At 50.5% G+C, this 63,077-nt stretch overlaps 2 protein-coding genes and 1 long non-coding RNA gene across 6 annotated transcripts in view; all 3 read right to left on the minus strand.

The window, feature by feature from the left end:
* Window positions 1–4,644: 4,644 nt before the first annotated feature.
* On the minus strand, window positions 4,645–29,539 carry LOC142920240 (uncharacterized). Of its 2 annotated transcripts, none has more exons than XM_076062743.1 (8): window positions 29,386–29,539; window positions 28,915–29,113; window positions 28,315–28,493; window positions 24,809–25,185; window positions 24,438–24,603; window positions 23,257–23,616; window positions 5,855–6,021; window positions 4,645–5,592 (listed from the first exon to the last, which is right to left on the minus strand). In XM_076062743.1, the coding sequence occupies exons 1-8, from the start codon at window positions 29,477–29,479 to the stop codon at window positions 5,545–5,547; spliced, it is 1,590 nt and encodes a 529-aa protein (XP_075918858.1). In that variant the 5' UTR covers window positions 29,480–29,539; the 3' UTR covers window positions 4,645–5,544. The 2 variants fall into 2 exon arrangements, with proteins under 2 accessions (XP_075918858.1, XP_075918857.1); XM_076062742.1 differs by having other exon boundaries at window positions 5,776–6,021.
* Window positions 29,540–37,424: 7,885 nt separating this feature from the next.
* Window positions 37,425–54,145, minus strand: LOC142920241 (uncharacterized). Of its 3 annotated transcripts, none has more exons than XM_076062744.1 (11): window positions 53,980–54,145; window positions 53,549–53,747; window positions 52,869–53,047; window positions 48,017–48,393; window positions 47,643–47,808; window positions 46,505–46,864; window positions 39,650–39,931; window positions 38,586–38,745; window positions 38,394–38,454; window positions 37,713–37,814; window positions 37,425–37,504 (listed from the first exon to the last, which is right to left on the minus strand). In XM_076062744.1, exons 1-11 carry the CDS (start codon window positions 54,071–54,073, stop codon window positions 37,457–37,459), a joined length of 2,028 nt encoding a protein of 675 aa, XP_075918859.1. In that variant the 5' UTR covers window positions 54,074–54,145; the 3' UTR covers window positions 37,425–37,456. The 3 variants fall into 3 exon arrangements, with proteins under 3 accessions (XP_075918859.1, XP_075918860.1, XP_075918861.1); XM_076062745.1 differs by having other exon boundaries at window positions 39,650–39,733; window positions 53,980–54,143; XM_076062746.1 differs by lacking the exons at window positions 37,425–37,504; window positions 37,713–37,814; window positions 38,394–38,454; window positions 38,586–38,745 and adding an exon at window positions 38,912–38,972 and having other exon boundaries at window positions 53,980–54,140.
* A 7,777-nt stretch (window positions 54,146–61,922) lies between these two features.
* The window catches only part of LOC142920242 (uncharacterized), a 2,563-nt gene continuing 1,408 nt past the window's right edge, over window positions 61,923–63,077 (minus strand). The window contains exons 3-5 of the long non-coding RNA XR_012938703.1: window positions 63,007–63,067; window positions 62,209–62,310; window positions 61,923–62,002 (exon numbers count right to left, since the gene is read on the minus strand). This is a non-coding gene — a long non-coding RNA (uncharacterized LOC142920242). The remainder of the gene's footprint in view (window positions 62,003–62,208; window positions 62,311–63,006; window positions 63,068–63,077) is intronic.

A 63,077-nucleotide genomic window follows, 5' to 3' on the forward strand; every position in this document is an offset into this window, starting at 1 on the left:
ACTGACTGTAGTGTAGCAGTGATCCAGTGTTCCCTTCTCTGGTTGGGCATTTAATGAATTGTATGTATTTGGGGAGTTCGTGGCTGAGATTACCTTTGTTAAAGTCGCCAAGTACGATAACCAACGAATCTGGATTTGCTCGCTCCACACTCAGAATCTGATCGGCGAGCATGCGTTGGGCCTCTTTAACCTGACAAGGCGGCAAATAAACTCCGACCAAAATGAGCGACGCGAACTCACGAGGCGAGTAAAACTTTTTACAGGTTATAAAAATTGATTCAAGGAGTGGAGAACAATGTTGCAGAATCACTGTGACATCTACACACCAGCCACTGTTAATGTAAAAACAAATACCACCGCCTTTCGTCTTGCCGGAGAGTGCTATGTCATGATCCGATCTTACAAGATGGAATCCTGCTAGTTGTAGCGAAGTGTCCGGAATCAAATCACACAGCCATGTTTCCGTGAAGCACAATGCAGAAGCTGAAAGAAAGTCTTTGTTTTTTACCATCAGTAGCTGAAGTTCATCCATTTTGTTGTACAGTGAACGTACGTTGGAGAGGAAAAAGCTCGGAAGCACTGTTCGGATTCCGCGTCTGCGTAGCCGTACTAGAGCCCCCGACCGTTTACCCCTTGGGCGGCATACCGTTGCTTGAGCAAAGCCTAGCGCGGCATTGACTAGAATGCCTACTAATTCTGCCGCTGGAAGCAGAAAAGTAGGAATTAAATCCACAGGAGTTGTTTCCCTGATATTTAAAAGTTCGTCTCTTGTTAGAGAACTCCGAAAATCTTGGCAAAACACTGAATTGACAGACAAAACAAGACAAAACAGGGCGCACCGACCGGCTGAGGCTACCATCATCAGCGCCATCTTCGCACCAGCACGGGTGTGCTGAACAGCAAGACTCTCTCACCAGCACTGGTGCGTTGAACAGTAGGCCCCTCTCACCAGCATGGGAGTGGTGAACAGCAGGCCCCTCTCACCAACACGGGTGTGATGAACAGTAGACTTCTCTCACCAGCATGGGAGTGAACAGCAGGCCCCTCTCACCAACACGGGTGTGATGAACAGCACGCCCCTCTCACCAGCACGGGTGTGTTGAACAGCAGGCCCCTCTCACCAGCACGGGTGTGTTGAACAGCAGGCCCCTCTCACCAGCACGGGTGTGTTGAACAGCAGGCCCCTCTCACCAGCACGGGTGTGTTGACCAGCAGGCCCCTCTCACCAGCACGGGTGTGCTGAACAGTAGGCCCCTCTCACCAGCACGGGTGTGTTGAACAGCAGGCCCCTCTCACCAGCACAGGTGTGCTGAACAGTAGGCCCCTCAACACGGGTGTGCTGAACAGCAGGCCTCTCTCACCAGCACGGGTGTGCTGAACAGCAGGCCTCTCTCACCAACACGGGTGTGCTGAACAGTAGTCCCCTCAACAGCAGGCCCCTCTCACCAGCACGGGTGTGCTGAACAGCAGGCCCCTCAACACGGGTGTGCTGAACAGCAGGCCTCTCTCACCAGCACGGGTGTGCTGAACAGCAGGCCTCTCTCACCAACACGGGTGTGCTGAACAGTAGGCCCCTCAACAGTAGGCCTCTCTCACCAGCACGGGTGTGCTGAACAGTAGGCCCCTCAACACGGGTGTGCTGAACAGCAGGCCTCTCTCACCAGCACGGGTGTGCTGAACAGCAGGCCTCTCTCACCAACACGGGTGTGCTGAACAGTAGGCCCCTCAACAGCAGGCCCCTCTCACCAGCACGGGTGTGCTGAACAGCAGGCCCCTCAACACGGGTGTGCTGAACAGCAGGCCTCTCTCACCAGCACGGGTGTGCTGAACAGCAGGCCTCTCTCACCAACACGGGTGTGCTGAACAGTAGGCCCCTCAACAGTAGGCCTCTCTCACCAGCACAGGTGTGCTGAACAGCAGGCCTCTCTCACCAACACGGGTGTGCTGAAAAGCAGGCCCCTCAACACGGGTGTGCTGAACAGCAGGCCCCTCTCACCAACACGGATGTGATGAACAGCAGGCCCCTCTCACCAGCACGGGTGTGCTGAACAGCAGGCCCCTCAACACGGGTGTGTTGAACAGCAGGCCCCTCTCACCAGCACGGGTGTGCTGAAAAGCAGGCCCCTCAACAGCAGGCCTCTCTCACCAGCGCAGGTGTGCTGAACAGCAGGCCTCTCAACAGCAAGCCTCTCTCACCAGCAAGGGTGTGCTGAACAGCAGGCCCCTCAACACGGGTGTACTGAACAGCAGGCCTCTCTCACCAGCACGGGTGTGATGAACAGCAGGCCTCTCTCACCAGCACGAGTGTGTTGAACAGCAAGCCCCTCTCAAGACAAAACTGGACAAAACAGGGCGCACCAACCGGCCGAGGCTGCCATCATCGGCGCCATCTTGGCAGTAAATAAATACATGTATAATCTCAATTGAAAAAGAGAGATATCGTGATCCTCCCAGCCGATAAGGGCAATGCCACGGTCATCATGGACAAAATCACATAGAACAATAACAATTCAGGAGCTACTTAATGATGGTAGCTACACAAAAAATTTAAAGAGATCCCACCAACAGCCTCGTTACAAAAACGAACAGCATCATCACTGATTCAGCTTCATTAATTGAATGAATTGAAACGGTTTTCCTTAAAACCTTCTGCTGCTAGACCACCCAGATTATATGGCTTACCAAAAATCCATAAAGAAGGTACACCACTCCGTCCCATCGTCTACACCATTGGCTCACCCACCTACGAACTGGCCCGATATCTGAGACCTTCAGCCATTCACTGGTAAGACCACCTCTTCTGTACTTAACTCAGCTCACCTGGTATCGTCAATGAAAGACATCTCACTGTTCCCAGGTGACTTACTCGTCAGTTTCGATGTAGTTTCTTTGTTCACCAAAGTTCCTGTGCCCGATACCCATTGCAATCATTGAGGATTTGGTCCAACGAGGATTGAATGCCGATGTACCGGCCCTGGCGAGACACTGCCTCACCAATACTCACCCGGAATGGAACATTCGACAAACAAGTTGAAGGCACCCCTATGGGTTCTCCCTTATTACCGGTTGTGGCCAATGTTTTCATGGAAAATTTTTGAGACGGACGCCATCCAGGCATCCACTCTACGTCCGTCCTTGTGGAAGAGCTACGTGGATGACACGTTTGCCATCTGGTCACATGGCCGACCGGCTCAAAATAAAATTCCTCAACCACATCAATTCCATAAACCCAGCCATCAAATTTACCACGGAGGTAGAAACGGATGGCATGCTACCTTTCTTGTATGTCTCAATCAAAGAGAGACCAGATGGCTCAATGAGCCATTCTTTCTACAGGAGAGTAACCCAGACTGACGGCTACCTAAAACCCGAATCCCAGCACCATCCATCCCGGAAGAATTCCCTCGTCAAAACGCTACACCACAGAGCTCAGTGCATCTCCGGCCACGAACGCCTGACCAGTGAACTCAAAACACGTACACCAAGCCCTCAAGGCGAATGGATTGTCTGACTACACAATCCGCAAAGTAGTGGTACCCCAAACTTTCGCAGTTCTTAAAAATTCTCTTTTCACACCATCAATATGTAAACTCCCCCCCCCCCCCCGCGCCAACCGGCATGTGCACCCGCATGTACACCATTCATCATGCTAAGTCGGCCAATCAAATGCTATTTTTTTACGCTAATTCCTTTGTCAAGGCACCTTGTTTCCTCGCACACAGCTTAAAGGTCGCGGTCTGAGCGTAGCTGTGTTTCACTCCAGCTCTGTCCTCGAGACAGCCCGGTCCCTTCAACTGATGAAGGCCGCTTGTGTTGTGGCCGAAACGTCGTGATTTTTGTTGTTTTATTTTTTTAACCTACGTGACTTTACCGAATAGAACCAAAGAGTACGTGAGGAAGGAGCCATCTGAGGATCCAATAAAAACCATCACCCTGCCATACATAGCAGGGGTAACCAAAAGTATTTCCAAAATCATGAACAAACACAAGATCCAGGTACGATTTAACACAGTACATAAAATTCGCGATCTGATCCCATCTGTGAAAGACAAGATTCCTGACATGCAATATCCCGGCGTCTACAAACTAAGCTGTGTCTGCAGTTACATTGGGGAAACTAAGCGACGTGTCTCGGACCGTGTTCGTGAGCAGAAGGCAGATTTGGTAACACGGTAGGACCAACGCTTCTACCGTGGCTGATGATTATTTTAATACTACGGCTGGCTCACACTAAGTTGATTTCTCTAAGACGATGGCCATCAACAAAGATTCGTTCATGAAGCCATCCATATACACAGCAGACACAATTTCAACCTGTGTATAGTGTAGAGTATGGTGTAGTGTATAGTGTAGTGTATAGTGTAGTGTATAGTGTAGTGTATAGTAGTGTATAGTGTAGTGTGTAGTGTACAGTGTATTGTATAGTGTAGAGTATAGTGTAGTGTATAGTGTAATGTATAGTGTAGTGTATAGTGTAGTGTATAGTATAGTGTAGTATATATAGTGTAGTGTATAGTGTAATGCATAGTGTAGTGTGTAGTGTAGTACACTAGCACATCACACTGGTGGGTTAGCGAGCCAAGCAACAACATTTGCACTCTGGATACCGTGACATTTCGCCAGCAATCACAACAACCAGCTTCATCGGGCAACAGCCACATTTGTGCATTTATTCATTCACACAATCTAACCCGGACGATATCGGCTCGCCGAAAACCAACAGCGTCAAACTACGAAAGTACCGCGGCATCGCGGGAGCGGCCGATGAAACTGGCCGGGCTCGGGGAGAAATAAAAAAACCGGGACGCTGACGTGGCGCAGGAAGGCTCACGGCGTTGTACGCGCCATCGTGACGCCGCCTGTCGCCCCGGTAAAACAATAATATAAACACGCGGAACTCCCTCACGGTGCCGGACGTCGTGACGGACCGTGCCGATGTCGCCGCTCGTTGACCCCCGGCCACGCGAGGGCGAATTTAAATTCTCCCCCCACCCCACCGCACCCCCCTATCCCTGGCTCCCTGGCACGACGCCCAGTCGCCTCCCGTCCAGCAGCACAACGCCGGGGGAAAGCGCTGGGAGGTGAGAGACCGTCGCGAAGACTAAAATAAAATAACAAAAACACTGCGTCCGGTTAACGGAGAGCTGTTTCGTAAAACAAAATTCCCACCCCCACCCCACCCAAAAAAAAAAGTGAAAAGCCAAACTCGGGGCACCGATTGTAACCGGCACGAGGCAAATATCCCCCAATGCTGAAAAACATCGCTCAGTTGGGATCAAACAACAACAACAAATCGTCTTGGTTCTTTCGGGGGGGGGGGGGGGTTCACCCGCTCGCGAAGCGACAAGCCCGGGCGTTTCCGCCGGCAACCACGTCAAGGTGGAGCGCGGCAAGGCGGAGCGCGGCAAGGTGGAGCACTCCAAGGTGGAGCACGGTAAGGCGGAGCACGGCAAGGTGGAGCACGGCAAGGTGGAGCACTCCAAGGTGGAGCACGGCAAGGTGGCGCACTCTCGCTCCTCCCCCCCCCCCACCCCGAGCCGCTTCTCAAAAATCTTCCTCCCTCGCCTCGTCGTCATCTTCGTCTGTGAAAACCTGCGGGGGTCGGAATAAATTAGAGAGACGGTGACCGACCCCACCCACCCCCCCCCCCCCCCTGGGGTGGCCAGAAGCGGATCACTCACTCAGCCTAAGCAGGAGCATCGGTGATGTGGGCGGACACTCGCTCACCGCTCGCTCGCTCACCGCTCACCGCTCGCTCGCTCACCGCTCACTCACCACCCAGTTCAACCAGCGTGCAACAGACGGCGGTGGTGGCAACTACATCTGTAGAACGTGAAGAACCAGTGGCATTTACATCTGTAGAACGTGAAGAACCAGTGGCATCTACATCTGCAGAGAGTGAAGAACCAGTGGCATCTACATCTGTAGAACGTGAAGAACCAGTGGCATCTACATCTCCAGAAGGTGAAGAACCAGTGGCATCTACATCTCCAAAAGGTGAAGAACCAGTGGCATCTACATCTGCAAAACGAGAAGAACCAGTGACATTAATATCAACAGAATACGAAAAAACAGTGACATGTACATCTGTATCACGTAAAGAACCAGTGGCATCTACATCTGCTGAACGTGAAGAACCAGTGGCATCTACATCTGCAGAGCGTGAAGAACCAGTGGCATCTACATCTGCAGAGCGTGAAGAACCAGTGGCATCTACATCTGCAGAACGTGAAGAGAACGTCAATAACCAGTGGCATCTCCATCTGCAGAACGTGAAGAACCAGTGGCATCTACATCTGCAGAACGTGAAGAACCAGTGGCATCTACATCTGCAGAGCGTGAAGAACCAGTGGGATCTACATCTGCAGAACGTGAAGAACCAGTGGCATCTACATCTGCAGAACGTGAAGAACCATTGGCATCTACATCTGCAGAGCGTGAAGAACCAGTGTCATCTACATCTGCAGAACGTGAAGAATCAGCGGCATCTACATCTGCAGAGCGTGAAGAACCAGCGGCATCTACATCTGTAGAACGTGAAGAACCAGTGGCATCTACATCTGCAGAGCGTGAAGAACCAGTGGCATCTACATCTGCAGAACGTGAAGAACCAGTGGCATCTACATCTGCAGAGCGTGAAGAACCAGTGGCATCTACATCTGCAGAAGATAATGAGCTTTGGGTCTCCATGTGAGTCTATGGGTCTCTGTGTGAGTAGTCTATGGGTCTCGGTGTGATGAGTCTATAGGTCTCTGTGTGAGTCTATGGGTCTCTGTGTGAGTAGTCTATGGGTGGCTGTGTGATGAGTCTATGGGTCTCTGTGTGAGTCTATGGGTCTCTCTGTGAGTAGTCTATGGGTCTCTGTGTGAGTAGTCTATGGGTGTCTGTGTGAGTAGTCTATGGGTGTCTGTGTGATGAGTCTATGGGTCTCTGTGTGAGTCTATGGGTCTCTGTGTGAGTAGTCTATGGGTCTCTGTGTGAGTCTATGGGTGTCTGTGTGAGTCTATGGGTCTCTGTGTGAGTAGCCTATGGGTCTCTGTGTCAGTCTATGGGTGTCTGTGTGATGAGTCTATGGGTGTCTGTGTGAGTAGTCTATGGGTCTCTGTGTGAGTAGTCTATGGGTGTCTGTGTGGTGAGTCTATGGGTCTCTGTGTGAGTAGTCTATGGGTCTCTATGTGAGTAGTCTATGGGTCTCGGTGTGATGAGTCTATGGGTCTCTGTGTGAGTCTATGGCTCTCTGTGTGAGTAGTCTATGGGTGTCTGTGTGATGAGTCTATGGGTCTCTGTGTGAGTAGTCTATGGGTCTCTGTGTGATGAGTCTATGGGTCTCTGTGTGAGTAGTCTATGGGTCTCTGTGTGAGTAGTCTATGGGTGTCTGTGTAAGTAGTCTATGGGTGTCTGTGTGAGTAGTCTATGGGTCTCTGTGTAAGTAGTCTATGGGTCTCTGTGTGAGTAGTCTATGGGTGTCTGTGTGAGTAGTCTATGGGTGTCTGTGTGAGTAGTCTATGGGTCTCTGTGTAAGTAGTCTATGGGTCTCTGTGTGATGAGTCTATGGGTCTCTGTGTGAGTAGTCTATGGGTCTCTGTGTGATGAGTCTATGGGTCTCTGTGTGAGTAGTCTATGGGTGTCTGTGTGAGTAGTCTATGGGTGTCTGTGTGATGAGTCTATGGGTCTCTGTGTGAGTAGTCTATGGGTGTCTGTGTGATGAGTCTATGGGTCTCTGTGTGAGTAGTCTATGGGTCTCTGAGTGAGTAGTCTATGGTGTCTGTGTGATGAGTCCATGGGTCTCTGTGTGAGTAGTCTATGGGTGTCTGTGTGAGTAGTCTATGGGTCTCAGTGTGAGTCTATGGGTCTCTGTGTGATGAGTCTATGGGTGTCTGTGTGAGTCTATGGGTCTCTGTGTGAGTAGACTATGGGTCTCTGTGTGAGTCTATGGGTCTCTGTGTGAGTCTATGGGTCTCTGTGTGATGAGTCTATGGGTCTCTGTGTGAGTAGTCTATGGGTGTCTGTGTGATGAGTCTATGGGTCTCTGTGTGAGTAGTCTATGGGTGTCTGTGTGAGTAGTCTATGGGTGTCTGTGTGAGTAGTCTATGGGTCTCAGTGTGAGTCTATGGGTCTCTGTGTGAGTAGTCTATGGGTGTCTGTGTGATGAGTCTATGGGTCTCTGTGTGAGTAGTCTATGGGTGACTGTGTGAGTAGTCTATGGGTGTCTGTGTGAGTAGTCTATGGGTCTCAGTGTGAGTCTATGGGTCTCTGTGTGATGAGTCTATGGGTCTCTGTGTGAGTACTCTATGGGTGTCTGTGTGATGAGTCTATGCGTCTCTGTGTGAGTAATCTATGGGTCTCTGTGTGAGTAGTCTATGAGTGTCTGTGTGAGTAGTCTATGGGTCTCTGTGTAAGTAGTCTATGGGTCTCTTTGTGAGTAGTCTATGGGTGTCTGTGTGAGTAGTCTATGGGTCTCTGTGTAAATATTTTATGGGTGTCTGTGTGAGTAGTCCATGGGTCTCTGTGTGAGTAGTCTATGGGTCTCTGTGTGATGAGTCTATGGGTCTCTGTGTGAGTATTCTATGGGTCTCTGTGTGAGTAGTCTATGGGTCTCTGTGTGAGTCTATGGGTCTGTGAGTGAGTAGTCTATGGGTGTCTGTGTGAGTAGTCTATGGGTCTCTGTGTGAGTCTATGGGTCTCTGTGTGAGTAGTCTATGGGTCTCTGTGTGAGTAGTCTATGGGTCTCTGTGTGAGTAGTCTATGGGTGTCTGTGTGAGTAGTCTATGGGTCTCTGTGTGATGAGTCTATGGGTCTCTGTGTGAGTAGTCTATGGGTCTCTGTGTGAGTAGTCTATGGGTGTCTGTGTGAGTAGTCTATGGGTGTCTGTGTGAGTAGTCTATGGGTCTCTGTGTGAGTAGTCTATGGGTCTCTGTGTGAGTAGTCTATGGGTGTCTGTGTGAGTAGTCTATGGGTGTCTGTGTGAGTAGTCTATGGGTCTCTGTGTGAGTAGTCTATGGGTGTCTGTGTGAGTAGTCTATGGGTCTCTGTGTGATGAGTCTATGGGTCTCTGTGTGAGTAGTCTATGGGTCTCTGTGTGAGTAGTCTATGGGTCTCTGTGTGAGTAGTCTATGGGTGTCTGTGTGAGTAGTCTATGGGTGTCTGTGTGAGTAGTCTATGGGTCTCTGTGTGAGTAGTCTATGGGTGTCTGTGTGAGTAGTCTATGGGTGTCTGTGTGAGTAGTCTATGGGTCTCTGTGTAAGTAGTATATGGGTCTCTGTGTGATGAGTCTATGGGTCTCTGTGTGAGTAGTCTATGGGTGTCTGTGTGATGAGTCTATGGGTCTCTGTGTGAGTAGTCTATGGGTGTCTGTGTGATGAGTCTATGGGTCTCTGTGTGAGTAGTCTATGGGTCTCTGAGTGAGTAGTCTATGGTGTCTGTGTGATGAGTCCATGGGTCTCTGTGTGAGTAGTATATGGGTGTCTGTGTGAGTCTATGGGTCTCTGTGTGAGTAGACTATGGGTCTCTGTGTGAGTCTATGGGTCTCTGTGTGAGTCTATGGGTCTCTGTGTGATGAGTCTATGGGTCTCTGTGTGAGTAGTCTATGGGTGTCTGTGTGATGAGTCTATGGGTCTCTGTGTGAGTAGTCTATGGGTGTCTGTGTGAGTAGACTATGGGTGTCTGTGTGAGCAGTCTATGGGTGTCTGTGTGAGTAGTCTATGGGTGTGTGTGTGAGTAGTCTATGGGTCTCTGTGTAAATATTCTATGGGTGTCTGTGTGAGTAGTCCATGGGTCTCTGTGTGAGTAGTCTATGGGTCTCTGTGTGATGAGTCTATGGGTCTCTGTGTGAGTATTCTATGGGTCTCTGTGTGAGTAGTCTATGGGTCTCTGTGTGAGTCTATGGGTCTGTGAGTGAGTAGTCTATGGGTGTCTGTGTGAGTAGTCTATGGGTGTCTGTGTGAGTAGTCTATGGGTCTCTGTGTGAGTCTATGGGTCTCTGTGTGAGTAGTCTATGGGTCTCTGTGTGAGTAGTCTATGGGTGTCTCTGTGAGTAGTCTATGGGTTTCTGTGTGAGTAGTCTATGGGTCTCTGTGTGAGTAGTCTATGGGTGTCTGTGTGAGTAGTCTATGGGTCTCTGTGTAAGTAGTCTATGGGTCTCTGTGTGAGTAGTCTATGGGTATCTGTGTGAGTAGTCTATGGGTGTCTGTGTGAGTAGTCTATGGGTCTCTGTGTGAGTAGTCTATGGGTCTCTGTGTGATGAGTCTATGGGTCTCTGTGTGAGTATTCTATGGGTCTCTGTGTGAGTAGTCTATGGGTCTCTGTGTGAGTCTATGGGTCTCTGAGTGAGTAGTCTATGGGTGTCTGTGTGAGTAGTCTATGGGTCTCTGTGTGAGTCTATGGGTCTCTGTGTGAGTAGTCTATGGGTCTCTGTGTGAGTAGTTTATGGGTCTCTGTGTGAGTAGTCTATGGGTGTCTATGTGAGTAGTCTATGGGTCTCTGTGTGATGAGTCTATGGGTCTCTGTGTGAGTAGTCTATGGGTCTCTGTGTGAGTAGTCTATGGGTCTCTGTGTGAGTAGTCTATGGGTGTCTGTGTGAGTAGTCTATGGGTGTCTGTGTGAGTAGTCTATGGGTCTCTGTGTAAGTAGTCTATGGGTCTCTGTGTGAGTAGTCTATGGGTGTCTGTGTGAGTAGTCTATGGGTGTCTGTGTGAGTAGTCTATGGGTCTCTGTGTGAGTAGTCTATGGGTGTCTGTGTGAGTAGTCTATGGGTCTCTGTGTGAGTAGTCTATGGGTGTCTGTGTGAGTAGTCTATGGGTCTCTGTGTAAGTAGTCTATGGGTCTCTGTGTGAGTAGTCTATGGGTGTCTGTGTGAGTAGTCTATGGGTGTCTGTGTGAGTAGTCTATGGGTCTCTGTGTAAGTAGTCTATGGGTCTCTGTGTGATGAGTCTATGGGTCTCTGTGTGAGTAGTCTATGGGTCTCTGTGTGATGAGTCTATGGGTCTCTGTGTGAGTAGTCTATGGGTGTCTGTGTGATGAGTCTATGGGTCTCTGTGTGAGTAGTCTATGGATGTCTGTGTGATGAGTCTATGGGTCTCTGTGTGAGTAGTCTATGGGTCTCTGAGTGAGTAGTCTATGGTGTCTGTGTGATGAGTCCATGGGTCTCTGTGTGAGTAGTCTATGGGTGTCTGTGTGAGTCTATGGGTCTCTGTGTGAGTAGACTATGGGTCTCTGTGTGAGTCTATGGGTCTCTGTGTGAGTCTATGGGTCTCTGTGTGATGAGTCTATGGGTCTCTGTGTGAGTAGTCTATGGGTGTCTGTGTGATGAGTCTATGGGTCTCTGTGTGAGTAGTCTATGGGTGTCTGTGTGAGTAGTCTATGGGTGTCTGTGTGAGTAGTCTATGGGTCTCAGTGTGAGTCTATGGGTCTCTGTGTGAGTAGTCTATGGGTGTCTGTGTGATGAGTCTATGGGTCTCTGTGTGAGTAGTCTATGGGTGACTGTGTGCGTAGTCTATGGGTGTCTGTGTGAGTAGTCTATGGGTCTCAGTGTGAGTCTATGGGTCTCTGTGTGATGAGTCTATGGGTCTCTGTGTGAGTAGTCTATGGGTGTCTGTGTGATGAGTCTATGCGTCTCTGTGTGAGTAATCTATGGGTCTCTGTGTGAGTAGTCTATGGGTCTCTGTGTGAGTAGTCTATGGGTCTCTGTGTAAGTAGTCTATGGGTCTCTTTGTGAGTAGTCTATGGGTGTCTGTGTGAGTAGTCTATGGGTGTCTGTGTGAGTAGTCTATGGGTCTCTGTGTAAATATTCTATGGGTGTCTGTGTGAGTAGTCCATGGGTCTCTGTGTGAGTAGTCTATGGGTCTCTGTGTGATGAGTCTATGGGTCTCTGTGTGAGTATTCTATGGGTCTCTGTGTGAGTAGTCTATGGGTCTCTGTGTGAGTCTATGGGTCTCTGAGTGAGTAGTCTATGGGTGTCTGTGTGAGTAGTTTATGGGTCTCTGTGTGAGTCTATGGGTCTCTGTGTGAGTAGTCTATGGGTCTCTTTGTGAGTAGTCTATGGGTCTCTGTGTGAGTAGTCTATGGGTGTCTGTGTGAGTAGTCTATGGGTCTCTGTGTGATGAGTCTATGGGTCTCTGTGTGAGTAGTCTATGGGTCTCTGTGTGAGTAGTCTATGGGTCTCTGTGTGAGTAGTCTATGGGTGTCTGTGTGAGTAGTCTATGGGTGTCTGTGTGAGTAGTCTATGGGTCTCTGTGTAAGTAGTCTATGGGTCTCTGTGTGAGTAGTCTATGGGTGTCTGTGTGAGTAGTCTATGGGTGTCTGTGTGAGTAGTCTATGGGTCTCTGTGTGAGTAGTCTATGGGTGTCTGTGTGAGTAGGCTATGGGTCTCTGTGTGATGAGTCTATGGGTCTCTGTGTGAGTAGTCTATGGGTCTCTGTGTGAGTAGTCTATGGGTCTCTGTGTGAGTAGTCTATGGGTGTCTGTGTGAGTAGTCTATGGGTGTCTGTGTGAGTAGTCTATGGGTCTCTGTGTAAGTAGTCTATGGGTCTCTGTGTGAGTAGTCTATGGGTGTCTGTGTGAGTAGTCTATGGGTGTCTGTGTGAGTAGTCTATGGGTCTCTGTGTAAGTAGTCTATGGGTCTCTGTGTGATGAGTCTATGGGTCTCTGTGTGAGTAGTCTATGGGTCTCTGTGTGATGAGTCTATGGGTCTCTGTGTGAGTAGTCTATGGGTGTCTGTGTGATGAGTCTATGGGTCTCTGTGTGAGTAGTCTATGGGTGTCTGTGTGATGAGTCTATGGGTCTCTGTGTGAGTAGTCTATGGGTCTCTGAGTGAGTAGTCTATGGTGTCTGTGTGATGAGTCCATGGGTCTCTGTGTGAGTAGTCTATGGGTGTCTGTGTGAGTCTATGGGTCTCTGTGTGAGTAGACTATGGGTCTCTGTGTGAGTCTATGGGTCTCTGTGTGAGTCTATGGGTCTCTGTGTGATGAGTCTATGGGTCTCTGTGTGAGTAGTCTATGGGTGTCTGTGTGATGAGTCTATGGGTCTCTGTGTGAGTAGTCTATGGGTGTCTGTGTGAGTAGTCTATGGGTGTCTGTGTGAGTAGTCTATGGGTCTCAGTGTGAGTCTATGGGTCTCTGTGTGAGTAGTCTATGGGTGTCTGTGTGATGAGTCTATGGGTCTCTGTGTGAGTAGTCTATGGGTGACTGTGTGAGTAGTCTATGGGTGTCTGTGTGAGTAGTCTATGGGTCTCAGTGTGAGTCTATGGGTCTCTGTGTGATGAGTCTATGGGTCTCTGTGTGAGTAGTCTATGGGTGTCTGTGTGATGAGTCTATGTGTCTCTGTGTGAGTAATCTATGGGTCTCTGTGTGAGTAGTCTATGAGTGTCTGTGTGAGTAGTCTATGGGTCTCTGTGTAAGTAGTCTATGGGTATCTTTGTGAGTAGTCTATGGGTGTCTGTGTGAGTAGTCTATGGGTGTCTGTGTGAGTAGTCTATGGGTCTCTGTGTAAATATTCTATGGGTGTCTGTGTGAGTAGTCCATGGGTTTCTGTGTGAGTAGTCTATGGGTCTCTGTGTGAGTAGTCTATGGGTGTCTGTGTGAGTAGTCTATGGGTCTCTGTGTAAGTAGTCTATGGGTCTCTGTGTGAGTAGTCTATGGGTGTCTGTGTGAGTAGTCTATGGGTGTCTGTGTGAGTAGTCTATGGGTCTCTGTGTGAGTAGTCTATGGGTCTCTGTGTGATGAGTCTATGGGTCTCTGTGTGAGTATTCTATGGGTCTCTGTGTGAGTAGTCTATGGGTCTCTGTGTGAGTCTATGGGTCTCTGAGTGAGTAGTCTATGGGTGTCTGTGTGAGTAGTCTATGGGTCTCTGTGTGAGTCTATGGGTCTCTGTGTGAGTAGTCTATGGGTCTCTGTGTGAGTAGTTTATGGGTCTCTGTGTGAGTAGTCTATGGGTGTCTATGTGAGTAGTCTATGGGTCTCTGTGTGATGAGTCTATGGGTCTCTGTGTGAGTAGTCTATGGGTCTCTGTGTGAGTAGTCTATGGGTCTCTGTGTGAGTAGTCTATGGGTGTCTGTGTGAGTAGTCTATGGGTGTCTGTGTGAGTAGTCTATGGGTCTCTGTGTAAGTAGTCTATGGGTCTCTGTGTGAGTAGTCTATGGGTGTCTGTGTGAGTAGTCTATGGGTGTCTGTGTGAGTAGTCTATGGGTCTCTGTGTGAGTAGTCTATGGGTGTCTGTGTGAGTAGTCTATGGGTCTCTGTGTGAGTAGTCTATGGGTGTCTGTGTGAGTAGTCTATGGGTCTCTGTGTAAGTAGTCTATGGGTCTCTGTGTGAGTAGTCTATGGGTGTCTGTGTGAGTAGTCTATGGGTGTCTGTGTGAGAAGTCTATGGGTCTCTGTGTAAGTAGTCTATGGGTCTCTGTGTGATGAGTCTATGGGTCTCTGTGTGAGTAGTCTATGGGTCTCTGTGTGATGAGTCTATGGGTCTCTGTGTGAGTAGTCTATGGGTGTCTGTGTGATGAGTCTATGGGTCTCTGTGTGAGTAGTCTATGGATGTCTGTGTGATGAGTCTATGGGTCTCTGTGTGAGTAGTCTATGGGTCTCTGAGTGAGTAGTCTATGGTGTCTGTGTGATGAGTCCATGGGTCTCTGTGTGAGTAGTCTATGGGTGTCTGTGTGAGTCTATGGGTCTCTGTGTGAGTAGACTATGGGTCTCTGTGTGAGTCTATGGGTCTCTGTGTGAGTCTATGGGTCTCTGTGTGATGAGTCTATGGGTCTCTGTGTGAGTAGTCTATGGGTGTCTGTGTGATGAGTCTATGGGTCTCTGTGTGAGTAGTCTATGGGTGTCTGTGTGAGTAGTCTATGGGTGTCTGTGTGAGTAGTCTATGGGTCTCAGTGTGAGTCTATGGGTCTCTGTGTGAGTAGTCTATGGGTGTCTGTGTGATGAGTCTATGGGTCTCAGTGTGAGTCTATGGGTCTCTGTGTGAGTAGTCTATGGGTGTCTGTGTGATGAGTCTATGGGTCTCTGTGTGAGTAGTCTATGGGTGACTGTGTGCGTAGTCTATGGGTGTCTGTGTGAGTAGTCTATGGGTCTCAGTGTGAGTCTATGGGTCTCTGTGTGAGTAGTCTATGGGTGTCTGTGTGATGAGTCTATGGGTCTCTGTGTGAGTAGTCTATGGGTGACTGTGTGCGTAGTCTATGGGTGTCTGTGTGAGTAGTCTATGGGTCTCAGTGTGAGTCTATGGGTCTCTGTGTGATGAGTCTATGGGTCTCTGTGTGAGTAGTCTATGGGTGTCTGTGTGATGAGTCTATGCGTCTCTGTGTGAGTAATCTATGGGTCTCTGTGTGAGTAGTCTATGAGTGTCTGTGTGAGTAGTCTATGGGTCTCTGTGTAAGTAGTCTATGGGTCTCTTTGTGAGTAGTCTATGGGTGTCTGTGTGAGTAGTCTATGGGTGTCTGTGTGAGTAGTCTATGGGTCTCTGTGTAAGTAGTCTATGGGTCTCTGTGTGAGTCTATGGGTCTCTGTGTGATGAGTCTATGGGTCTCTGTGTGAGTAGTCTATGGGTGTCTGTGTGATGAGTCTATGGGTCTCTGTGTGATGAGTCTATGGGTCTCTGTGTGAGTAGTCTATGGGTGTCTGTGTGAGTAGTCTATGGGTGTCTGTGTGAGTAGTCTATGGGTCTCAGTGTGAGTCTATGGGTCTCTGTGTGAGTAGTCTATGGGTGTCTGTGTGATGAGTCTATGGGTCTCTGTGTGAGTAGTCTATGGGTGACTGTGTGAGTAGTCTATGGGTGTCTGTGTGAGTAGTCTATGGGTCTCAGTGTGAGTCTATGGGTCTCTGTGTGATGAGTCTATGGGTCTCTGTGTGAGTAGTCTATGGGTGTCTGTGTGATGAGTCTATGTGTCTCTGTGTGAGTAATCTATGGGTCTCTGTGTGAGTAGTCTATGAGTGTCTGTGTGAGTAGTCTATGGGTCTCTGTGTAAGTAGTCTATAGGTCTCTTTGTGAGTAGTCTATGGGTGTCTGTGTGAGTAGTCTATGGGTGTCTGTGTGAGTAGTCTATGGGTCTCTGTGTAAATATTCTATGGGTGTCTGTGTGAGTAGTCCATGGGTTTCTGTGTGAGTAGTCTATGGGTCTCTGTGTGAGAAGTCTATGGGTGTCTGTGTGAGTAGTCTATGGGTCTCTGTGTAAGTAGTCTATGGGTCTCTGTGTGAGTAGTCTATGGGTGTCTGTGTGAGTAGTCTATGGGTGTCTGTGTGAGTAGTCTATGGGTCTCTGTGTGAGTAGTCTATGGGTCTCTGTGTGATGAGTCTATGGGTCTCTGTGTGAGTATTCTATGGGTCTCTGTGTGAGTAGTCTATGGGTCTCTGTGTGAGTCTATGGGTCTCTGAGTGAGTAGTCTATGGGTGTCTGTGTGAGTAGTCTATGGGTCTCTGTGTGAGTCTATGGGTCTCTGTGTGAGTAGTCTATGGGTCTCTGTGTGAGTAGTTTATGGGTCTCTGTGTGAGTAGTCTATGGGTGTCTATGTGAGTAGTCTATGGGTCTCTGTGTGATGAGTCTATGGGTCTCTGTGTGAGTAGTCTATGGGTCTCTGTGTGAGTAGTCTATGGGTCTCTGTGTGAGTAGTCTATGGGTGTCTGTGTGAGTAGTCTATGGGTGTCTGTGTGAGTAGTCTATGGGTCTCTGTGTAAGTAGTCTATGGGTCTCTGTGTGAGTAGTCTATGGGTGTCTGTGTGAGTAGTCTATGGGTGTCTGTGTGAGTAGTCTATGGGTCTCTGTGTGAGTAGTCTATGGGTGTCTGTGTGAGTAGTCTATGGGTCTCTGTGTGAGTAGTCTATGGGTGTCTGTGTGAGTAGTCTATGGGTCTCTGTGTAAGTAGTCTATGGGTCTCTGTGTGAGTAGTCTATGGGTGTCTGTGTGAGTAGTCTATGGGTGTCTGTGTGAGTAGTCTATGGGTCTCTGTGTAAGTAGTCTATGGGTCTCTGTGTGATGAGTCTATGGGTCTCTGTGTGAGTAGTCTATGGGTCTCTGTGTGATGAGTCTATGGGTCTCTGTGTGAGTAGTCTATGGGTGTCTGTGTGATGAGTCTATGGGTCTCTGTGTGAGTAGTCTATGGATGTCTGTGTGATGAGTCTATGGGTCTCTGTGTGAGTAGTCTATGGGTCTCTGAGTGAGTAGTCTATGGTGTCTGTGTGATGAGTCCATGGGTCTCTGTGTGAGTAGTCTATGGGTGTCTGTGTGAGTCTATGGGTCTCTGTGTGAGTAGACTATGGGTCTCTGTGTGAGTCTATGGGTCTCTGTGTGAGTCTATGGGTCTCTGTGTGATGAGTCTATGGGTCTCTGTGTGAGTAGTCTATGGGTGTCTGTGTGATGAGTCTATGGGTCTCTGTGTGAGTAGTCTATGGGTGTCTGTGTGAGTAGTCTATGGGTGTCTGTGTGAGTAGTCTATGGGTCTCAGTGTGAGTCTATGGGTCTCTGTGTGAGTAGTCTATGGGTGTCTGTGTGATGAGTCTATGGGTCTCTGTGTGAGTAGTCTATGGGTGACTGTGTGCGTAGTCTATGGGTGTCTGTGTGAGTAGTCTATGGGTCTCAGTGTGAGTCTATGGGTCTCTGTGTGATGAGTCTATGGGTCTCTGTGTGAGTAGTCTATGGGTGTCTGTGTGATGAGTCTATGCGTCTCTGTGTGAGTAATCTATGGGTCTCTGTGTGAGTAGTCTATGAGTGTCTGTGTGAGTAGTCTATGGGTCTCTGTGTAAGTAGTCTATGGGTCTCTTTGTGAGTAGTCTATGGGTGTCTGTGTGAGTAGTCTATGGGTGTCTGTGTGAGTAGTCTATGGGTCTCTGTGTAAATATTCTATGGGTGTCTGTGTGAGTAGTCCATGGGTCTCTGTGTGAGTAGTCTATGGGTCTCTGTGTGATGAGTCTATGGGTCTCTGTGTGAGTATTCTATGGGTCTCTGTGTGAGTAGTCTATGGGTCTCTGTGTGAGTCTATGGGTCTCTGAGTGAGTAGTCTATGGGTGTCTGTGTGAGTAGTCTATGGGTCTCTGTGTGAGTCTATGGGTCTCTGTGTGAGTAGTCTATGGGTCTCTTTGTGAGTAGTCTATGGGTCTCTGTGTGAGTAGTCTATGGGTGTCTGTGTGAGTAGTCTATGGGTCTCTGTGTGATGAGTCTATGGGTCTCTGTGTGAGTAGTCTATGGGTCTCTGTGTGAGTAGTCTATGGGTCTCTGTGTGAGTAGTCTATGGGTGTCTGTGTGAGTAGTCTATGGGTGTCTGTGTGAGTAGTCTATGGGTCTCTGTGTAAGTAGTCTATGGGTCTCTGTGTGAGTAGTCTATGGGTGTCTGTGTGAGTAGTCTATGGGTGTCTGTGTGAGTAGTCTATGGGTCTCTGTGTGAGTAGTCTATGGGTGTCTGTGTGAGTAGGCTATGGGTCTCTGTGTGATGAGTCTATGGGTCTCTGTGTGAGTAGTCTATGGGTCTCTGTGTGAGTAGTCTATGGGTCTCTGTGTGAGTAGTCTATGGGTGTCTGTGTGAGTAGTCTATGGGTCTCTGAGTGAGTAGTCTATGGTGTCTGTGTGATGAGTCCATGGGTCTCTGTGTGAGTAGTCTATGGGTGTCTGTGTGAGTCTATGGGTCTCTGTGTGAGTAGACTATGGGTCTCTGTGTGAGTCTATGGGTCTCTGTGTGAGTCTATGGGTCTCTGTGTGATGAGTCTATGGGTCTCTGTGTGAGTAGTCTATGGGTGTCTGTGTGATGAGTCTATGGGTCTCTGTGTGAGTAGTCTATGGGTGTCTGTGTGAGTAGTCTATGGGTGTCTGTGTGAGTAGTCTATGGGTCTCAGTGTGAGTCTATGGGTCTCTGTGTGAGTAGTCTATGGGTGTCTGTGTGATGAGTCTATGGGTCTCTGTGTGAGTAGTCTATGGGTGACTGTGTGAGTAGTCTATGGGTGTCTGTGTGAGTAGTCTATGGGTCTCAGTGTGAGTCTATGGGTCTCTGTGTGATGAGTCTATGGGTCTCTGTGTGAGTAGTCTATGGGTGTCTGTGTGATGAGTCTATGTGTCTCTGTGTGAGTAATCTATGGGTCTCTGTGTGAGTAGTCTATGAGTGTCTGTGTGAGTAGTCTATGGGTCTCTGTGTAAGTAGTCTATGGGTCTCTTTGTGAGTAGTCTATGGGTGTCTGTGTGAGTAGTCTATGGGTGTCTGTGTGAGTAGTCTATGGGTCTCTGTGTAAATATTCTATGGGTGTCTGTGTGAGTAGTCCATGGGTCTCTGTGTGAGTAGTCTATGGGTCTCTGTGTGATGAGTCTATGGGTCTCTGTGTGAGTAGTCTATGGGTGACTGTGTGAGTAGTCTATGGGTGTCTGTGTGAGTAGTCTATGGGTCTCAGTGTGAGTCTATGGGTCTCTGTGTGATGAGTCTATGGGTCTCTGTGTGAGTAGTCTATGGGTGTCTGTGTGATGAGTCTATGTGTCTCTGTGTGAGTAATCTATGGGTCTCTGTGTGAGTAGTCTATGAGTGTCTGTGTGAGTAGTCTATGGGTCTCTGTGTAAGTAGTCTATGGGTCTCTTTGTGAGTAGTCTATGGGTGTCTGTGTGAGTAGTCTATGGGTCTCTGTGTAAATATTCTATGGGTGTCTGTGTGAGTAGTCCATGGGTCTCTGTGTGAGTAGTCTATGGGTCTCTGTGTGATGAGTCTATGGGTCTCTGTGTGAGTATTCTATGGGTCTCTGTGTGAGTAGTCTATGGGTCTCTGTGTGAGTAGTCTATGGGTGTCTGTGTGAGTAGTCTATGGGTCTCTGTGTAAGTAGTCTATGGGTCTCTGTGTGATGAGTCTATGGGTCTCTGTGTGAGTAGTCTATGGGTCTCTGTGTGATGAGTCTATGGGTCTCTGTGTGAGTAGTCTATGGGTGTCTGTGTGATGAGTCTATGGGTCTCTGTGTGAGTAGTCTATGGATGTCTGTGTGATGAGTCTATGGGTCTCTGTGTGAGTAGTCTATGGGTCTCTGAGTGAGTAGTCTATGGTGTCTGTGTGATGAGTCCATGGGTCTCTGTGTGAGTAGTCTATGGGTGTCTGTGTGAGTCTATGGGTCTCTGTGTGAGTAGACTATGGGTCTCTGTGTGAGTCTATGGGTCTCTGTGTGAGTCTATGGGTCTCTGTGTGATGAGTCTATGGGTCTCTGTGTGAGTAGTCTATGGGTGTCTGTGTGATGAGTCTATGGGTCTCTGTGTGAGTAGTCTATGGGTGTCTGTGTGAGTAGTCTATGGGTGTCTGTGTGAGTAGTCTATGGGTCTCAGTGTGAGTCTATGGGTCTCTGTGTGAGTAGTCTATGGGTGTCTGTGTGATGAGTCTATGGGTCTCTGTGTGAGTAGTCTATGGGTGACTGTGTGCGTAGTCTATGGGTGTCTGTGTGAGTAGTCTATGGGTCTCAGTGTGAGTCTATGGGTCTCTGTGTGATGAGTCTATGGGTCTCTGTGTGAGTAGTCTATGGGTGTCTGTGTGATGAGTCTATGCGTCTCTGTGTGAGTAATCTATGGGTCTCTGTGTGAGTAGTCTATGAGTGTCTGTGTGAGTAGTCTATGGGTCTCTGTGTAAGTAGTCTATGGGTCTCTTTGTGAGTAGTCTATGGGTGTCTGTGTGAGTAGTCTATGGGTGTCTGTGTGAGTAGTCTATGGGTCTCTGTGTAAATATTCTATGGGTGTCTGTGTGAGTAGTCCATGGGTCTCTGTGTGAGTAGTCTATGGGTCTCTGTGTGATGAGTCTATGGGTCTCTGTGTGAGTATTCTATGGGTCTCTGTGTGAGTAGTCTATGGGTCTCTGTGTGAGTCTATGGGTCTCTGAGTGAGTAGTCTATGGGTGTCTGTGTGAGTAGTCTATGGGTCTCTGTGTGAGTCTATGGGTCTCTGTGTGAGTAGTCTATGGGTCTCTTTGTGAGTAGGCTATGGGTCTCTGTGTGAGTAGTCTATGGGTGTCTGTGTGAGTAGTCTATGGGTCTCTGTGTGATGAGTCTATGGGTCTCTGTGTGAGTAGTCTATGGGTCTCTGTGTGAGTAGTCTATGGGTCTCTGTGTGAGTAGTCTATGGGTGTCTGTGTGAGTAGTCTATGGGTGTCTGTGTGAGTAGTCTATGGGTCTCTGTGTAAGTAGTCTATGGGTCTCTGTGTGAGTAGTCTATGGGTGTCTGTGTGAGTAGTCTATGGGTGTCTGTGTGAGTAGTCTATGGGTCTCTGTGTGAGTAGTCTATGGGTGTCTGTGTGAGTAGGCTATGGGTCTCTGTGTGATGAGTCTATGGGTCTCTGTGTGAGTAGTCTATGGGTCTCTGTGTGAGTAGTCTATGGGTCTCTGTGTGAGTAGTCTATGGGTGTCTGTGTGAGTAGTCTATGGGTCTCTGAGTGAGTAGTCTATGGTGTCTGTGTGATGAGTCCATGGGTCTCTGTGTGAGTAGTCTATGGGTGTCTGTGTGAGTCTATGGGTCTCTGTGTGAGTAGACTATGGGTCTCTGTGTGAGTCTATGGGTCTCTGTGTGAGTCTATGGGTCTCTGTGTGATGAGTCTATGGGTCTCTGTGTGAGTAGTCTATGGGTGTCTGTGTGATGAGTCTATGGGTCTCTGTGTGAGTAGTCTATGGGTGTCTGTGTGAGTAGTCTATGGGTGTCTGTGTGAGTAGTCTATGGGTCTCAGTGTGAGTCTATGGGTCTCTGTGTGAGTAGTCTATGGGTGTCTGTGTGATGAGTCTATGGGTCTCTGTGTGAGTAGTCTATGGGTGACTGTGTGAGTAGTCTATGGGTGTCTGTGTGAGTAGTCTATGGGTCTCAGTGTGAGTCTATGGGTCTCTGTGTGATGAGTCTATGGGTCTCTGTGTGAGTAGTCTATGGGTGTCTGTGTGATGAGTCTATGTGTCTCTGTGTGAGTAATCTATGGGTCTCTGTGTGAGTAGTCTATGAGTGTCTGTGTGCGTAGTCTATGGGTCTCTGTGTAAGTAGTCTATGGGTCTCTTTGTGAGTAGTCTATGGGTGTCTGTGTGAGTAGTCTATGGGTGTCTGTGTGAGTAGTCTATGGGTCTCTGTGTAAATATTCTATGGGTGTCTGTGTGAGTAGTCCATGGGTCTCTGTGTGAGTAGTCTATGGGTCTCTGTGTGATGAGTCTATGGGTCTCTGTGTGAGTAGTCTATGGGTGACTGTGTGAGTAGTCTATGGGTGTCTGTGTGAGTAGTCTATGGGTCTCAGTGTGAGTCTATGGGTCTCTGTGTGATGAGTCTATGGGTCTCTGTGTGAGTAGTCTATGGGTGTCTGTGTGATGAGTCTATGTGTCTCTGTGTGAGTAATCTATGGGTCTCTGTGTGAGTAGTCTATGAGTGTCTGTGTGAGTAGTCTATGGGTCTCTGTGTAAGTAGTCTATGGGTCTCTTTGTGAGTAGTCTATGGGTGTCTGTGTGAGTAGTCTATGGGTGTCTGTGTGAGTAGTCTATGGGTCTCTGTGTGAGTAGTCTATGGGTCTCTGTGTGATGAGTCTATGGGTCTCTGTGTGAGTATTCTATGGGTCTCTGTGTGAGTAGTCTATGGGTCTCTGTGTGAGTCTATGGGTCTCTGAGTGAGTAGTCTATGGGTGTCTGTGTGAGTAGTCTATGGGTCTCTGTGTGAGTCTATGGGTCTCTGTGTGAGTAGTCTATGGGTCTCTGTGTGAGTAGTCTATGGGTGTCTGTGTGAGTAGTCTATGGGTCTCTGTGTGAGTAGTCTATGGGTGTCTGTGTGAGTAGTCTATGGGTGTCTGTGTGAGTCTATGGGTCTCTGTGTGAGTAGTCTATGGGTGTCTGTGTGAGTAGTCTATGGGTGTCTGTGTGAGTAGTCTATGGGTCTCTGTGTGAGTAGTCTATGGGTGTCTGTGTGAGTAGTCTATGGATCTCTGTGTGAGTAGTCTATGGGTGTCTGTGTGAGTAGTCTATGGGTGTCTGTGTGAGTAGTCTATGGGTGTCTGTGTGAGTAGTCTATGGGTTTCTGTGTGAGTAGTCTATGGGTCTCTGTGTGAGTAGTCTATGGGTGTCTGTGTGAGTAGTCGATGGGTCTCTGTGTGATGAGTCTATGGGTCTCTGTGTGAGTAGTCTATGGGTCTCTGTGTGAGTAGTCTATGGGTCTCTGTATGAGTAGTCTATGAGTCTCTGTGTGAGTCTATGGGTCTCTGTGTGAGTAGTCTATGGGTCTCTGTGTGAGTAGTCTATGGGTCTCTGCGTGAGTAGTCTATGGGTCTCTGCATGATGAGTCTATGGGTCTCTGCGTGGGGCAGTGTCAATCCTCACCGATGACAGAGAGGTTGACCCTCCCCTCGAAGTTGTCGTGGGGGAAGGTGGCCACGTGGCAGAGGAAGAGGCCCCCGTCGCCAGCCCGCACGTCCAGCAGCTCCAGCGAGACGTCGCCGGGAGGCCCCCCAACGCGGAACCGCAGTCGGCCCGCGAGGGACGAGTTGGAGTACGCCGTGCCGTGCAGCGGGCTGAGTGCGGCCAAATTGGCCCCCGCCCAGACGTTGCCACTGGAGGCCTTCAGCCAGTTGGCCTGCACCACCACCACGGCCGCACCCCACAGGACGCAGCGCAGCAGCGCCACCTTCTGGCCGACCACCGCCGTGACCTGGCCGTCCGTGTCGACACCCACACGAGGGGCTGGGTGGGAAGACAACACAGAGACCCATAGACTACTCATAGAGACCCATAGACTACTCATAGAGACCCATAGACTACTCATAGAGACCCATAAACTACTCACACAGACACCCATAGACTACTCACAGAGACCCATAGACTACTCATAGAGACCCATAGACTACTCACGCAGAGTCCCATAGACGACTCAGAGACCCACAAGACTACTCACGCAGAGATCCATAGAGTACTCATAGAGACCCATAGACTATCTTCTTTGGTAATTTCGATATAGTCACGTAGAATGAGAATAAAATAATAAATTGATAAAATAACACAATAATATTCTTACGACGTATCGGCCACAACACAAGCGGCCATCATCAGGTGAAGGGACGAGACTGTCTGGAGGACAGCGCTGGTCTGAGCGTGGCTGTGTTCGCTCCAGCGCTGTCCTCGTGTTCGCTCCAGCGCTGTCCTCCAGACAGTCTCGTCCCTTCACCTGATGAAGGCCGCTTGTGTTGTGGCCGAAACGTCGTGAGAATATTATTGTGTTATTTTATTTTATCAATTTATTTTATTCTCATTCTACGTGGTGACTTTACCGAAAGAACCAAAGATGAATCCTTGCAGTCACGAAAGCTTTAAATCGAAATCCGTAGACTACTCATAGAAACTCATAGACTACTCACGCAGAGTTCCATAGACCACTCAGAGACCCACAAGACTACTCACACAGAGACCCATAGAACACTCATAGAGATCCACAAGACTACTCACACAGAGACCCACTTCACACGCACAAAAATACCTCTCACTCATTCACCCAGCCACCCACTCACCCACGGTGCTGTGTGGTGGAGGGACGGAGACACACGACAGTGGAGACCACTCCCCTGCCTTCCACCGTGGCAAGTCGGCTACCATTCTCACGCGGACGCAGTACTCATCCTCGCGTCCCGGCAGAAGCATCATTCGGTGTTGGTACCGGCATCCGATGAAGCGCTCCTGGCAGTAAGCATCATCATCATCAGTAGTAGCAGCAGTAGTAGTAGCAGCAACAGCATCATCATCAGTAGTAGTAGCATCATCAGTAGTAGTGTCATTGGTAGTATCATCATCATCAGTAGCAGCATCGCCACCCACCCACTCAACCACGCACATCTCCCGCCACAACCTCCCGACCCCCGTCACAACTCCCGCAATCTCTCACCGTGAGTTGAACGCCGCCTCTTGTCGAAATGTCAACCTGATGGTGGAACTTCACGTCGTGCGACACCAGCGCCCTCCACCCCCGCCCGACGGAGACCAACAACGACAGCTTCCGCACCTCCGGCTCTCCGTCGACCACCGCCTCCAACTCCCCAGCCACCCCAGGACCACCGTCATCACGGCGGTCATCGTCACCGCCGTCACGGTCATCGTCATCGCCGTCGTCGTTGTCGCTGTAGCCATCATCGTCGTTGTCTTCATCGTCACCCACAACACCGCACTCCTCATCCTCATCCTCACCACCATCGCCCTCCTCCTCCTCCTCCCCCCGCGTCAGTTTGTCGAGCCTCAGGGTGAACGACGGAGCGCTGAGCACAGCTGAGACACGGGAGAGGGGGGGTCATGGCGAGGGATGTTTGTGTGATCTCTCCCTGTCCTACAGAGTGAGTGAGTGAGTGGAGTTTGTGTGATCTCCCCCTGTCCTACAGAGTGTGTGAGTGGAGTTTGTGTGATCTCCCCCTGTCCTACAGAGTGTGTGAGTGGAGTTTGTGTGATCTCCCCCTGTTCTACAGAGTGAGTGGAGTTTGTGTGATCTCCCCCTGTCCTACAGAGTGTGTGAGTGGAGTTTGTGTGATCTCCCCCTGTCCTACAGAGTGTGTGGAGTTTGTGTGATCTCCCCCTGTTCTACAGAGTGTGTGAGTGGAGTTTGTGTGATCTCCCCCTGTCCTACAGAGTGTGTGGAGTTTGTGTGATCTCCCCCTGTCCTACAGAGCGAGTGGAGTTTGTGTGATCTCCCCCTGTCCTACAGAGTGAGTGGAGTTTGTGTGATCTCCCCCTGTCCTACAGAGTGAGTGGAGTTTGTGTGATCTCCCCCTGTTCTACAGTGTGAGTGGAGTTTGTGTGATCTCCCCCTGTTCTACAGAGTGAGCGAATGGAGTTTGTGTGATCTCTCCCTGCCCTACAGAGTGTGTGGAGTTTGTGTGATCTCCCCCTGTCCTACAGAGCGAGTGGAGTTTGTGTGATCTCCTCCTGTCCTACAGTGAGTGGAGTTTGTGTGATCTCCCCTGTCCTACAGAGTGAGTGGAGTTTGTATGATCTCCCCCTGTTCTACAGAGTGAGTGGAGTTTGTGTGATCTCCCCCTGTTCTACAGAGTGAGTGAGTGGAGTTTGTGTGATCTCCCCCTGTCCTACAGAGTGAGTGAGTGGAGTTTGTGTGATCTCCCCCTGTTCTACAGAGTGTGTGAGTGGAGTTTGTGTGATCTCTCCCTTTCTTACAGAGTGAGTGAGTGGACTTTGTGTGATCTCCCCCTGTCCTACAGAGTGAGTGGAGTTTGTGTGATCTCCCCTTGTACTACAGAGTGAGTGGAGTTTGTATGATCACCCCCTGTTCTACAGAGTAAGTGGAGTTTGTGTGATCTCCCCCTGTTCTACAGAGTGTGTGAGTGGAGTTTGTGTGATCTTCCCCTGTCCTACAGAGTGAGTGAGTGGAGTTTGTATGATCACCCCCTGTCCTACAGAGTGAGTGAATGGACTTCGTGTGATCTCCCCCTGTTTTATAGAGTGAGTGGAGTTTGTGTGATCTCCCCCTGTCCTACAGAGTGAGTGGAGTTTATGTGATCTCCCCCTGTCCTACAGAGTGAGTGAGTGGAGTTTGTGTGATCTCTCCCTGTTCTACAGTGTGTGAGTGGAGTTTGTGTGATCTCCCCCTGTCCTACAGAGTGTGTGGAGTTTGTGTGATCTCCCCCTGTTCTACAGTGTGAGTGGAGTTTGTGTGATCTCCCCCTGTCCTACAGAGTGTGTGGAGTTTGTGTGATCTCCCTCTGTCCTACAGAGTGAGTGGAGTTTGTGCGATCTCCCCCTGTTCTACAGAGTGTGTGAGTGGAGTTTGTGTGATCTCCCCCTGTCCTACAGAGTGTGTGAGTGGAGTTTGTGTGATCTCCCCCTGTCCTACAGAGCGAGTGGAGTTTGTGTGATCTCCCCCTGTCCTACAGAGTGAGTGGAGTTTGTGTGATCTCCCCCTGTCCTACAGAGTGAGTGAGTGGAGTTTGTGTGATCTCCCCCTGTCCTACAGAGTGAGTGTGTGGAGTTTGTGTGATCTCCCCCTGTTCTACAGAGTGAGTGGAGTTTGTGTGATCTCCCCCTGTCCTACAGAGTGAGTGGAGTTTGTGTGATCTCCCCCTGTCCTACAGAGTGAGTGAGTGGAGTTTGTGTGATCTCCCCCTGTCCTACAGAGTGAGTGAGTGGAGTTTGTGTGATCTCCCCCTGTCCTACAGAGTGTGTGAGTGGAGTTTGTGTGATCTCCCCCTGTCCAACAGAGTGAGTGAGTGGAGTTTGTGTGATCTTCCCCTGTCCTACAGAGTGAGTGGAGTTTGTATGATCTCCCCCTGTTCTACAGAGTGAGTGGAGTTTGTGTGATCTCCCCCTGTCCTACAGAGTGAGTGGAGTTTGTGTGATCTCCCCCTGTTCTATAGAGTGAGTTAGTGGAGTTCGTGTGATCTCCCCCTGTCCTACAGAGTGAGTGAGTGGAGTTTGTGTGATCTCCCCCTGTCCTACAGAGTGAGTGGAGTTTGTGTGATCTCCCCCTGTCCTACAGAGTGAGTGGAGTTTGTGTGATCTCCCCCTGTCCTACAGAGTGAGTGAGTGGAGTTTGTGTGATCTCTCCCTGTCCTACAGAGTGAGTGAGTGGAGTTTGTGTGATCTCCCCTGTCCTACAGAGTGAGTGGAGTTTGTGTGATCTCCCCCTGTCCTACAGAGTGAGTGGAGTTTATCTCCCCCTCTCCTACAGAGTGAGTGGAGTTTGTGTGATCTCTCCCTGTCCTACAGTGAGTGAATGAGTGAGTGGAGTTTGTATGATCTCCCCCTGTCCTACAGAGTGAGTGAGTGGAGTTTGTGTGATCTCCCCCTGTGCTACAGAGTGAGTGAGTGGAGTTTGTGTGATCTCCCCCTGTCCTACAGAGTGAGTGGAGTTTGTGTGATCTCCCCCTGTCCTACAGAGTGAGTGAGTGGAGTTTGTGTGATCTCCCCCTGTGCTACAGAGTGAGTGAGTGGAGTTTGTGTGATCTCCCCCTGTCCTACAGAGTGAGTGAGTGGAGTTTGTGTGATCTCCCCCTGTGCTACAGAGTGAGTGAGTGGAGTTTGTGTGATCCCCCCCTGTCCTACAGAGTGAGTGAGTGGAGTTTGTGTGATCTCCCCTTGTGAGCCGAAGACACACACACAGGCAGAAAGAGTCACAGACATACACAGCGACACACACAGACAAAGATGACAAAGATCCTCCGTGTAGCCTGAAAAAGACCATTGGGGCAAGTGCTGTTAGTGAGCACCAGACAGACACGGACAAAGGGAGACACAGAGAGACACAGAGAGACACACACACACAGAGACACAGAGAGAGAGACACAGAGAGACACACACACAGAGACACAGAGAGAGACACACACACAGAGACACAGAGAGAGACACACACACACAGAGACACAGGCATATGTACAATCTCGTGCCACTCACTTTCCATCAAGGGCAGGACCACAACCGCGACCCAGGGTGAGGATCGTGACGGCGAGGATAAGAAGGAGAATCTCACACGGAGGAGGTAGCGGTCACCGGGATCGTCCAGCGCCGAGGAGACGTCGCACCGTGTCTCCGTTGTTGCAGCGCAGACGGTCTGCCAGCGGGCTCGTCTGAAGCTGCGCAGACAGAGACACAGGGAGGAGTGGTGAGGGTGGTGAGGAGCCAGTGGGTGAGAGAGACGTGTGTGTGTGAGTGAGTGGGTTGGTGGATGAGTGGGTTGGTGAGTGAGTGGGTGAGTGGGTTGGTGAGTGGGTGAATGGGTTGGTGAGTGAGTGGGTGAATGGGTGAGTGGGTGATTGAGTGGGTGAGTGAGTGGGTTGGTGAGTGAGTGGGTTGGTGAGTGGGTTGGTGAGTGAGTGGGTGGGTGAGTGGGTTGGTGAGTGAGTGGGTGAGTGGGTAAGTTGGTTGGTGAGTGAGTGGGTGAGTGGGTTGGTGAGTGGGTTGGTGAGTGAGTGGGTAAGTGAGTGGGTAAGTGAGTGGGTTAGTGAGTGGGTGAGTGGGTTGGTGAGTGAGTGGCTGAGTGAGTGAGCATCTCACAGTTTGCTCTGAACTCTGTATGTAACATTCAGGTACGTTGAGTTGGTCGTGGTCGTGGTGGTCGAGTTGATAGTTAAAGGATCAACAAGTGGGGGTCTATCCCCTCCATCCCCACTGGGAGCCGCTTCAACGGGGTCCCAGCAAAGGGTCGCCAGGAGGTCTCGAGACTCCAAACGAACATTCAGTGGGAACAGCGGAGCTGGGCAGATGGGGAAAAAACACTCAAGAGTGCGCTAACCACTGCACCACCACTCCTCACACACACACAGTGCGCTATCCACTGCACCACCACTCCCCACACACACACAGTGCGCTAACCACTGCACCACCACTCCACACTCACACAGTGCGCTAACCACTGCACCACCACTCCCCACTCACACTCACACAGTGCGATAACCACTGCACCACCACTCCCCCCACAATCACAACCTGGCACCCGATTTATCGACCATCTCGGGCTCTGCTCACCGTGGCTGCTGCACGTGACGAGGTGGTGGAGGAGGAGGAGAGGCAGGATGAAGGGGAAGAGTAGGCCAAGTTTGTAGAGTTTCGACATCGCCATTAACCCCACACGCAGCCACGCACCCGCCTCACCCAAGTCACGTGCTGAGGAAATCGATTCAAGGTTAAATTAAAAACTCGGATCGATTCCTGTGGGGATAACAAATGCGAATCGATAGTGGTCAAAAATGTAGCCGATGGCATCGATCCACATTGGGACTGCATTGGAATTGACGTTGGTCGTGAGTGTAAAATGGAATCGAATACATTTTCGATAACATGGGAATTGATTATGGCGATTTGTTCTAATAACATAGGAATCGATCTAGCTAGGGATTTAAAGCGCATAAAATCGAATCCCATTGGGATACCTACCATGAGAATCGATTGTGTTAGAAAAGGAGAGCGTTTAGAATCGATTCCTATTGAGAATGAATCAGAATCAGAAAGGGTTTTATTCGCCATGAAAGTTCACACCGACACGGAATTTACTTTGGCAGGATGGTGCATACATTCAACATATAGGAATCTAAAATCTTAAATAAGTTTTAAACAAGTCTTACTATAATAATAAGGGTTAAAAGTCTAACTAACGCCAAGGGGCTGAATTATATAAAATTGAATAAATATCGAATATAAAATAGCTTTAAGATATAATTTAAAAATAAAAAATACAAATAGGTTAACATAGTTAATATCGGCAAGGTGTCATTATGTAGATAAAATGTTAAAATCAGTGTTAGCCCTTGGCCTCGTTTAACAGGCCAGCAGCAGATGGGAAGAAACTGTTTTTATGGCGTGAGGTTTTGGTCCTGATGGACCGAAGCCTTCTGCCGGAGGGGAGTAGCTGAAACAGAGAGTGTCCAGGGTGGGAGAAATCGGCCACAATCTTCCTCGCTCGCCTCATGGACCTTGTCGTGTGCAGGTCCTCGAGGGTTGGTAGATTGCAGGCAATTACCTTCTCAGCAGTGTGGATGATACGCTGCAGTCTGCTCTTGTCCTTGGCAGTGGCAGCAGCATACCAGACGGTTATGGAGGAGGTGAGGATGGATTCAATGATCGCTGTATAGAATTGCACCATCATTGTCTTTGGCAGGTTGAATTTCTTCAGCTGCCGTAGAAAGTACATCCTCTGTTGAGCTTTCTTGGTGAGGGAGCTGATGTTCAATTCCCACTTAAGGTCCCGGGAGAGAATAGTGCCCAGGAAGCGGAAGGACTCTACAATTTTGACTGGGGAGTTTAACAGGGTGATGGGGGTGAGTGGTGCTGTATTCTTCCTGAAGTCCAAAACCATCTCAACTGTCTTTAGAGCATTTAGCTCTAAGTTGTTCTGGCTACACCAGGTCACCAGATTGTCAGCTTCCCACCTATAGTCAGACTCATCCCCACCAGAGATCAGCCCAATGAGGCTGGTGTCATCCGCAAACTTCAATAGTTTGACGGACAAATGATTGGAGGTGCAGCTGTTGGTATACAGGGAGAAGAGCAGAGGGGAAAGGACGCAGCCCTGAGGAGTTCCGGTGCTGATGGACCTGGAGTCAGAGACTTGTGTTCCCAGCTTAACGCACTGCTTCCTGTCAGACAGGAAGTCTGTGATCCATTTACAGGTGGTGTATGGCACGTTCAGCTGGAAGAGCTTGTCCTGAAGCAGGGCAGGGATGATGGTGTTGAAGGCAGAGCTGAAGTCCACAAACAGGATCCTGGCGTAGGATGCTGGGGCGTCCAGATGCTGTAGGGTGAAGTGGAGGGCCATGTTAACTGTATCGTCCACAGACCTGTTGGCTCTGTAGGCAAACTGAAGGGGGTCCAGGAGAGGGTCTGTGATGGCTTTGAGGTGTGCCAGGACCAGGCGCTCAAAAGACTTCATTACCACAGATGTAAGGGCGACCGGTCTGTAATCATTTAGTCCTGTTGGCCTTAGCTTTTTGGGCACAGGGATGATGGTGGAGGACTTGAGACAGGCTGGTACATGGCATGTCTCCAGGGAGGTGTTAAAGATGTTGGTGAACACCGGAGACAGCTGGTCAGCGCAGTGCCTGAGGGTGGCTGGAGAGACAGAGTCTGGCCCGGCTGCTTTGCGTGGATTCTGCCTCTTGAAAAGTCTATTAACTTCTCCCTCCTGAAGGGAGATAGTCGTCTCTGTAGTATTGGTGGGGGATGGGGCCTCTTGGGTCGGAAGGGGTGGTTCAGGACAGTCCAATTGTCTTTCAAATCTACAGTAGAACTCGTTCAGGTCGTTGGCTAGGCGGGAGTCGTTAGTGGTGTGGGGGGCTCTGGGTTTGTAGTTGGTGATCTGCCTGAGCCCTCTCCAGACAGAAGCAGCGTCTTTTGTAGAGAACTGGTGTTTTAGTCTCTCTGAGTACAGTCGTTTAGCCTCTCTCACCGCTTTGCTAAACCTGTTGTTCGACTCCTTGAATCTGTCTCTATCTCCACTCCTAAATGCTTCCTCCTTCTCCAACCTCAACCTTCTGAGCTTTGCTGAGAACCAGGGCTTATTGTTGTTAAAGTTCACCCTGGTACGTGTTGGGATACAGCAGTCCTCACAGAAGCTGATGTAGGACGTCACAGCCTCTGTGAGTTCATCCAGACTATTGGTAGCAGTCGTGAACATATCCCAGTCAGTACAATCTAAGCACGCCCGCAAATCTTCCACAGCCTCACTGGTCCACTGTTTAGATGTCCTCACAGCAGGTTTACAGAGTTTTAGTTTCTGCCTGTATGCAGGAATCAGGTGGACCATGGCATGGTCAGTGTCCTAGTGCTGCTCGGGGGACGGCGTGGTAGGCTCTACTGACTGTAGTGTAGCAGTGATCCAGAGTGTTCCCTTCTCTGGTTGGGCATTTAATGAATTGTATGTATTTGGGGAGTTCGTGGCTGAGATTACCTTTGTTAAAGTCGCCAAGTACGATAACCAACGAATCTGGATTTGCTCGCTCCACACTCAGAATCTGATCGGCGAGCATGCGTTGGGCCTCTTTAACCTGAGGACAAGGCGGCAAATAAACTCCAACCAAAATGAGCGACGCGAACTCGCGAGGCGAGTAAAACGGTTTACAGGTTATAAAAATTGATTCAAGGAGTGGAGAACAATGTTGCAGAATCACTGTGACATCTACACACCAGCCACTGTTAATGTAAAAACAAATACCACCGCCTTTCGTCTTGCCGGAGAGTGCTATGTCACGATCCGATCTTACAAGATGGAATCCTGCTAGTTGTAGCGAAGTGTCCGGAATCAAATCACACAGCCATGTTTCCGTGAAGCACAATGCAGAAGCTGAAAGAAAGTCTTTGTTTTTTACCATCAGTAGCTGAAGTTCATCCATTTTGTTGTACAGTGAACGTACATTGGAGAGGAAAAAGCTCGGCAGCACTGTTCGGATTCCGCGTCTGCGTAGCCGTACTAGAGCCCCCGACCGTTTACCCCTTGGGCGGCGTTTCGTTGCTTGAGCAAAGCCTAGCGCGGCATTGACTAGAATGCCTACTAATTCTGCCGCTGGAAGCAGAAAAGTAGAAATTAAATCCACAGGAGTTGTTTCCCTGATATTTAAAAGTTCGTCTCTTGTTAGAGAACTCCGAAAATCTTGGCAAAACACTGAATTGACAGACAAAACAAGACAAAACAGGGCGCACCGACCGGCTGAGGCTACCATCATCAGCGCCATCTTCGCACCAGGACGGGTGTACTGAACAGCAAGACTCTCTCACCAGCACTGGTGCGTTGAACAGTAGGCCCCTCTCACCAGCATGGGAGTGGTGAACAGCAGGCCCCTCTCACCAACACGGGTGTGATGAACAGTAGGCCTCTCTCACCAGCATGGGAGTGAACAGCAGACCCCTCTCACCAACACGGGTGTGATGAACAGCACGCCCCTCTCACCAGCACGGGTGTGATGAATAGTAGGCCTCTCTCACCAGCACGGGTGTGTTGAACAGCAGGCCCTCTCACCAGCACGGGTGTGTTGAACAGCAGGCCCCTCTCACCAGCACGGGTGTGTTGAACAGCAGGCCCCTCTCACCAGCACGGGTGTGTTGAACAGCAGGCCCCTCTCACCAGCACGGGTGTGTTGACCAGCAGGCCCCTCTCACCAGCACGGGTGTGCTGAACAGTAGGCCCCTCTCACCAGCACGGGTGTGTTGAACAGCAGGCCCCTCTCACCAGCACGGGTGTGCTGAACAGTAGGCCCCTCAACACGGGTGTGCTGAACAGCAGGCCACTCTCACCAGCACGGGTGTGCTGAACAGCAGGCCTCTCTCACCAACACGGGTGTGCTGAACAGTAGGCCCCTCAACACGGGTGTGCTGAACAGCAGGCCACTCTCACCAGCACGGGTGTGCTGAACAGCAGGCCTCTCTCACCAACACGGGTGTGCTGAACAGTAGGCCCCTCAACAGCAGGCCCCTCTCACCAGCACGGGTGTGCTGAACAGCAGGCCCCTCAACACGGGTGTGCTGAACAGCAGGCCTCTCTCACCAGCACGGGTGTGCTGAACAGCAGGCCTCTCTCACCAACACGGGTGTGCTGAACAGTAGGCCCCTCAACAGTAGGCCTCTCTCACCAGCACGGGTGTGCTGAACAGCAGGCCTCTCTCACCAACACGGGTGTGCTGAAAAGCAGGCCCCTCAACACGGGTGTGCTGAACAGCAGGCCTCTCTCACCAGCACGGTTGTGCTGAACAGCAGGCCCCTCTCACCAACACGGATGTGATGAACAGCAGGCCCCTCTCACCAGCACGGGTGTGCTGAACAGCAGGCCCCTCAACACGGGTGTGTTGAACAGCAGGCCCCTCTCACCAGCACGGGTGTGCTGAAAAGCAGGCCCCTCAACAGCAGGCCTCTCTCACCAGCGCAGGTGTGCTGAACAGCAGGCCTCTCAACAGCAAGCCTCTCTCACCAGCAAGGGTGTGCTGAACAGCAGGCCCCTCAACATGGGTGTACTGAACAGCAGGCCTCTCTCACCAGCACGGGTGTGATGAACAGCAGGCCTCTCTCACCAGCACGAGTGTGTTGAACAGCAAGCCCCTCTCAAGACAAAACTGGACAAAACAGGGCGCACCAACCGGCCGAGGCTGCCATCATCGGCGCCATCTTGGCAGTAAATAAATACATGTATAATCTCAATTGAAAAAGAGAGATGATATCGTGATCCTCTCAGCCGATAAGGGCAATGCCACGGTCATCATGGACAAAATCACATAGAACAATAACAATTCAGGAGCTACTTAATGATGGTAGCTACACAAAAAATTTAAAGAGATCCCACCAACAGCCTCGTTACAAAAACGAACAGCATCATCACTGATTCAGCTTCATTAATTGAACAGACCAAAACGGTTTTCCTTAAAACCTTCTGCTGCTAGACCACCCAGATTATATGGCTTACCAAAAATCCATAAAGAAGGTACACCACTCCGTCCCATCGTCTCCACCATTGGCTCACCCACCTACGAACTGGCCCGATATCTGAGACCTTCAGCCATTCACTGGTAAGACCACCTCTTCTGTACTTAACTCAGCTCACCTGGTATCGTCAATGAAAGACATCTCACTGTTCCCAGGTGACTTACTCGTCAGTTTCGATGTAGTTTCTTTGTTCACCAAAGTTCCTGTGCCCGATGCCCATTGCAATCATTGAGGATTTGGTCCAACGAGGATTGAATGCCGATGTACCGGCCCTGGCGAGACACTGCCTCACCAATACTCACCCGGAATGGAACATTCGACAAACAAGTTGAAGGCACCCCTATGGGTTCTCCCTTATTACCGGTTGTGGCCAATGTTTTCATGGAAAATTTTTGAGACGGACGCCATCCAGGCATCCACTCTACGTCCGTCCTTGTGGAAGAGCTATGTGGATGACACGTTTGTCATCTGGCCACATGGCCGACCGGCTCAAAATAAAATTCCTCAACCACATCAATTCCATAAACCCAGCCATCAAATTCACCACGGAGGTAGAAACGGATGGCATGCTACCTTTCTTGTATGTCTCAATCAAAGAGAGACCAGATGGCTCAATGAACCATTCTGTCTACAGGAGAGTAACCCAGACTGACGGCTACCTAAAACCCGAATCCCAGCACCATCCATCCCGGAAGAATTTCCTCGTCAAAACGCTACACCACAGAGCTCAGTGCATCTCCGGCCACGAACGCCTGACCAGTGAACTCAAAACACGTACACCAAGCCCTCAAGGCGAATGGATTGTCTGACTACACAATCCGCAAAGTAGTGGTACCCCAAACTTTCGCAGTTCTTAAAAATTCTCTTTTCACACCATCAATATGTAAACTCCCCCCCCCCCCCCGCGCCAACCGGCATGTGCACCCGCATGTACACCATTCATCATGCTAAGTCGGCCAATCAAATGCTATTTTTTTACGCTAATTCCTTTGTCAAGGCACCTTGTTTCCTCGCACACAGCTTAAAGGTCGCGGTCTGAGCGTGGCTGTGTTTCACTCCAGCTCTGTCCTCGAGACAGCCCGGTCCCTTCAACTGATGAAGGCCGCTTGTGTTGTGGCCGAAACGTCGTGATTTTTGTTGTTTTATTTTTTTAACCTACGTGACTTTACCGAATAGAACCAAAGAGTACGTGAGGAAGGAGCCATCTGAGGATCCAATAAAAACCATCACCCTGCCATACATAGCAGGGGTAACCAAAAGGATTTCCAAAATCATGAACAAACACAAGATCCAGGTACGATTTAACACAGTACATAAAATTCGCGATCTGATCCCATCTGTGAAAGACAAGATTCCTGACATGCAATATCCCGGCGTCTACAAACTAAGCTGTGTCTGCAGTTACATTGGGGAAACTAAGCGACGTGTCTCGGACCGTGTTCGTGAGCAGAAGGCAGATTTGGTAACACGGTAGGACCAACGCTTCTACCGTGGCTGATGATTATTTTAATACTACGGCTGGCTCACACGAAGTTGATTTCTCTAAGACGATGGCCATCAACAAAGATTCGTTCATGAAGCCATCCATATACACAGCAGACACAATTTCAACCTGTGTATAGTGTAGAGTATGGTGTAGTGTATAGTGTAGTGTATAGTGTAGTGTATAGTAGTGTATAGTGTAGTGTGTAGTGTACAGTGTATTGTATAGTGTAGAGTATAGTGTAGTGTATAGTGTAATGTATAGTGTAGTGTATAGTGTAGTGTATAGTATAGTGTAGTATATATAGTGTAGTGTATAGTGTAATGCATAGTGTAGTGTGTAGTGTAGTGTAGTACACTAGCACATCACACTGGTGGGTTAGCGAGCCAAGCAACAACATCGGCTCGCCGAAAACCAGCAGCGTCAAACTACGAAAGTACCGCGGCATCGCAGGAGCGGCCGATGAAACTGGCCGGGCTCGGGGAGAAATAAAAAAACCGGGACGCTGACGTGGCGCAGGAAGGCTCACGGCGTTGTACGCGCCATCGTGACGCCGCCTGTCGACCCGGTAAAACAATAATATAAACACGCGGAACTCCCTCACGGTGCCGGACGTCGTGACGGACCGTGCCGATGTCGCTGCTCGTTGACTCCCGGCCACGCGAGGGCGAATTTAAATTCTCCCCCCACCCCACCGCACCCCCCTATCCCTAGCTCCCTGGCACGACGCCCAGTCGCCTCCCGTCCAGCAGCACAACGCCGGGGGAAAGCGCTGGGAGGTGAGAGACCGTCGCGAAGACTAAAATAAAATAACAAAAACACTGCGTCCGGTTAACGGAGAGCTGTTTCGTAAAACAAAATTCCCACCCCCACCCCACCCAAAAAAAAAAGTGAAAAGCCAAACTCGGGGCACCGATTGTAACCGGCACGAGGCAAATATCCCCCAATGCTGAAAAACATCGCTCAGTTGGGATCAAACAACAACAACAAATCGTCTTGGTTCTTTCGGGGGGGGGGGGGGGTTCACCCGCTCGCGAAGCGACAAGCCCCGGCGTTTCCGCCGGCAACCACGTCAAGGTGGAGCGCGGCAAGGCGGAGCACAGCAAGGTGGCGCACTCTCGCTCCTCCCCCCCCCCCACCCCGAGCCGCTTCTCAAAAATCTTCCTCCCTCGCCTCGTCGTCATCTTCGTCTGTGAAAACCTGCGGGGGTCGGAATAAATTAGAGAGACGGTGACCGACCCCACCCCCCCCCCCCCCCCTGGGGTGGCCAGAAGCGGATCGCTCACTCAGCCTAAGCAGGAGCATCGGTGATGTGGGCGGACACTCGCTCACCGCTCGCTCGCTCACCGCTCACCGCTCGCTCGCTCACCGCTCGCTCACCGCTCACTCACCACCCACCCCTCCTCACCGCGTAGTCGTAGCTTCCAGCTCCGCTGTCTTGGTGCTGAGGCTGCGGTGGCAACTCGTGCAGCCCCTCAGCCGCCTTGTTGCCACTCTCTAGCGTTAGCAACTACACACGGAGCATCCCCACAACACGCACAGTGTGTGGTGAATCTGTGGGTCTCTGTGTTGTGAGTCTGTGGGTGTCTGTGTGGTGAGTCTATGGGTCTCTGTGTGGTGAGTCTGTGGGTCTCTGTGTGAGTCTGTGGGTCTCTGTGTGGTGAGTCTATGGATCTCTGTGTGGTGAGTCTGTGGGTATCTGTGTGGTGAGTCTATGGGTATCTGTGTGGTGAGTCTGTGGGTATTATTTTGGCAATCGTCATCAGGAGGAGAAAAGAGGGGGATGAAAGCCGCTGAAGCAGCAGGCTGTTTTAAAGTTTTAAAGTTGGGTGTAGCCCAAGGGTCATAAACAAAGTGGGCACAACTTTACCGAAAGACCCAAAGAAAATGAATTCCTGCAGTCACGAAAGCTTTAGGTCGAGTCTGTGTCTCTGTATATACACTACACTACTATATACTACACTATACACTACACTACACACTACACTACTATACACTACACTACTATACACTACACTACACACTACACAGAATACGGAGAGAGACACGGATGGACTGGGCCTCTGTGTCCTGGCGGTGTGCCACTCACGGAGCCACGGTCGCCCTCCGCGTTTCTCCGCGGTGCCTTGGGGAGCGTGGGGGGATCCTCCCTGCACGCATGTGGGTAGTGGGGGGGTGGTGGGGTAGTGGTGAGGGGGGGCACAGCGGCAGGTCGTCACACAGACGACCCCGCGGGCACCGCCGACGTCTGCCCGACGTCCGAGAGAAGCGAGCGACTCACGAGGGGCCCCAGGGCTCGTGACGACGCTGATGCTGACGGCGGTGGCGGTAGAGCAGCAGCAGCAGCAGCAGCGTGGCCACCAGGGCGAGGGACACGGCGAGGATCGCGGCCGGAGCGGCCCAGCTGGCCCGGCCCGCCGCCGCTGCCGCCGCAGAATTCTCTACGTGGCCAAACGGTCCCCCGCGTGGCGTCAGCGTGCCGCCATAGCACGACGACAACCGCCGCGATGACCACACGCGCCAGGCTAGGTGCGCTTTGAGGCTCGCGGCGCTCGCACCCGGGCGTTGCGGGTCGAGGGAGTGAGACGGAGGGACGGACGGAGACAAAGTTCCCCCGTGAAGGCCCCGGCGGACTGTCGGGGCGGGTGCTGTTAGCGAGTATCAGCAGCTGTGAAGGCCGTGATTGTGACAAACGAGGGGATGGGTGGCCAGAACAGGGACACACACACACGCACACGGACACGCAATACACACACATGCACATGGACACACACACGCACACGAACACACACACACACACGGACACACACACACGCACACACACACACGGACACACACGCACACACACACACATGCATGCACACGCACACGGACAGACACGCACACACACACGAACAGACATGCATGCACACACACACACGGACACACACACGGACACGCACACACGCACCAACACACACACACGTACACACACGCACCAACACACACACACGAACACACACACACGCACACACACGCACATGGACACACACACACACACGCACACACACGCACACACACATGCATGCACACGGACAGACACGCACATGCACACGCACACACACACACGCACACACGCACACGAACAGACATGCATGCACACACACACGGACACACACACGAACACGCACACACGCACCAACACACACACACACACACGGACACGGACACACACAAACCAACACACACACGTGCACGGACACACACACACCCACACACACACACCCACACGTACACGGACACGCACACACACACACACACGTACACGGACACACACACATGCAACATTCAGAGATGCGAACAAACCTGTTCGTGTGTCCAGTTGCCTGTTCGGACCGAAAGTCGTGAGTTCAACCGGCGTGCAACAGACGGCGGTGGTGGCATCTACATCTGTAGAACGTGAAGAACCAGTGGCATTTACATCTGTAGAACGTGAAGAACCAGTGGCATCTACATCTGCAGAGCGTGAAGAACCAGTGGCATCTACATCTGTAGAACGTGAAGAACCAGTGGCATCTACATCTCCAGAACGTGAAGAACCAGTGGCATCTACATCTCCAAAAGGTGAAGAACCAGTGGCATCTACATCTGCAAAACGAGAAGAACCAGTGACATTAATATCAACAGAATACGAAAAAACAGTGACATGTACATCTGTAGCACGTAAAGAACCAGTGGCATCTACATCTGCTGAACGTGAAGAACCAGTGGCATCTACATCTGCAGAGCGTGAAGAACCAGTGGCATCTACATCTGCAGAGCGTGAAGAACCAGTGGCATCTACATCTGCAGAACGTGAAGAGAACGTCAATAACCAGTGGCATCTCCATCTGCAGAACGTGAAGAACCAGTGGCATCTACATCTGCAGAACGTGAAGAACCAGTGGCATCTACATCTGCAGAGCGTGAAGAACCAGTGGGATCTACATCTGCAGAACGTGAAGAACCAGTGGCATCTACATCTGCAGAACGTGAAGAACCAGTGGCATCTACATCTGCAGAGCGTGAAGAACCAGTGGCATCTACATCTGCAGAACGTGAAGAATCAGCGGCATCTACATCTGCAGAGCGTGAAGAACCAGCGGCATCTACATCTGTAGAACGTGAAGAACCAGTGGCATCTACATCTGCAGAGCGTGAAGAACCAGTGGCATCTACATCTGCAGAACGTGAAGAACCAGTGGCATATACATCTGCAGAGCGTGAAGAACCAGTGGCATCTACATCTGCAGAAGATAATGAGCTTTGGGTCTCCATGTGAGTCTATAGGTATCTGTGTGAGTAGTCTATGGGTCTCGGTGTGATGAGTCTATAGGTCTCTGTGTGAGTCTATGGGTCTCTGTGTGAGTAGTCTATGGGTGGCTGTGTGATGAGTCTATGGGTCTCTGTGTGAGTCTATGGGTCTCTCTGTGAGTAGTCTATGGGTCTCTGTGTGAGTAGTCTATGGGTGTCTGTGTGAGTAGTCTATGGGTGTCTGTGTGATGAGTCTATGGGTCTCTGTGTGAGTCTATGGGTCTCTGTGTGAGTAGTCTATGGGTCTCTGTGTGAGTCTATGGGTGTCTGTGTGATGAGTCTATGGGTCTCTGTGTGAGTAGTCTATGGGTCTCTGTGTGAGTAGTTTATGGGTGTCTGTGTGGTGAGTCTATCGGTCTCTCTGTGAGTAGTCTATGGGTCTCTATGTGAGTAGTCTATGGGTCTCGGTGTGATGAGTCTATGGGTCTCTGTGTGAGTCTATGGCTCTCTGTGTGAGTAGTCTATGGGTGTCTGTGTGATGAGTCTATGGGTCTCTGTGTGAGTAGTCTATGGGTGTCTGTGTGATGAGTCTATGGGTCTCTGTGTGAGTAGTCTATGGGTCTCTGTGTGAGTAGTCTATGGGTGTCTGTGTGAGTAGTCTATGGGTGTCTGTGTGAGTAGTCTATGGGTCTCTGTGTAAGTAGTCTATGGGTCTCTGTGTGAGTAGTCTATGGGTGTCTGTGTGAGTAGTCTATGGGTGTCTGTGTGAGTAGTCTATGGGTCTCTGTGTAAGTAGTCTATGGGTCTCTGTGTGATGAGTCTATGGGTCTCTGTGTGAGTAGTCTATGGGTCTCTGTGTGATGAGTCTATGGGTCTCTGTGTGAGTAGTCTATGGGTGTCTGTGTGATGAGTCTATGGGTCTCTGTGTGAGTAGTCTATGGGTGTCTGTGTGATGAGTCTATGGGTCTCTGTGTGAGTAGTCTATGGGTCTCTGAGTGAGTAGTCTATGGTGTCTGTGTGATGAGTCCATGGGTCTCTGTGTGAGTAGTCTATGGGTGTCTGTGTGAGTCTATGGGTCTCTGTGTGAGTAGACTATGGGTCTCTGTGTGAGTCTATGGGTCTCTGTGTGAGTCTATGGGTCTCTGTGTGATGAGTCTATGGGTCTCTGTGTGAGTAGTCTATGGGTGTCTGTGTGATGAGTCTATGGGTCTCTGTGTGAGTAGTCTATGGGTGTCTGTGTGAGTAGTCTATGGGTGTCTGTGTGAGTAGTCTATGGGTCTCAGTGTGAGTCTATGGGTCTCTGTGTGAGTAGTCTATGGGTGTCTGTGTGATGAGTCTATGGGTCTCTGTGTGAGTAGTCTATGGGTGACTGTGTGAGTAGTTTATGGGTGTCTGTGTGAGTAGTCTATGGGTCTCTGTGTAAGTAGTCTATGGGTCTCTTTGTGAGTAGTCTATGGGTGTCTGTGTGATGAGTCTATGCGTCTCTGTGTGAGTAATCTATGGGTCTCTGTGAGTAGTCTATGAGTGTCTGTGTGAGTAGTCTATGGGTCCCTGTGTAAGTAGTCTATGGGTCTCTTTGTGAGTAGTCTATGGGTGTCTGTGTGAGTAGTCTATGGGTGTCTGTGTGAGTAGTCTATGGGTCTCTGTGTAAATATTCTATGGGTGTCTGTGTGAGTAGTCCATGGGTCTCTGTGTGAGTAGTCTATGGGTCTCTGTGTGATGAGTCTATGGGTCTCTGTGTGAGTATTCTATGGGTCTCTGTGTGAGTAGTCTATGGGTCTCTGTTTGAGTCTATGGGTCTCTGAGTGAGTAGTCTATGGGTGTCTGTGTGAGTAGTCTATGGGTCTCTGTGTGAGTCTATGGGTGTCTGTGTGAGTAGTCTATGGGTCTCTGTGTGAGTAGTCTATGGGTGTCTGTGTGAGTAGTCTATGGATCTCTGTGTGAGTAGTCTATGGGTGTCCGTGTGAGTAGTCTATGGGTGTCTGTGTGAGTAGTCTATGGGTGTCTGTGTGAGTAGTCTATGGGTGTCTGTGTGAGTAGTCTATGGGTGTCTGTGTGAGTAGTCTATGGGTCTCTGTGTGAGTAGTCTATGGGTGTCTGTGTGAGTAGTCTATGGGTCTCTGTGTGATGAGTCTATGGGTCTCTGTGTGAGTAGTCTATGGGTCTCTGTGTGAGTAGTCTATGGGTCTCTGTATGAGTAGTCTATGGGTCTCTGTGTGAGTCTATGGGTCTCTCTGTGAGTAGTCTATGGGTCTCTGTGTGAGTAGTCTATGGGTGTCTGTGTGAGTAGTCTATGGGTGTCTGTGTGATGAGTCTATGGGTCTCTGTGTGAGTCTATGGGTCTCTGTGTGAGTAGTCTATGGGTCTCTGTGTGAGTCTATGGGTGTCTGTGTGATGAGTCTATGGGTCTCTGTGTGAGTAGTCTATGGGTCTCTGTGTGAGTAGTCTATGGGTGTCTGTGTGGTGAGTCTATGGGTCTCTCTGTGAGTAGTCTATGGGTCTCTATGTGAGTAGTCTATGGGTCTCGGTGTGATGAGCCTATGGGTCTCTGTGTGAGTCTATGGCTCTCTGTGTGAGTAGTCTATGGGTGTCTGTGTGATGAGTCTATGGGTCTCTGTGTGAGTAGTCTATGGGTGTCTGTGTGAGTAGTCTATGGGTCTCTGTGTGAGTAGTCTATGGGTCTCTGTGTGAGTAGTCTATGGGTGACTGTGTGAGTAGTTTATGGGTGTCTGTGTGAGTAGTCTATGGGTCTCTGTGTAAGTAGTCTATGGGTCTCTTTGTGAGTAGTCTATGGGTGTCTGTGTGATGAGTCTATGCGTCTCTGTGTGAGTAATCTATCGGTCTCTGTGAGTAGTCTATGAGTGTCTGTGTGAGTAGTCTATGGGTCCCTGTGTAAGTAGTCTATGGGTCTCTTTGTGAGTAGTCTATGGGTGTCTGTGTGAGTAGTCTATGGGTGTCTGTGTGAGTAGTCTATGGGTCTCTGTGTAAATATTCTATGGGTGTCTGTGTGAGTAGTCCATGGGTCTCTGTGTGAGTAGTCTATGGGTCTCTGTGTGATGAGTCTATGGGTCTCTGTGTGAGTATTCTATGGGTCTCTGTGTGAGTAGTCTATGGGTCTCTGTTTGAGTCTATGGGTCTCTGAGTGAGTAGTCTATGGGTGTCTGTGTGAGTAGTCTATGGGTCTCTGTGTGAGTCTATGGGTGTCTGTGTGAGTAGTCTATGGGTCTCTGTGTGAGTAGTCTATGGGTGTCTGTGTGAGTAGTCTATGGATCTCTGTGTGAGTAGTCTATGGGTGTCCGTGTGAGTAGTCTATGGGTGTCTGTGTGAGTAGTCTATGGGTGTCTGTGTGAGTAGTCTATGGGTGTCTGTGTGAGTAGTCTATGGGTGTCTGTGTGAGTAGTCTATGGGTCTCTGTGTGAGTAGTCTATGGGTGTCTGTGTGAGTAGTCTATGGGTCTCTGTGTGATGAGTCTATGGGTCTCTGTGTGAGTAGTCTATGGGTCTCTGTGTGAGTAGTCTATGGGTCTCTGTATGAGTAGTCTATGGGTCTCTGTGTGAGTCTATGGGTCTCTCTGTGAGTAGTCTATGGGTCTCTGTGTGAGTAGTCTATGGGTGTCTGTGTGAGTAGTCTATGGGTGTCTGTGTGATGAGTCTATGGGTCTCTGTGTGAGTCTATGGGTCTCTGTGTGAGTAGTCTATGGGTCTCTGTGTGAGTCTATGGGTGTCTGTGTGATGAGTCTATGGGTCTCTGTGTGAGTAGTCTATGGGTCTCTGTGTGAGTAGTCTATGGGTGTCTGTGTGGTGAGTCTATGGGTCTCTCTGTGAGTAGTCTATGGGTCTCTATGTGAGTAGTCTATGGGTCTCGGTGTGATGAGTCTATGGGTCTCTGTGTGAGTCTATGGCTCTCTGTGTGAGTAGTCTATGGGTGTCTGTGTGATGAGTCTATGGGTCTCTGTGTGAGTAGTCTATGGGTGTCTGTGTGATGAGTCTATGGGTCTCTGTGTGAGTAGTCTATGGGTCTCTGTGTGAGTAGTCTATGGGTGTCTGTGTGAGTAGTCTATGGGTGTCTGTGTGAGTAGTCTATGGGTCTCTGTGTAAGTAGTCTATGGGTCTCTGTGTGAGTAGTCTATGGGTGTCTGTGTGAGTAGTCTATGGGTGTCTGTGTGAGTAGTCTATGGGTCTCTGTGTAAGTAGTCTATGGGTCTCTGTGTGATGTGTCTATGGGTCTCTGTGTGAGTAGTCTATGGGTCTCTGTGTGATGAGTCTATGGGTCTCTGTGTGAGTAGTCTATGGGTGTCTGTGTGATGAGTCTATGGGTCTCTGTGTGAGTAGTCTATGGGTGTCTGTGTGATGAGTCTATGGGTCTCTGTGTGAGTAGTCTATGGGTCTCTGAGTGAGTAGTCTATGGTGTCTGTGTGATGAGTCCATGGGTCTCTGTGTGAGTAGTCTATGGGTGTCTGTGTGAGTCTATGGGTCTCTGTGTGAGTAGACTATGGGTCTCTGTGTGAGTCTATGGGTCTCTGTGTGAGTCTATGGGTCTCTGTGTGATGAGTCTATGGGTCTCTGTGTGAGTAGTCTATGGGTGTCTGTGTGATGAGTCTATGGGTCTCTGTGTGAGTAGTCTATGGGTGTCTGTGTGAGTAGTCTATGGGTGTCTGTGTGAGTAGTCTATGGGTCTCAGTGTGAGTCTATGGGTCTCTGTGTGAGTAGTCTATGGGTGTCTGTGTGATGAGTCTATGGGTCTCTGTGTGAGTAGTCTATGGGTGACTGTGTGAGTAGTCTATGGGTGTCTGTGTGAGTAGTCTATGGGTCTCTGTGTAAGTAGTCTATGGGTCTCTTTGTGAGTAGTCTATGGGTGTCTGTGTGATGAGTCTATGCGTCTCTGTGTGAGTAATCTATGGGTCTCTGTGAGTAGTCTATGAGTGTCTGTGTGAGTAGTCTATGGGTCCCTGTGTAAGTAGTCTATGGGTCTCTTTGTGAGTAGTCTATGGGTGTCTGTGTGAGTAGTCTATGGGTGTCTGTGTGAGTAGTCTATGGGTCTCTGTGTAAATATTCTATGGGTGTCTGTGTGAGTAGTCCATGGGTCTCTGTGTGAGTAGTCTATGGGTCTCTGTGTGATGAGTCTATGGGTCTCTGTGTGAGTATTCTATGGGTCTCTGTGTGAGTAGTCTATGGGTCTCTGTTTGAGTCTATGGGTCTCTGAGTGAGTAGTCTATGGGTGTCTGCGTGAGTAGTCTATGGGTCTCTGTGTGAGTCTATGGGTCTCTGTGTGAGTAGTCTATGGGTCTCTGTGTGAGTAGTCTATGGGTGTCTGTGTGAGTAGTCTATGGGTCTCTGTGTGAGTAGTCTATGGGTGTCTGTGTGAGTAGTCTATGGGTGTCTGTGTGAGTCTATGGGTCTCTGTGTGAGTAGTCTATGGGTGTCTGTGTGAGTAGTCTATGGGTGTCTGTGTGAGTAGTCTATGGGTCTCTGTGTGAGTAGTCTATGGGTGTCTGTGTGAGTAGTCTATGGATCTCTGTGTGAGTAGTCTATGGGTGTCCGTGTGAGTAGTCTATGGGTGTCTGTGTGAGTAGTCTATGGGTGTCTGTGTGAGTAGTCTATGGGTGTCTGTGTGAGTAGTCTATGGGTGTCTGTGTGAGTAGTCTATGGGTCTCTGTGTGAGTAGTCTATGGGTGTCTGTGTGAGTAGTCTATGGGTCTCTGTGTGATGAGTCTATGGGTCTCTGCGTGAGTAGTCTATGGGTCTCTGTGTGAGTAGTCTATGGGTCTCTGTATGAGTAGTCTATGAGTCTCTGTGTGAGTCTATGGGTCTCTGTGTGAGTAGTCTATGGGTCTCTGTGTGAGTAGTCTATGGGTGTCTGCGTGAGTAGTCTATGGGTCTCTGCATGATGAGTCTATGGGTCTCTGCGTGGGGCAGTGTCAATCCTCACCGATGACAGAGAGGTTGACCCTCCCCTCGAAGTTGTCGTGGGGGAAGGTGGCCACGTGGCAGAGGAAGAGGCCCCCGTCGCCAGCCCGCACGTCCAGCAGCTCCAGCGAGACGTCGCCGGGAGGCCCCCCAACGCGGAACCGCAGTCGGCCCGCGAGGGACGAGTTGGAGTACGCCGTGCCGTGCAGCGGGCTGAGTGCGGCCAAATTGGCCCCCGCCCAGACGTTGCCACGGGAGGCCTTCAGCCAGTTGGCCTGCACCACCACCACGGCCGCACCCCACAGGACGCAGCGCAGCAGCGCCACCTTCTGGCCGACCACCGCCGTGACCTGGCCGTCCGTGTCGACACCCACACGAGGGGCTGGGTGGGAAGACAACACAGAGACCCATAGACTACTCATAGAGACCCATAGACTACTCATAGAGACCCATAGACTACTCATAGAGACCCATAAACTACTCACACAGACACCCATAGACTACTCACAGAGACCCATAGACTACTCATAGAGACCCATAGACTACTCACGCAGAGATCCATAGAGTACTCATAGAGACCCATAGACTATCTTCTTTGGTAATTTCGATGAAGTCACGTAGAATGAGAATAAAATAATAAATTGATAAAATAACACAATAATATTCTTACGACGTATCGGCCACAACACAAGCGGCCATCATCAGGTGAAGGGACGAGACTGTCTGGAGGACAGCGCTGGTCTGAGCGTGGCTGTGTTTGCTCCAGCGCTGTCCTCGTGTTCGCTCCAGCGCTGTCCTCCAGACAGTCTCGTCCCGTCACCTGATGAAGGCCGCTTGTGTTGTGGCCGAAACGTCGTGAGAATATTATTGTGTTATTTTATTTTATCAATTTATTTTATTCTCATTCTACGTGGTGACTTTACCGAAAGAACCAAAGATGAATCCTTGCAGTCACGAAAGCTTTAAATCGAAATCCATAGACTACTCATAGAAACTCATAGACTACTCACGCAGAGTCCCATAGACCACTCAGAGACCCACAAGACTACTCACACAGAGACCCATAGACCACTCATAGAGATCCACAAGACTACTCACACAGAGACCCACTTCACACGCACAAAAATACCTCTCACTCATTCACCCAGCCACCCACTCACCCACGGTGCTGTGTGGTGGAGGGACGGAGACACACGACAGTGGAGACCACTCCCCTGCCTTCCACCGTGGCAAGTCGGCTACCATTCTCACGCGGACGCAGTACTCATCCTCGCGTCCCGGCAGAAGCATCATTCGGTGTTGGTACCGGCATCCGATGAAGCGCTCCTGGCAGTAAGCATCATCATCATCATCAGTAGTAGCAGCAGTAGTAGTAGCAGCAACAGCATCATCATCAGTAGTAGTAGCATCATCAGTAGTAGTGTCATTGGTAGTATCATCATCATCAGTAGCAGCATCGCCACCCACCCACTCAACCACGCACATCTCCCGCCACAACCTACCGACCCCCGTCACAACTCCCGCAATCTCTCACCGTGAGTTGAACGCCGCCTCTTGTCGAAATGTCAACCTGATGGTGGAACTTCACGTCGTGCGACACCAGCGCCCTCCACCCCCGCCCAACGGAGACCAACAACGATAGCTTCCGCACCTCCGGCTCTCCGTCGACCACCGCCTCCAACTCCCCAGCCACCCCAGGACCACCGTCATCACGGCGGTCATCGTCACCGCCGTCACGGTCATCGTCATCGCCGTCGTCGTTGTCGCTGTAGCCATCATCGTCGTTGTCTTCATCGTCACCCACAACACCGCACTCCTCATCCTCATCCTCACCACCATCGCCCTCCTCCTCCTCCTCCCCCCGCGTCAGTTTGTCGAGCCTCAGGGTGAACGACGGAGCGCTGAGCACAGCTGAGACACGGGAGAGGGGGGGTCATGGCGAGGGATGTTTGTGTGATCTCTCCCTGTCCTACAGAGTGAGTGAGTGAGTGGAGTTTGTGTGATCTCCCCCTGTCCTACAGAGTGTGTGAGTGGAGTTTGTGTGATCTCCCCCTGTCCTACAGAGTGTGTGGAGTTTGTGTGATCTCCCCCTGTTCTACAGAGTGAGTGGAGTTTGTGTGATCTCCCCCTGTCCTACAGAGTGTGTGAGTGGAGTTTGTGTGATCTCCCCCTGTCCTACAGAGTGTGTGGAGTTTGTGTGATCTCCCCCTGTTCTACAGAGTGTGTGAGTGGAGTTTGTGTGATCTCCCCCTGTCCTACAGAGTGTGTGGAGTTTGTGTGATCTCCCCCTGTCCTACAGAGCGAGTGGAGTTTGTGTGATCTCCCCCTGTCCTACAGAGTGAGTGAGTGGAGTTTGTGTGATCTCCCCCTGTCCTACAGAGTGTGTGAGTGGAGTTTGTGTGATCTCCCCCTGTTCTACAGAGTGAGTGGAGTTTGTGTGATCTCCCCCTGTCCTACAGAGTGTGTGAGTGGAGTTTGTGTGATCTCCCCCTGTCCTACAGAGTGTGTGGAGTTTGTGTGATCTCCCCCTGTTCTACAGAGTGTGTGAGTGGAGTTTGTGTGATCTCCCCCTGTCCTACAGAGTGTGTGGAGTTTGTGTGATCTCCCCCTGTCCTACAGAGCGAGTGGAGTTTGTGTGATCTCCCCCTGTCCTACAGAGTGAGTGGAGTTTGTGTGATCTCCCCCTGTCCTACAGAGTGAGTGGAGTTTGTGTGATCTCCCCCTGTTCTACAGTGTGAGTGGAGTTTGTGTGATCTCCCCCTGTTCTACAGAGTGAGCGAATGGAGTTTGTGTGATCTCTCCCTGCCCTACAGAGTGTGTGGAGTTTGTGTGATCTCCCCCTGTCCTACAGAGCGAGTGGAGTTTGTGTGATCTCCTCCTGTCCTACAGTGAGTGGAGTTTGTGTGATCTCCCCTGTCCTACAGAGTGAGTGGAGTTTGTATGATCTCCCCCTGTTCTACAGAGTGAGTGGAGTTTGTGTGATCTCCCCCTGTTCTACAGAGTGAGTGAGTGGAGTTTGTGTGATCTCCCCCTGTCCTACAGAGTGAGTGAGTGGAGTTTGTGTGATCTCCCCCTGTTCTACAGAGTGTGTGAGTGGAGTTTGTGTGATCTCTCCCTTTCTTACAGAGTGAGTGAGTGGACTTTGTGTGATCTCCCCCTGTTCTACAGAGTGAGTGGAGTTTGTGTGATCTCCCCTTGTACTACAGAGTGAGTGGAGTTTGTATGATCACCCCCTGTTCTACAGAGTAAGTGGAGTTTGTGTGATCTCCCCCTGTTCTACAGAGTGTGTGAGTGGAGTTTGTGTGATCTCCCCCTGTCCTACAGAGCGAGTGGAGTTTGTGTGATCTCCCCCTGTCCTACAGAGTGAGTGAGTGGAGTTTGTGTGATCTCCCCCTGTCCTACAGAGTGTGTGAGTGGAGTTTGTGTGATCTCCCCCTGTTCTACAGAGTGAGTGGAGTTTGTGTGATCTCCCCCTGTCCTACAGAGTGTGTGAGTGGAGTTTGTGTGATCTCCCCCTGTCCTACAGAGTGTGTGGAGTTTGTGTGATCTCCCCCTGTTCTACAGAGTGTGTGAGTGGAGTTTGTGTGATCTCCCCCTGTCCTACAGAGTGTGTGGAGTTTGTGTGATCTCCCCCTGTCCTACAGAGCGAGTGGAGTTTGTGTGATCTCCCCCTGTCCTACAGAGTGAGTGGAGTTTGTGTGATCTCCCCCTGTCCTACAGAGTGAGTGGAGTTTGTGTGATCTCCCCCTGTTCTACAGTGTGAGTGGAGTTTGTGTGATCTCCCCCTGTTCTACAGAGTGAGCGAATGGAGTTTGTGTGATCTCTCCCTGCCCTACAGAGTGTGTGGAGTTTGTGTGATCTCCCCCTGTCCTACAGAGCGAGTGGAGTTTGTGTGATCTCCTCCTGTCCTACAGTGAGTGGAGTTTGTGTGATCTCCCCTGTCTTACAGAGTGAGTGGAGTTTGTATGATCTCCCCCTGTTCTACAGAGTGAGTGGAGTTTGTGTGATCTCCCCCTGTTCTACAGAGTGAGTGAGTGGAGTTTGTGTGATCTCCCCCTGTCCTACAGAGTGAGTGAGTGGAGTTTGTGTGATCTCCCCCTGTTCTACAGAGTGTGTGAGTGGAGTTTGTGTGATCTCTCCCTTTCTTACAGAGTGAGTGAGTGGACTTTGTGTGATCTCCCCCTGTTCTACAGAGTGAGTGGAGTTTGTGTGATCTCCCCTTGTACTACAGAGTGAGTGGAGTTTGTATGATCACCCCCTGTTCTACAGAGTAAGTGGAGTTTGTGTGATCTCCCCCTGTTCTACAGAGTGTGTGAGTGGAGTTTGTGTGATCTTCCCCTGTCCTACAGAGTGAGTGAGTGGAGTTTGTATGATCACCCCCTGTCCTACAGAGTGAGTGAATGGACTTCGTGTGATCTCCCCCTGTTTTATAGAGTGAGTGGAGTTTGTGTGATCTCCCCCTGTCCTACAGAGTGAGTGGAGTTTATGTGATCTCCCCCTGTCCTACAGAGTGAGTGAGTGGAGTTTGTGTGATCTCTCCCTGTTCTACAGTGTGTGAGTGGAGTTTGTGTGATCTCCCCCTGTCCTACAGAGTGTGTGGAGTTTGTGTGATCTCCCCCTGTTCTACAGTGTGAGTGGAGTTTGTGTGATCTCCCCCTGTCCTACAGAGTGTGTGGAGTTTGTGTGATCTCCCTCTGTCCTACAGAGTGAGTGGAGTTTGTGCGATCTCCCCCTGTTCTACAGAGTGTGTGAGTGGAGTTTGTGTGATCTCCCCCTGTCCTACAGAGTGTGTGAGTGGAGTTTGTGTGATCTCCCCCTGTCCTACAGAGCGAGTGGAGTTTGTGTGATCTCCCCCTGTCCTACAGAGTGAGTGGAGTTTGTGTGATCTCCCCCTGTCCTACAGAGTGAGTGAGTGGAGTTTGTGTGATCTCCCCCTGTCCTACAGAGTGAGTGTGTGGAGTTTGTGTGATCTCCCCCTGTTCTACAGAGTGAGTGGAGTTTGTGTGATCTCCCCCTGTCCTACAGAGTGAGTGGAGTTTGTGTGATCTCCCCCTGTCCTACAGAGTGAGTGAGTGGAGTTTGTGTGATCTCCCCCTGTCCTACAGAGTGAGTGAGTGGAGTTTGTGTGATCTCCCCCTGTCCTACAGAGTGTGTGAGTGGAGTTTGTGTGATCTCCCCCTGTCCAACAGAGTGAGTGAGTGGAGTTTGTGTGATCTTCCCCTGTCCTACAGAGTGAGTGGAGTTTGTATGATCTCCCCCTGTTCTACAGAGTGAGTGGAGTTTGTGTGATCTCCCCCTGTCCTACAGAGTGAGTGGAGTTTGTGTGATCTCCCCCTGTTCTATAGAGTGAGTTAGTGGAGTTCGTGTGATCTCCCCCTGTCCTACAGAGTGAGTGAGTGGAGTTTGTGTGATCTCCCCCTGTCCTACAGAGTGAGTGGAGTTTGTGTGATCTCCCCCTGTCCTACAGAGTGAGTGGAGTTTGTGTGATCTCCCCCTGTCCTACAGAGTGAGTGAGTGGAGTTTGTGTGATCTCTCCCTGTCCTACAGAGTGAGTGAGTGGAGTTTGTGTGATCTCCCCTGTCCTACAGAGTGAGTGGAGTTTGTGTGATCTCCCCCTGTCCTACAGAGTGAGTGGAGTTTGTGTGATCTCCCCCTCTCCTACAGAGTGAGTGGAGTTTGTGTGATCTCTCCCTGTCCTACAGTGAGTGAATGAGTGAGTGGAGTTTGTATGATCTCCCCCTGTCCTACAGAGTGAGTGAGTGGAGTTTGTGTGATCTCCCCCTGTGCTACAGAGTGAGTGAGTGGAGTTTGTGTGATCTCCCCCTGTCCTACAGAGTGAGTGGAGTTTGTGTGATCTCCCCCTGTCCTACAGAGTGAGTGAGTGGAGTTTGTGTGATCTCCCCCTGTGCTACAGAGTGAGTGAGTGGAGTTTGTGTGATCTCCCCCTGTCCTACAGAGTGAGTGAGTGGAGTTTGTGTGATCTCCCCCTGTGCTACAGAGTGAGTGAGTGGAGTTTGTGTGATCCCCCCCTGTCCTACAGAGTGAGTGAGTGGAGTTTGTGTGATCTCCCCTTGTGAGCCGAAGACACACACACAGGCAGAAAGAGTCACAGACATACACAGCGACACACACAGACAAAGATGACAAAGATCCTCCGTGTAGCCTGAAAAAGACCATTGGGGCAAGTGCTGTTAGTGAGCACCAGACAGACACGGACAAAGGGAGACACAGAGAGAGAGACACAGAGAGACACACACACACAGAGACACAGAGAGACACAGAGAGACACACACACAGAGACACAGAGAGAGACACACACACAGAGACACAGAGAGAGACACACACACACAGAGACACAGGCATATGTACAATCTCGTGCCACTCACTTTCCATCAAGGGCAGGACCACAACCGCGACCCAGGGTGAGGATCGTGACGGCGAGGATAAGAAGGAGAATCTCACACGGAGGAGGTAGCGGTCACCGGGATCGTCCAGCGCCGAGGAGACGTCGCACCGTGTCTCCGTTGTTGCAGCGCAGACGGTCTGCCAGCGGGCTCGTCTGAAGCTGCGCAGACAGAGACACAGGGAGGAGTGGTGAGGGTGGTGAGGAGCCAGTGGGTGAGAGAGACGTGTGTGTGTGAGTGAGTGGGTTGGTGGATGAGTGGGTTGGTGAGTGAGTGGGTGAGTGGGTTGGTGAGTGGGTGAATGGGTTGGTGAGTGAGTGGGTGAATGGGTGAGTGGGTGATTGAGTGGGTGAGTGAGTGGGTTGGTGAGTGAGTGGGTTGGTGAGTGGGTTGGTGAGTGAGTGGGTGGGTGAGTGGGTTGGTGAGTGAGTGGGTGAGTGGGTAAGTTGGTTGGTGAGTGAGTGGGTGAGTGGGTTGGTGAGTGAGTGGGTGAGTGAGTGGGTTGGTGAGTGAGTGGCTGAGTGAGTGAGTTGGTGAGTGAGTGAGTGGGTTGGTGAGTGGGTTGGTGAGTGAGTGGGTAAGTGAGTGGGTAAGTGAGTGGGTTAGTGAGTGGGTGAGTGAGTGGGTTGGTGAGTGAGTGGCTGAGTGAGTGAGCATCTCACAGTTTGCTCTGAACTCTGTACGTAACATTCAGGTACGTTGAGTTGGTCGTGGTCGTGGTGGTCGAGTTGATAGTTAAAGGATCAACAAGTGGGGGTCTATCCCCTCCATCCCCACTGGGAGCCGCTTCAACGGGGTCCCAGCAAAGGGTCGCCAGGAGGTCTCGAGACTCCAAACGAACATTCAGTGGGAACAGCGGAGCTGGGCAGATGGGGAAAAAACACTCAAGAGTGCGCTAACCACTGCACCACCACTCCTCACACACACACAGTGCGCTATCCACTGCACCACCACTCCACACTCACACAGTGCGCTAACCACTGCACCACCACTCCCCACTCACACTCACACAGTGCGATAACCACTGCACCACCACTCCCCCCACAATCACAACCTGGCACCCGATTTATCGACCATCTCGGGCTCTGCTCACCGTGGCTGCTGCACGTGACGAGGTGGTGGAGGAGGAGGAGAGGCAGGATGAAGGGGAAGAGTAGGCCAAGTTTGTAGAGTTTCGACATCGCCATTAACCCCACACGCAGCCACGCACCCGCCTCACCCAAGTCACGTGCTGAGGAAATCGATTCAAGGTTAAATTAAAAACTCGGATCGATTCCTGTGGGGATAACAAATGCGAATCGATAGTGGTCAAAAATGTAGCCGATGGCATCGATCCACATTGGGACTGCATTGGAATTGACGTTGGTCGTGAGTGTAAAATGGAATCGAATACATTTTCGATAACATGGGAATTGATTATGGCGATTTGTTCTAATAACATAGGAATCGATCTAGCTAGGGATTTAAAGCGCATAAAATCGAATCCCATTGGGATACCTACCATGAGAATCGATTGTGTTAGAAAAGGAGAGCGTTTAGAATCGATTCCTATTGAGAATGAATCAGAATCAGAAAGGGTTTTATTCGCCATGAAAGTTCACACCGACACGGAATTTACTTTGGCAGGATGGTGCATACATTCAACATATAGGAATCTAAAATCTTAAATAAGTTTTAAACAAGTCTTACTATAATAATAAGGGTTAAAAGTCTAACTAACGCCAAGGGGCTGAATTATATAAAATTGAATAAATATCGAATATAAAATAGCTTTAAGATATAATTTAAAAATAAAAAATACAAATAGGTTAACATAGTTAATATCGGCAAGGTGTCATTATGTAGATAAAATGTTAAAATCAGTGTTAGCCCTTGGCCTCGTTTAACAGGCCAGCAGCAGATGGGAAGAAACTGTTTTTATGGCGTGAGGTTTTGGTCCTGATGGACCGAAGCCTTCTGCCGGAGGGGAGTAGCTGAAACAGAGAGTGTCCAGGGTGGGAGAAATCGGCCACAATCTTCCTCGCTCGCCTCATGGACCTTGTCGTGTGCAGGTCCTCGAGGGTTGGTAGATTGCAGGCAATTACCTTCTCAGCAGTGTGGATGATACGCTGCAGTCTGCTCTTGTCCTTGGCAGTGGCAGCAGCATACCAGACGGTTATGGAGGAGGTGAGGATGGATTCAATGATCGCTGTATAGAATTGCACCATCATTGTCTTTGGCAGGTTGAATTTCTTCAGCTGCCGTAGAAAGTACATCCTCTGTTGAGCTTTCTTGGTGAGGGAGCTGATGTTCAATTCCCACTTAAGGTCCCGGGAGAGAATAGTGCCCAGGAAGCGGAAGGACTCTACAATTTTGACTGGGGAGTTTAACAGGGTGATGGGGGTGAGTGGTGCTGTATTCTTCCTGAAGTCCAAAACCATCTCAACTGTCTTTAGAGCATTTAGCTCTAAGTTGTTCTGGCTACACCAGGTCACCAGATTGTCAGCTTCCCACCTATAGTCAGACTCATCCCCACCAGAGATCAGCCCAATGAGGCTGGTGTCATCCGCAAACTTCAATAGTTTGACGGACAAATGATTGGAGGTGCAGCTGTTGGTATACAGGGAGAAGAGCAGAGGGGAAAGGACGCAGCCCTGAGGAGTTCCGGTGCTGATGGACCTGGAGTCAGAGACTTGTGTTCCCAGCTTAACGCACTGCTTCCTGTCAGACAGGAAGTCTGTGATCCATTTACAGGTGGTGTATGGCACGTTCAGCTGGAAGAGCTTGTCCTGAAGCAGGGCAGGGATGATGGTGTTGAAGGCAGAGCTGAAGTCCACAAACAGGATCCTGGCGTAGGATGCTGGGGCGTCCAGATGCTGTAGGGTGAAGTGGAGGGCCATGTTAACTGTATCGTCCACAGACCTGTTGGCTCTGTAGGCAAACTGAAGGGGGTCCAGGAGAGGGTCTGTGATGGCTTTGAGGTGTGCCAGGACCAGGCGCTCAAAAGACTTCATTACCACAGATGTAAGGGCGACCGGTCTGTAATCATTTAGTCCTGTTGGCCTTAGCTTTTTGGGCACAGGGATGATGGTGGAGGACTTGAGACAGGCTGGTACATGGCATGTCTCCAGGGAGGTGTTAAAGATGTTGGTGAACACCGGAGACAGCTGGTCAGCGCAGTGCCTGAGGGTGGCTGGAGAGACAGAGTCTGGCCCGGCTGCTTTGCGTGGATTCTGCCTCTTGAAAAGTCTATTAACTTCTCCCTCCTGAAGGGAGATAGTCGTCTCTGTAGTATTGGTGGGGGATGGGGCCTCTTGGGTCGGAAGGGGTGGTTCAGGACAGTCCAATTGTCTTTCAAATCTACAGTAGAACTCGTTCAGGTCGTTGGCTAGGCGGGAGTCGTTAGTGGTGTGGGGGGCTCTGGGTTTGTAGTTGGTGATCTGCCTGAGCCCTCTCCAGACAGAAGCAGCGTCTTTTGTAGAGAACTGGTGTTTTAGTCTCTCTGAGTACAGTCGTTTAGCCTCTCTCACCGCTTTGCTAAACCTGTTGTTCGACTCCTTGAATCTGTCTCTATCTCCACTCCTAAATGCTTCCTCCTTCTCCAACCTCAACCTTCTGAGCTTTGCTGAGAACCAGGGCTTATTGTTGTTAAAGTTCACCCTGGTACGTGTTGGGATACAGCAGTCCTCACAGAAGCTGATGTAGGACGTCACAGCCTCTGTGAGTTCATCCAGACTATTGGTAGCAGTCGTGAACATATCCCAGTCAGTACAATCTAAGCACGCCCGCAAATCTTCCACAGCCTCACTGGTCCACTGTTTAGATGTCCTCACAGCAGGTTTACAGAGTTTTAGTTTCTGCCTGTATGCAGGAATCAGGTGGACCATGGCATGGTCAGTGTCCTAGTGCTGCTCGGGGGACGGCGTGGTAGGCTCTACTGACTGTAGTGTAGCAGTGATCCAGAGTGTTCCCTTCTCTGGTTGGGCATTTAATGAATTGTATGTATTTGGGGAGTTCGTGGCTGAGATTACCTTTGTTAAAGTCGCCAAGTACGATAACCAACGAATCTGGATTTGCTCGCTCCACACTCAGAATCTGATCGGCGAGCATGCGTTGGGCCTCTTTAACCTGAGGACAAGGCGGCAAATAAACTCCAACCAAAATGAGCGACGCGAACTCGCGAGGCGAGTAAAACGGTTTACAGGTTATAAAAATTGATTCAAGGAGTGGAGAACAATGTTGCAGAATCACTGTGACATCTACACACCAGCCACTGTTAATGTAAAAACAAATACCACCGCCTTTCGTCTTGCCGGAGAGTGCTATGTCACGATCCGATCTTACAAGATGGAATCCTGCTAGTTGTAGCGAAGTGTCCGGAATCAAATCACACAGCCATGTTTCCGTGAAGCACAATGCAGAAGCTGAAAGAAAGTCTTTGTTTTTTACCATCAGTAGCTGAAGTTCATCCATTTTGTTGTACAGTGAACGTACATTGGAGAGGAAAAAGCTCGGCAGCACTGTTCGGATTCCGCGTCTGCGTAGCCGTACTAGAGCCCCCGACCGTTTACCCCTTGGGCGGCGTTTCGTTGCTTGAGCAAAGCCTAGCGCGGCATTGACTAGAATGCCTACTAATTCTGCCGCTGGAAGCAGAAAAGTAGAAATTAAATCCACAGGAGTTGTTTCCCTGATATTTAAAAGTTCGTCTCTTGTTAGAGAACTCCGAAAATCTTGGCAAAACACTGAATTGACAGACAAAACAAGACAAAACAGGGCGCACCGACCGGCTGAGGCTACCATCATCAGCGCCATCTTCGCACCAGGACGGGTGTACTGAACAGCAAGACTCTCTCACCAGCACTGGTGCGTTGAACAGTAGGCCCCTCTCACCAGCATGGGAGTGGTGAACAGCAGGCCCCTCTCACCAACACGGGTGTGATGAACAGTAGGCCTCTCTCACCAGCATGGGAGTGAACAGCAGACCCCTCTCACCAACACGGGTGTGATGAACAGCACGCCCCTCTCACCAGCACGGGTGTGATGAATAGTAGGCCTCTCTCACCAGCACGGGTGTGTTGAACAGCAGGCCCCTCTCACCAGCACGGGTGTGTTGAACAGCAGGCCCCTCTCACCAGCACGGGTGTGTTGAACAGCAGGCCCCTCTCACCAGCACGGGTGTGTTGAACAGCAGGCCCCTCTCACCAGCACGGGTGTGTTGACCAGCAGGCCCCTCTCACCAGCACGGGTGTGCTGAACAGTAGGCCCCTCTCACCAGCACGGGTGTGTTGAACAGCAGGCCCCTCTCACCAGCACGGGTGTGCTGAACAGTAGGCCCCTCAACACGGGTGTGCTGAACAGCAGGCCCCTCTCACCAGCACGGGTGTGCTGAACAGCAGGCCTCTCTCACCAACACGGGTGTGCTGAACAGTAGGCCCCTCAACAGCAGGCCCCTCTCACCAGCACGGGTGTGCTGAACAGCAGGCCCCTCAACACGGGTGTGCTGAACAGCAGGCCTCTCTCACCAGCACGGGTGTGCTGAACAGCAGGCCTCTCTCACCAACACGGGTGTGCTGAACAGTAGGCCCCTCAACAGTAGGCCTCTCTCACCAGCACGGGTGTGCTGAACAGCAGGCCTCTCTCACCAACACGGGTGTGCTGAAAAGCAGGCCCCTCAACACGGGTGTGCTGAACAGCAGGCCTCTCTCACCAGCACGGTTGTGCTGAACAGCAGGCCCCTCTCACCAACACGGATGTGATGAACAGCAGGCCCCTCTCACCAGCACGGGTGTGCTGAACAGCAGGCCCCTCAACACGGGTGTGTTGAACAGCAGGCCCCTCTCACCAGCACGGGTGTGCTGAAAAGCAGGCCCCTCAACAGCAGGCCTCTCTCACCAGCGCAGGTGTGCTGAACAGCAGGCCTCTCAACAGCAAGCCTCTCTCACCAGCAAGGGTGTGCTGAACAGCAGGCCCCTCAACATGGGTGTACTGAACAGCAGGCCTCTCTCACCAGCACGGGTGTGATGAACAGCAGGCCTCTCTCACCAGCACGAGTGTGTTGAACAGCAAGCCCCTCTCAAGACAAAACTGGACAAAACAGGGCGCACCAACCGGCCGAGGCTGCCATCATCGGCGCCATCTTGGCAGTAAATAAATACATGTATAATCTCAATTGAAAAAGAGAGATGATATCGTGATCCTCTCAGCCGATAAGGGCAATGCCACGGTCATCATGGACAAAATCACATAGAACAATAACAATTCAGGAGCTACTTAATGATGGTAGCTACACAAAAAATTTAAAGAGATCCCACCAACAGCCTCGTTACAAAAACGAACAGCATCATCACTGATTCAGCTTCATTAATTGAACAGACCAAAACGGTTTTCCTTAAAACCTTCTGCTGCTAGACCACCCAGATTATATGGCTTACCAAAAATCCATAAAGAAGGTACACCACTCCGTCCCATCGTCTCCACCATTGGCTCACCCACCTACGAACTGGCCCGATATCTGAGACCTTCAGCCATTCACTGGTAAGACCACCTCTTCTGTACTTAACTCAGCTCACCTGGTATCGTCAATGAAAGACATCTCACTGTTCCCAGGTGACTTACTCGTCAGTTTCGATGTAGTTTCTTTGTTCACCAAAGTTCCTGTGCCCGATGCCCATTGCAATCATTGAGGATTTGGTCCAACGAGGATTGAATGCCGATGTACCGGCCCTGGCGAGACACTGCCTCACCAATACTCACCCGGAATGGAACATTCGACAAACAAGTTGAAGGCACCCCTATGGGTTCTCCCTTATTACCGGTTGTGGCCAATGTTTTCATGGAAAATTTTTGAGACGGACGCCATCCAGGCATCCACTCTACGTCCGTCCTTGTGGAAGAGCTATGTGGATGACACGTTTGTCATCTGGCCACATGGCCGACCGGCTCAAAATAAAATTCCTCAACCACATCAATTCCATAAACCCAGCCATCAAATTCACCACGGAGGTAGAAACGGATGGCATGCTACCTTTCTTGTATGTCTCAATCAAAGAGAGACCAGATGGCTCAATGAACCATTCTGTCTACAGGAGAGTAACCCAGACTGACGGCTACCTAAAACCCGAATCCCAGCACCATCCATCCCGGAAGAATTTCCTCGTCAAAACGCTACACCACAGAGCTCAGTGCATCTCCGGCCACGAACGCCTGACCAGTGAACTCAAAACACGTACACCAAGCCCTCAAGGCGAATGGATTGTCTGACTACACAATCCGCAAAGTAGTGGTACCCCAAACTTTCGCAGTTCTTAAAAATTCTCTTTTCACACCATCAATATGTAAACTCCCCCTCCCCCCCCCCCCGCGCCAACCGGCATGTGCACCCGCATGTACACCATTCATCATGCTAAGTCGGCCAATCAAATGCTATTTTTTTACGCTAATTCCTTTGTCAAGGCACCTTGTTTCCTCGCACACAGCTTAAAGGTCGCGGTCTGAGCGTGGCTGTGTTTCACTCCAGCTCTGTCCTCGAGACAGCCCGGTCCCTTCAACTGATGAAGGCCGCTTGTGTTGTGGCCGAAACGTCGTGATTTTTGTTGTTTTATTTTTTTAACCTACGTGACTTTACCGAATAGAACCAAAGAGTACGTGAGGAAGGAGCCATCTGAGGATCCAATAAAAACCATCACCCTGCCATACATAGCAGGGGTAACCAAAAGGATTTCCAAAATCATGAACAAACACAAGATCCAGGTACGATTTAACACAGTACATAAAATTCGCGATCTGATCCCATCTGTGAAAGACAAGATTCCTGACATGCAATATCCCGGCGTCTACAAACTAAGCTGTGTCTGCAGTTACATTGGGGAAACTAAGCGACGTGTCTCGGACCGTGTTCGTGAGCAGAAGGCAGATTTGGTAACACGGTAGGACCAACGCTTCTACCGTGGCTGATGATTATTTTAATACTACGGCTGGCTCACACGAAGTTGATTTCTCTAAGACGATGGCCATCAACAAAGATTCGTTCATGAAGCCATCCATATACACAGCAGACACAATTTCAACCTGTGTATAGTGTAGAGTATGGTGTAGTGTATAGTGTAGTGTATAGTGTAGTGTATAGTAGTGTATAGTGTAGTGTGTAGTGTACAGTGTATTGTATAGTGTAGAGTATAGTGTAGTGTATAGTGTAATGTATAGTGTAGTGTATAGTGTAGTGTATAGTATAGTGTAGTATATATAGTGTAGTGTATAGTGTAATGCATAGTGTAGTGTGTAGTGTAGTGTAGTACACTAGCACATCACACTGGTGGGTTAGCGAGCCAAGCAACAACATCGGCTCGCCGAAAACCAGCAGCGTCAAACTACGAAAGTACCGCGGCATCGCAGGAGCGGCCGATGAAACTGGCCGGGCTCGGGGAGAAATAAAAAAACCGGGACGCTGACGTGGCGCAGGAAGGCTCACGGCGTTGTACGCGCCATCGTGACGCCGCCTGTCGACCCGGTAAAACAATAATATAAACACGCGGAACTCCCTCACGGTGCCGGACGTCGTGACGGACCGTGCCGATGTCGCTGCTCGTTGACTCCCGGCCACGCGAGGGCGAATTTAAATTCTCCCCCCACCCCACCGCACCCCCCTATCCCTAGCTCCCTGGCACGACGCCCAGTCGCCTCCCGTCCAGCAGCACAACGCCGGGGGAAAGCGCTGGGAGGTGAGAGACCGTCGCGAAGACTAAAATAAAATAACAAAAACACTGCGTCCGGTTAACGGAGAGCTGTTTCGTAAAACAAAATTCCCACCCCCACCCCACCCAAAAAAAAAAGTGAAAAGCCAAACTCGGGGCACCGATTGTAACCGGCACGAGGCAAATATCCCCCAATGCTGAAAAACATCGCTCAGTTGGGATCAAACAACAACAACAAATCGTCTTGGTTCTTTCGGGGGGGGGGGGGGTTCACCCGCTCGCGAAGCGACAAGCCCCGGCGTTTCCGCCGGCAACCACGTCAAGGTGGAGCGCGGCAAGGCGGAGCACAGCAAGGTGGCGCACTCTCGCTCCTCCCCCCCCCCCACCCCGAGCCGCTTCTCAAAAATCTTCCTCCCTCGCCTCGTCGTCATCTTCGTCTGTGAAAACCTGCGGGGGTCGGAATAAATTAGAGAGACGGTGACCGACCCCACCCCCCCCCCCCCCTGGGGTGGCCAGAAGCGGATCGCTCACTCAGCCTAAGCAGGAGCATCGGTGATGTGGGCGGACACTCGCTCACCGCTCGCTCGCTCACCGCTCACCGCTCGCTCGCTCACCGCTCGCTCACCGCTCACTCACCACCCACCCCTCCTCACCGCGTAGTCGTAGCTTCCAGCTCCGCTGTCTTGGTGCTGAGGCTGCGGTGGCAACTCGTGCAGCCCCTCAGCCGCCTTGTTGCCACTCTCTAGCGTTAGCAACTACACACGGAGCATCCCCACAACACGCACAGTGTGTGGTGAATCTGTGGGTCTCTGTGTTGTGAGTCTGTGGGTGTCTGTGTGGTGAGTCTATGGGTCTCTGTGTGGTGAGTCTGTGGGTCTCTGTGTGTGGTGAGTCTGTGGGTCTTTTTGTGGTGAGTCTGTGGGTCTCTGTGTGGTGAGTCTGTGGGTCTCTGTGTGGCGAGTCTGTGGGTCTCTGTGTGGTGAGTCTGTGGGTCTCTGTGTGAGTCTGTGGGTCTCTGTGTGGTGAGTCTATGGATCTCTGTGTGGTGAGTCTGTGGGTATCTGTGTGGTGAGTCTATGGGTATCTGTGTGGTGAGTCTGTGGGTATTATTTTGGCAATCGTCATCAGGAGGAGAAAAGAGGGGGATGAAAGCCGCTGAAGCAGCAGGCTGTTTTAAAGTTTTAAAGTTGGGTGTAGCCCAAGGGTCATAAACAAAGTGGGCACAACTTTACCGAAAGACCCAAAGAAAATGAATTCCTGCAGTCACGAAAGCTTTAGGTCGAGTCTGTGTCTCTGTATATACACTACACTACTATATACTACACTATACACTACACTACACACTACACTACTATACACTACACTACTATACACTACACTACACACTACACAGAATACGGAGAGAGACACGGATGGACTGGGCCTCTGTGTCCTGGCGGTGTGCCACTCACGGAGCCACGGTCGCCCTCCGCGTTTCTCCGCGGTGCCTTGGGGAGCGTGGGGGGATCCTCCCTGCACGCAT

The sequence above is a fragment of the Petromyzon marinus genome, unplaced genomic scaffold (genome assembly GCF_048934315.1).
Source record: "Petromyzon marinus isolate PM22_M1 ecotype Great Lakes invasive population unplaced genomic scaffold, UKy_Petmar_22M1.pri1.0 PM_G_Scaffold_7, whole genome shotgun sequence".
Classification (NCBI taxonomy): Eukaryota; Metazoa; Chordata; class Hyperoartia; order Petromyzontiformes; family Petromyzontidae; genus Petromyzon; species Petromyzon marinus.

What these genes read in the sequence shown, in the direction of transcription:
- LOC142920241 (XM_076062744.1), bottom strand. Translation starts at nt 54,073, where the DNA reads ATGGCGATGTCGAAACTCTACAAACTTGGCCTACTCTTCCCCTTCATC. An exon ending in CACGAGCCCTGGGGCCCCTC is followed by an intron (nt 38,455 to 38,585) that starts GTGAGTCGCTCG and finishes ACATGCGTGCAG; the next exon opens with GGAGGATCCCCCCACGCTCC. An exon ending in CTGGAAGCTACGACTACGCG is followed by an intron (nt 37,505 to 37,712) that starts GTGAGGAGGGGT and finishes CGACCCCCGCAG; the next exon opens with GTTTTCACAGACGAAGATGA.
- LOC142920240 (XM_076062742.1), bottom strand. Translation starts at nt 29,479, where the DNA reads ATGGCGATGTCGAAACTCTACAAACTTGGCCTACTCTTCCCCTTCATC. An exon ending in TACAGAGTTCAGAGCAAACT is followed by an intron (nt 28,494 to 28,914) that starts GTGAGATGCTCA and finishes CTGTCTGCGCAG; the next exon opens with CTTCAGACGAGCCCGCTGGC. An exon ending in CACGCTGGTTGAACTGGGTG is followed by an intron (nt 5,593 to 5,775) that starts GTGAGTGAGCGG and finishes CGACCCCCGCAG; the next exon opens with GTTTTCACAGACGAAGATGA.